At 42.2% G+C, this 53,958-nt stretch overlaps 1 protein-coding gene across 3 annotated transcripts; it reads left to right on the forward strand.

Annotated features, from left to right (window-relative positions):
- Positions 1 to 2,765: 2,765 nt before the first annotated feature.
- Positions 2,766 to 35,834, forward strand: HECA (hdc homolog, cell cycle regulator). 3 transcript variants are annotated; one of them, XM_037894896.2, is made up of 4 exons: positions 2,766 to 3,466; positions 25,670 to 26,710; positions 29,796 to 29,950; positions 30,508 to 30,687. In XM_037894896.2, exons 1-4 carry the CDS (start codon positions 3,235 to 3,237, stop codon positions 30,547 to 30,549), a joined length of 1,470 nt encoding a protein of 489 aa, XP_037750824.1. In that variant the 5' UTR covers positions 2,766 to 3,234; the 3' UTR covers positions 30,550 to 30,687. The 3 variants fall into 3 exon arrangements, with proteins under 3 accessions (XP_037750824.1, XP_043398988.1, XP_037750823.1); XM_043543053.1 differs by lacking the exon at positions 30,508 to 30,687 and adding an exon at positions 33,142 to 33,231 and having other exon boundaries at positions 2,767 to 3,466; XM_037894895.2 differs by lacking the exon at positions 30,508 to 30,687 and adding an exon at positions 34,370 to 35,834 and having other exon boundaries at positions 2,775 to 3,466.
- The last annotated feature ends 18,124 nt before the right edge of the window (positions 35,835 to 53,958 follow it).

Here is a 53,958-nt window from a genome sequence, read left to right on the forward strand (position 1 = left end):
TGTGCTGGTCATTTACCTATGGCATTTTTTTTCTTTTTGAATATTGAGACCTCTTCACTGAGTTGTCCACCACAATGCTTGGATCTTTTTCTGGTGATGTTACCACTAATTCAAAAATGCATCAGTTTAGAGAGATATTTTTAAGTGTTCCTGCCAGTGCATTCATCTATGTCAAATGTCATTATGCCAGTTACATTGCTCTGTTGAGTCCTTCTGGAGGTGCTCACAACCTCCTTGCTCTTCATTAATCTACATAATATTTATGTTCAGCAAATTTTTCTACTTAACTATTTATCCCTTCTTAGGTCATTAAATAACAACTAATCCTATCCCTTGGGTATCTACTCTTAATAATAGTGCTTTACATATATTTAGTACCTGTCTTTGTGAAGTGCTTCACAAACTACATCCTAGCAAACACCACCAAAATGCAGACACTTCTGGAGGGGTAGCCAGTTGGTACACAGCATACTAGTGGTGGGAGAGAAAATGTTGTCCAATATGACAGGGCAAATCTCTAAGGTTACAAAAAAATGCCATGGATTACTTAGTGTCCATACAGGGGAGTGAGGAACACATTTTCTATGATCTGATACAAAAAAGCCTTACCCTATAAACTGAAAGGCACTCCATTTTCTACCTCAGGAGGATGAAAGGCTTGCCAGGATTTGAGCCTGCAAAGCAGGGTGTTTGCAAAAGTGATATTTAAACCACTATATTGTTGCGTCCAGAGTGGCCCTTTACCATGTCACTCTTTCCTTAGTTCATCATTAAAGCAAGATGGGTAGCATGCTTCTGGGGACAGATTTCTGAGGTCAGAATGGCATCTTTAACTTGAAACTTCATCATTTCTGTGGGTTAAAACAAATCAGTCCCTTAACCTCTTATTAGGCAGCATTGGTTTGCTGATGTATTATAGTCTGTACCAGTGATTTTTTCCCAGCCCTTGCTCTTCTTTCAGACTAGATTCATTTCACTGTTCTGAGAAATCACTCAAAAGACATAGGGGCCAAATCCTGGTCTCATTAAATTAAGTGGAAGTTTGCTCTTGATATCAGTTGGATCATGATTTAGCTGTCCTGGTAGTCCCCTTATTCCCTCAAGTTGGCCACACTTTCTCTGCTCTGCTAGTGATTTCTTTGTGAAATTCTCAGAGGCAGGAAGGAGTGTAATTCAGACGTTTCAAAGCTCTGGACTAAGGTAGATAGTGCCAGATAGCAAATAACAGCACAAGTTATTGAAAAATAGGTACTGGTGGAAGAGTCCATCTGCCCTGAAAACTGCAGAACAGCTAAAACATCTAAAATGTGGATATCTATGGGCAAAGAAACTGACCTTGCCCTTTTAAACTTTTTGTAATCGGCCTTTGTAAGAGTGTAATATACTAAAGGTGGCAGCCAATTAACTGAAACATTTAGGGACAGGAAAAATGTACAGGATGATTTGGAATATGTTAAGGAACTGTAACAAGATGGGAAATATATGACCTCAAAAGTCTGGCTCAACTTCATAGTCTCCATATTGGTGGAGAGCACAAAAGGACCACGTGACAAAAACACCAAGCGAGAGATCCATCATCAACTACATAGGACCATGATCTCAATCCCTCCACAAGACCCCATTGCCATCAGTATAGATGAAGTGAAGGAAGGTTTAGCTGCAATGAATAAAGGGAAGGCGGACAGTGGAAATGGTAAACCTCCAGAATTTCTTCATCAACTAAGCCCCATGGAAGTCCAATGGCTGGCAAAACTGTACACCAAAATTATGGAATCCGGATGCACGGATGATGGGAGGCGATAGTTATTGCCATACTCAAACCAGGCAAGCTGACCGACAACCCAGGAAGCTATAGGCCAATATCACTCCTACAAACTCGTGGAACGTATCATCCTCCGGAGTCCAGCCTGAACGGGGACCTAAACACCATGGAGGAATATTTCCAGAAATGGAGGCTCAAGCCAAATCCTCACAAAAAAACAGTCACTGCATTCCATCTTGATAACAGGAATGCTAAGTGCACCCTGAAAGTGACCTTCTGCAGCAACACGCAGCCTACCCTTCTGCAACAGACCCTACTCCGACCTATCTCAGACTGAAGCTGGATCACATGCTAAACCTCCACGACCATATGAAGAAAGTAGCTGCCAAGAAGAAGACAAGGGTTAACCTGGTAAAGAAACTGGCAAGCACAACCAGGGGGACATCAGCAACAGTGTTCAGCTGGACATCAACAAGTTGAGTGGGGCTACTTTTGGTCCATATTACTGCACAATACTTGGCTACAGAGTACACAAGGGCCATTGCTGATGTCCATAACCAGGGTTGCCAACAGTCCCTTATTTTTTCATCTCTGTGCAACAAAATCGGGAGTTGCTGAGCGCTGCAAAAGGCAGCGAGAAATACTCTATGCAAATATAGGTGAGTACTTATTATTACTATAATTGTTATTATTAATAATAATAATAATATCAGGAAGGGTAGGGCAGGAGTGCTAAGAAAACAGTCCCTTATTTTTGAAATACGTTAGCAATCCTGCCAATAAAGCTCCAGCTATTTTCCAGGGAGAAGACCAGAGGCATTTCCAGCGAAGTACATTTAACACAAGCTTGCGCTGCCTCCCTCCTTGCATTTGTTGGGGTTGTTCCTTTAGGAAAAGAGGCAGATCTTCCAGGAAGCTGCTCCCCTCTGCTATGAGCACGTGAGGCTTCTCCTAGGCCAAAGGGAGGAGCCTTGTATGGCTCCGTCTACAGCATTAGCAGCCACCAGGCCCTGCTGTGGAAGGCGTGGGGCGGCTTTCCATTCCCACTCGAGCTCCTCCTGCTTTCTTTGCTGCCCTGGCGGAGCTCAGCCCCGTAGCTCCCCCGCCCTTTTAACTTGCGCGGCTTCCCTCTGTCACCAGCCAGCGCTGGTGCGAGTGAAAGGAGGAAGCCGAGAGGGGCGGGAGGAGAGCGATAGTAGGGGAAGCAGAATCAAAACAAGCGGGACACGCCTTTTCCCCTGGCGCTGCTTCCCCCGGGCCGGGCGGCTGCGTGTGTAAGTGTGTGCGCAGCTGGGCTGGCCTGGCGGCGGGTGCCCGCCCGGGAGGGCCGGGAGCACTCAGCCTGGGAGAGCCGCAGCCAGCTCCTCTCTCCTTCCTGGGCGCCCTGTTTGCAACGAAGCCGCAATGAGCCGGAGGTAGCAGCGGCCGCCTCCTCACCAGCCGCCGCCTCAGCCTCCTGCTCCAGCTCCGCGATGCCGAACCAGAAGAGCAGCAAGGGCAAGAAGAACAAGCGCGCTAACAGCAGCGGGGACGAGCAGGAAAATGGAGCCCTGGCCCTGGCGGCGGCGGCGGGCGCAGCGATGGGAGCGGCGGCCGGGGCGGCTGGAGGATCCGGGGGAGCGGCGGCTGTGGCGGCGGCGACGGCCGGAGGCGGCGGCGGAGCGGTGGCTGCAGCCGGTGCGGCTCCCAGCGACAGCAGGAGCGGTGAGAGGGGGGGCGGCGCTGGGGAGGGGGTTTGCCCTGGTTTCTGCTGCAGCGTGATGGGCAACTTAGGACTCGCCCCCGTCCCTGTGCTCAGCCCGGGGTCTGGCCGGCCGCTGCCGCCGCCCTGAGCCGCGGGAAAGCTGGGCAAAAAGCAAACGCCCGGTGCAACCTTACGGGCCACGCTGCCCGATAGGAAACAAAATGTCATCTGGGGAGCTCCATGTGCTCCCCCGCCGTGCAGCCGCTGGGGGGGGGGGGGGGGGGGGGCTGGCAAAGGCCACGGGAGGCTTTTACTTGCCCAGACTCATTGTCTTTTCCTGTCTCTTCTCCCCGCCCCATATTTTATTTTCCTTCCTGGTGCTGCTCTGGGCTGTGTTTGCTCCCAGCGCGTGTGATGCGCCACACCAGGCTGTGGGGAGGGGAGTAGGGAGGAAAAAGGGCCAAGAGGAAAAGTTACCTCGGAAAAAATTCTCCTCTTCTTTGTGTCGGGTGGTGTTGAAGGGCGAGGCGGTCATCTGCTCAGGCTGAGCGCTGTGATGGAGCCTGAGGTTAACCTGCAAGTGATCTCTCCCCCTTTGCGTGCAGGGTATGTGCATTAGTGTCAAACAGGTGGAGAGCACTTTGCCGACTGCCTAGGCATTGGGGCCTGACAGCTTACACACTTTGAAAGCAAACGCGGTAAAGGCACCATATTACTGGGGGGAAAATAGCAATCTAAGAGTTGGCTGGCACTAAGATTTGGTCATAGATGTATGTGCTCAGCACATTCTAATGAAGATGGCCATTCTTACCGCTGCATTTATAGAAATGTGTTACCATCGCAGCCCTTGGGGCGCACTTACAACTTAAACTCATAGGTAATTTATTTTTAATTTTTCAGATTTCTAAAAATGGAACTGTAGACATCCATCCAGTACTGTAACAAACTGTCAGTCTGCAACCCCTAGGTTACTCACCATCAGTGGCCATGATTCAAACGAAGTGAAACACCATCCCCTGCCACTAATCCAGACCCTTACTTTGGCAAAGGTTTTCAGGAAGGTCAGATTTGTGACAGTTTTGCTGTCCTTTGAAGTGAATATTGGAGGTATTACATGGTAGGATTATTGTATTGCACTGGTATAGAACTTTCAGGGCTTGTACCATCCATGTTTAAGCAGAAATTCTCTTTTAACATGAATGAGGGGTTTTGCATTATGCCAGCTCTTTTAAAGCAATGCTCTGGGTGGAAATTGTTCCTTCATTTAAAACACTTGTTAGAAGTGTTTTATTTTTTCTAATTGTGATTAAATAAATGGTCAAGTCCAAGTATTATAAAATGTCAAATAAAAATAAATTTAAAGTTAACATAAATGGGTGTAATGTAATCATATTTGCACACTGTGTCATCCTTTTGTAATTGAGTTCCCTTAAGCCATTTTTGAGCTCTATAGTTTTGGCTCAGAGCATTTTGCTAGGATGTTTTCTTGTGGAAACTTATTTTACCATTTGCAGTTCTTTTTCTTTTGTAGACTACCAAGCTTTAGTTACTTTAAAGGAGCATTCAGAATTGTACAAACCCAAGCGAAGTTAGGGGGTTCTGGGTTTTTTTGACAGGCAAATAAAGCAATAGGTCTGGGTCTTGCAATCAAATCTGTGAGGACCATGCGAAGAGCCCCATTCAAATCAGGATTCAGGACCAGTGCTTTAACTTTTTCCATTATCAGTAAGTTGGCAAGGCTAGGAGAGTAGATGCAACTGGATTTGTACTTTGGCATGACAATTTTGCACACTGCTATTAATCAGCAATGACAATTTTTCAAGAAGAACAGGAGTACTTGTGGCACCTTAGAGACTAACAAATATATTTGAGCATAAGCTTTCGTGGGCTACAGCCCACTTCATTGGATGCATAGAATGGAACATATAGTAAGAAGATATATATACACATACAGAGAACATGAAAAAGTGGAGTAAGAGGCTAATTAATTAAGATGAGCTATTATCAGCAGGAGAAAAAAAACTTTTGTAGTGATAATCAAGATGGCCCATTTAGCCAGTTGACAAGAAGGTGTGAGGATACTTAACATGGGGAAATAGATTCAATAATGACCCAGCCACTCCCAGTCTCAATTCAAACCCAAGTTAATGGTATCTAGTTTGCATATTAATTCAAGCTCAGTAGTTTCTCATTGGAGTTTATTTTTGAAGCTTTTCTGTTGCAAAATTGCCACCTTTAAATCTGTTACTGAGTGGCCAGAGAGGTTGAAGTGTTCTCCTACAGGTTTTTCGAATGTTATGATTCCTGATACCAGATTTGTGTCCATTTATTCTTTTGTGTAGAGACTGTCCGGTTTGGCCAATGTACACGGCAGAGGGGCATTGCTGGCACATGATGGCATATATCACATTGGTAGATGTGCAGGTGAATGAGCCCCTGATGGCGTGGCTAATGTGATTAGGTCCTATGATGGTGTCACTTGAATAAATATGTGGACAAAGTTGGCATCGGGCTTTGTTGGAAGGATAGGTTCCTGGGTTAGTGTTTTTGTTGTGTGGTTGCTTCAGGTTGGGGGGCTCTCTGTAAGCGAGGACTGGTCTGTCTCCCAAGATCTGTGAGAGTGAGGGATCATTTTTCAGGATAGGTTGTAGATCTTTGATGATGTGCTGGAGAGGTTTTAGTTGGGGGCTGTAGGTGATGGCTAGTGGCGTTCTGTTATTTTCTTTGTTGGACCTGTCCTGTAGTAGGTGACTTCTGGGTACTCTTCTGGCTCTGTCAATCTGTTTTTTCACTTCAGCAGGTGGGTATTGTAGTTTTAAGAATGCTTGATAGAGATCTTGTAGGTGTTTGTCTCTGCCTGAGGGATTGGAGCAAATGCGATTGTATCGTAGAGCTTGGCTGTAGACAATGGATCGTGTGGTGTGTCCTGGATGGAAGCTGGAGGCATGTAGGTAAGTATAGCGGTCAGTAGGTTTCTGGTATAGGGTGGTGTTTGAGACCATCGCTTATTAGCAGCACAGTAGTGTCCAGGAAATGGACCGCTTGTGTGGATTGGTCTAGGCTGAGGTTGATGGTGGGATAGAAATTGTTGAAATCATGGTGGAATTCCTCAAGGGCTTCTTTTCCATGGGTACAGATGATGAAGATGTCATCAATGTAGCGTAAGTAGAGTAGGGGCATTAGGGGACGAGAGCTGAGGAAGCATTGTTCTAAGTCAGCCATAAAAATGTTGGCATATTGTGGGACCATGCGGGTACCCATAGCACTGCCGCTGACTTGAAGGTATACATTGTCCCCAAATGTGAAATAGGTGTGGGTGAGGACAAAGTCACAAAGGTCAGCCACCAGAGTATCATTTCATTTTTGGGGGGGAAAAGAGCTCCTGTTGCATATATTTAATGGAATTAATATAGTTAATTACAAACCTTTTTATCTCACTAGGCCTCTGTCAGACTGTTTTTTATAAGAATATAATAATACTCTGTGTATAGTTCTGTAGAGTAAGTGATTAGGTCCTATTTTTTGGTGTAGATGCATGAATAGGAAAAATTGAAGTAAGAGAAGATTTGGAACCTTTTTACCTTGTTTGCCGTGTTACGTGACGAGAGCTTTTTACTTTTTTTTATTTAATCAGAGAATAAGTATTGGGTCTGCTAACACGATTTTCATTTAGATATTATCTGTATGAACTGCCCACTTCAAGGTGACAAAAGGAGGGGAAAAAACCCTCTGATTTTTTTTTTCTCCCTAACCCAAATGAAACCAGTGGCATACCAGAAGCATTGTGGGTAGGTGTGTTGTCATTTCTTATACAGGTGCCGTTTGAAGACAATGGGAGTTCTGAGTACCACACTGATAGCACTGTTAGTTCCCCTCCAGTTGGACAGTTTCCCCTTTTTAAAGAAGAATTCTGACTGTACCAAGTACTTTGCATACCTTAGCTCTATTCTGATCAGGTTCTCAAGAAGACTAGGCTACCTTTTGAAAAATCATACTGAAAAGTTCCTTTGAACTCAATTTTGTTTCCCTTAGGATTCATTGTCTTTTTGACAGGTTTCAGAGTCTTTTTGACAACCCTGGAGACTGGAGTCCACAGGTGCAGCACTGGGCAGTGCCAGTACGGTCAGACTGCTCTGCCAGCCAATGTGCCTCATCCCAAACCTGACGGGACTGCTGGTAGAAGTGAAAAGTTAATTCAGGCTCCTTTCAGGCTTTTTTCTTCCCCACTGAGACTACCAATAAAGGTGTTTATTATGTGGACACTAACCTCGTTTTACATTGGCCACCAAACAGCCATCAGATCGTAACTCCTGCTCACAATTGTCTTAGGTTGTACGTCCAAAGCTTTAGATCAGTTCAAACCATGGTTTTAGAAAAACCCAATACATGCTGTGGAGTATTGCCTACACTACAAAATATAGCAGTTGTGCGAGTGAGTCCCCCATCTGGGGGCTCATAATAAAGTCCCTGTTGTGTTTAAAGTCTGTGAATCTCCCTTGAGGTGTAATGTAGATAGGGCCTTTGAGACAACAGGCTTCATAAATCTGAGATATTTCACTTATTCTTAGCTGATTACAAAAGGATTTTTTTCAAACCCTGAGATGTGGTACTGCAGTGAGTTTTGGGAATGTTTTCAGATTCCCTAAGTTAGTATATTTCTACTATAGAGTACCATAACCTGATTTTCCTCCCTCCCTCTCAATTTTGGATAATATTATAACATACCTATCATTACACACAAATTATGTTAAAAGTACATTCGGGTTGTGGAGTTAAGCAGTCAAAAGGTAGGAAAAGCCAGAATTAAGGTTCCCTGTCCAAACTTAATTCGTCCCCCTTGTGCATATGCATTATGCTACAGTCTGTGATTCCATGATCAAGACTATTTTTTTTATACAATTTCATTTTCAAATGGATTTCTTAACAGTGCAGTTTCCTCTTCACCTGCTAAGGCATTGTTTCAGTGCTGTCTTTGTAGCTGGAACTATTTTCTCTAAATCACCACAACAACTTCTTGCAGCACCTATGTGTTCGTTAGGCCTTCCATATGGCTATTGACCTACTCTGACCCTGCTTAATTTGAGAGATCTGAGTTGGGTCATAGCTCAAGGTGGTATGGCTAGAAATATAATGCCGCATTATATGAAGTGACTGCGCAGCCTTCAGGTCTGTCTCATATGTAGTTAAACTGATAATTAAACCTGTGGTGTATTGTAATGCACAAGATGAGTGACGTGTGCAACTCCTTTTTTTTTTTTTTTTACTGGTGTCCTAAAATATGCCCACTCCAAGTTTATCATGATTACTCTATGGCTAATTTAAAATAAATAACCTGAAATGCAGGTAACATTTTTTAGTTTTTTCATAGAGGAAACAGTAATTTGAAATGTTCTGAAGGGTACCTCTATGTGCTGAATACTAATGTCAGTATTGTAAATTTTGGGGGGGAAATTGTCAAAGAAGGATGCTTCATAATTTATTAGACTATTCACATGTGAAATCTATCCATGCAGATTGAAAACTGACTCTTTAAAAAACAAAAAAAACCCCACAACTCCCTCCCCCCAGAAACTTAAGGTGTCCTGCTGTACCTTTCTGTAGTGTTTAACTGTGATTATATAAGTTCTTAAGAACTACTTTATTTACTTTCAGTTAGAAATGCCAGGCTGGAAAAAATATATAAAAATATCCTGATTTTAATATTTTAAAATAGAAAATGAAAAAGGTAGGCACAGCAGTAACTAAGATATGCTGAAACTGTGACTAGTCAACCATTACAATTTAAAAACCGATTACATTATGGGGCTGGGGTATTTAAAGAGGACCAGAGAATTCGTGTAAGAATATATCAGTGGTTCAGTTTTCAAAATGAAATATTCTAACATATATATTGTGACAGGGTCAGGCCAGATGGCTATAGGAGAGTAATAGAAGGCAGATATATTAGCCCCAGGCTAAGTAGGTCCCTTTTCCCTGGGTAAGGTAACAGGGAAGGTTCCAGAACAGTCAGGAACCTTCTGGAGATAAGACAGGCTGATTAGAACACCTGCAGCCAATCAAGAAGCGGCCCAGACCTAATCACCATCTGGGCCGAGTCTTTGCAGAGTGGGGTCCTCCCTCTTTCGTGCAGGCGAGCTGTGCTCGCCTTATTGCCAAAGAAGGGGGACCGCTGCGATTTACGAAATTGGCGTCCCGTCTCGCTCCTCAGCACGGACTACAAGGTTGTAGCGAAAGCCATCTCGCTGCGTCTAGGATCCGTGCTGGCAGACGTGATTCGACTAGACCAGACCTATGCTGTCCCGGGCCGCACCATCTTCGACAACCTGTATCTGGTCCGGGACCTCTTGGAACTTGGGTGAAGGGACAGTCTGTTGTTCACCGTCCTGTCCCTGGATCAGGAGAAGGCGTTCGACAGGGTGGATCACGGGTATCTCCTGAGCACTCTGCGAGCGTTTGGCTTTGGACCCCAGTTTGTGGGTTTTCTCCAGGTGCTGTACGCTTCCGCAGAGTGTCTGGTCAGGCTCAACTGGACCCTGACCGAACCGGTCAGCTTCAGGCAAGGCGTACGGCAGGGGTGCCCCCTCTCGGGCCAGCTGTACGCTCTGGCGATTGAGCCCTTCCTCTGTCTCCTCCGCAGGAGGTTGACAGGGTTGGCGCTGCGGGAGCCGGAACTGCGGCTGGTCCTGTCGGTGTACGCCAACGATGTGCTCCTCGTGGTCCAGGACTCGGGCGACTTGTCGCGGGTGGAGGCTTGCCAGGCCGTTTACTCGGCAGCCTCCTCCGCCCGGGTCAACTGGGTCAAGAGCTCTGGCTTGGTGGTAGGGGACTGGAGGCAGGCGAGCTCCCTCCCACCCGTGCTTCAGGCCATCCGGTGGAGTGCGGGTCCGCTGCTCTATCTCGGCGTTTACCTTTCTGCCACGCATCTGTCTCTGCCAGAGAACTGGCACGGTTTAGAGGGCAGGGTGGTAGAGTGGCTCCGGAGATGGACAGGACTACTCTGGTGTCTCTTCCTTCGAGGGCGGGCACTGGTGCTTAATCAGCTAGTCTTGTCCATGCTCTAGTACCGGCTCAACACCCTGGTCCCGGTCCCGGATTTCTTGGCCAACCTCCGGACGTTGATTCTGGAATTTTTCTGGTTGGGCTGCACTGGGTCTCTGCAGGGGTTCTCCATCTACCCCTGGAGGAGGGAGGGCAGGGCCTGAAGTATCTCCGCACTCAGGTCCATGTCTTCCGCCTCCAGGCCCTGCAGAGGCTCCTTTATGGTGCAGGTAGTCCGGCGTGGAAGCGTACTGGCGCACGCTTTCCTCCGCCACTTCCGAGGGCTCCGATATGACCGGCAGCTCCTTTATCTCCATCCGAGGGGTCTTCCGCGAGACCTCTCCAGGCTGCCGGTCTTCTACCAGGACCTCCCCTGGACCTGGAAACTATTCACAGCAACCAAGTCCGTAGCGGCCTCTGTGGGGGAAGATCTCCTCGCGGAGCCCCTGCTACACAACCCCCAGCTCCGTGTGCAGGTGGCGGAGTCCCCCTCGGCGCGCCAGAGGTTGGTCCTGGCAGAAATTACCAGAATCGGAGACCTCCTGGACTACGACCAGGAAGACTGGCTGGATCCCCTGATGCTCGCTCAGTGCATGGGGCTCTCCAGACCTCGTACTCCCCTGCGCGTACTTCAGGAGGCGAGGGCCGCTTTGCCTCCCGCTGCTTGGGTTTACCTCGACCGGGTCCTAAGAGAGGGCGCGACCCGCCCACCCTCCACCCCAGGCCCTCCGGACCTTTTCATCGGGCCCCCGCCCCTTCACTGTGAGCCGGCTACGCGAGCTGCAGCCGGTCCAGTTCCAGACCGCGCCAAGGAAACATCTATACACTGTCGTGCTCCACACCCTTCATGTCCTCACCCTCACGTCCCACCCTGACACAAAGTGGCAGGACCTCCTGCCACCTCTAGAGGGTGAGGAGCCCCGGTGGGCCAGCCTATATTCCACCTTAGTCCCGAGGCCCGCCGGGGATATCAGTTGGTGGCTCCTTCACGGGGCCGTGAGCACGGGCATGTACTTGGCGCGGTTCACCCCAATCCCGGACACCTGCCCCTTTTGCAGCGTGAGGGAAACCCTGGCGCACGTCTACCTGGAGCGCGCCAGGCTGCAGCCCCTATTCCGGCTCCTCACGAATATTCTGTTAAGATTTTGGTTGCACTTTTCCCCTCACCTCCTTATCTATGCACACCCTGTCCGTGGCCCCACTAAGTCGCGGGACCTCCTGGTCAGCCTCCTCCTGGCCCTGGCTAAAATGGCTATCTATAAAACCAGGGTGAGGAGGTTGGCCAATGGAGTCTCCTGCGACTGTGGGGCCTATTTCCGATCCTCTGTCCGTTCATGCCTCCGGGCAGAGTTCCTCTGGGCGGCGTCCACTGACTCCCTTGACGCCTTTGAGGAGCAGTGGGCGCTGTCCGGGGTCCTCTGCTGGGTGTCCCCGTCCGGTTCCCTTCGTCTGACCCTTTGACCGCACTCCTGTCCCTGTTGTTCATTAGTTGTCCCCTGTAATTATTTGGTTTTCCAGGACCTGTGGACCCCCCCTTAGGCTGGGGGGGATCCTTTAGCAGTGGGCGGGCTTCACCCAATCCCAATAAGGCCAATCAAGAAGCTGCTAGAATCAATTAAGGCAGGCTAATCGGGGCACCTGGGTTTTAAAAAGGAGCTCACTTCAGTTTGTGGTGTGCGTGTGAGGAGCTGGGAGCAAGAGGCACTAGGAGCAGAGAGTGAGAACGCGGACTGTTGGAGGACTGAGGTGTACAAGTATTATCAGACACCAGGAGGAAGGTCCTACGGTGGGGGTAAAGAAGGTGTTGGGAGGAGGCCATGGGGAAGTAGCCCAGGGAGTTGTAGCTGTCACACAGCTGTTCCAGGAGGCACTCTAGACAGCTGCATTCCACAGGGCCCTGGGCTGGAATCCGGAGTAGAGGGCGGGCCTGGGCTCCCCCCAAATCCTCCCAACTCCTGGTCGGACACAGGAGGAATCGACCTGGACTGTGAATTCAGAAAAACGGCCAAGCTGAGGGCTACCACGAAGCTCCAAGGCGAGCAAATCCGCCAATAACCACAAGACCCGCCAAGGTAGAGCAGGAACTTTGTCACAATATATATTTATGGAATACAAATCACTATGGCTAAGCATTGATAAATATTCTCTGTCAAATATTCTCTACTGGTTGAGTGATTTAAATGGGACCACTTGTGGAGTTAAAGTACTGCTAAGTGTAAGGACATAAAAATATGACCTATAATAGGATACTAAAGCATAACTTGCACTTCATAATTGTATTTGTCTCAAACTCAGTTGATCATAACTGTTTTATTGTCTACACCAGTGCACTTTATTTTTGAAAAGAGCCTTCATGCTGCATTTGTAGTACCTATTTGTAGGATTCTAGAATCTGCAAATACTTGCTTTTGTGGACAAAACAGTTCATAAAATTACAAATCTGTGCAGATAGAGGCAGTTGTGTAGTATTGATGAATACAATAAAGACTATTCCTGTATACGTGTGAGGTAAGCAAATATACATACAAATGTCAGGAAATTCAAAAAATTATATGCTCTCAAAATGGTTAACCATGGGCTGGATTCCATGCTTACGGACCTATATTTATTACTAGGCTTTGCTTTAGGAGGTATTTTAAAAACAGACTTCTTTGAAACTGGTGAGAGACTATTGAAAGAATTAAGAGGGGAGTTTTCTTTGCATCCACTCATTCCAGACCTCTCTCCCATTTGTATGTAAACAGCAGTGACAAAACAATTTCTGGGCATGGGAGAGATCTGTAAGCTCTTTCTCTACCCGCCCTTACATCATCATACAGACACACACTTTTGTCTGCTTGATAGTTGTGGTCCTGAACCCATCCTTGCTCCTCTACTTTTCCGCCTATAGAATGTTAGACAAAAGTTATTGTGTGTCCGCAGTTTAATAGGTTCAGCCTAAAGGTTAGATCAGTTGAGATGCCAAGTGTTTGAGCTCCCATTGCTCTTCAGGGTACAGACATTGGGAGTTGTGGGTGCTCAGCATGTTGCAAGATTGGGCCTAAATTATAGGAAATAAATCCATATGGTTTGGAACCTTGAAAAGGCACCTGAATTACAATAACACACAAAATAATGATTAAAAAAAAGTCTCACCCGTCTTCTAATTAGAGTCCTTTTCATAGAAATTAAGGATTACAGAAATGCAGAAGTTTTGAGGAAACAGCTTAGTTCACAGAAGTGAAAGTTCAGATGCAGAAGGCTAGCTCAACTTTGAGTAAGAAACCAGTGACTGCAGCACTGGAGTGTCATGGAAGAGTGCAAGGCTGTGAAGATGGGATACATCTAAACAGCAGTTGTAACATTAGGAAGGGAGGGAGAGAGAGAGAGGATGTGTTTCTACTATAAGTAGAGCTGTAGTGTAGCCATAACTTGTGTCGACTTAGGCTATGTCGCTCAGGGGTGTAAATTAGCTACCCATCCTGAGCTACATAACTTATGCTGACTTAAGTGCCAGTGTGGACAGCACTATGTTGGGGAGAGAGCTTCTCCAGCTGACATACCTACTGCTGCTCATGGGGGCTGCGATAATTAAGCCGAGAGAGCTCTCTCCCATCCACTTAAAGCGGCTACACTAAGATTCAGGGCAAGTCTACACTACAAAATTAAGTAGACCTAAGTTACATTGACGTATAGCTACCGCAGTAATTGAATTGGTTTATATGTCCACACTATGCTCCTTGGGTTGGCAGTGCACATCCTCACCAGGAGCGCTTGCACCGATTTAACTGCCAGTGTGGGGCATCGTGGGATGGTTTCTGAATGGCAGCAAGTCAACGTTAGCAACACAGTGTCTGCACTGACATTGTGTCAACCTAACTACATAGACTTAAGCACGACGCCTTTCGCGGAGGTGGAGTTATTAAGTATAATGGGCAAGCAACATCGGTGGGAGCTACATTTTAATGGAGACACTTACAGAGTTAGGTCAGTGTAAGACAGTTTACATCAGGGATTCTCACACTGGGGGTCGGGACCCCTCAGCAGGTCGTGAGGTTATTACATGGGGGGTCGCGAGCTGTCAACCTCCACTCCAAACTCCGCTTTGCCTCCAGCATTTATAATGGTGTTAAATATATAAAAAAGTGTCTTTAATTTATAAGGGGGCGTCGCACTCAAAGGCTTTCTTATGTGAAAGGGGTCACCAGTAAAAAAGTTTGAGAGCCACTGGTTTACATCAACCAACTTTGTAGTATAGACCAGGCCTCAGTTCCTTTCTTTAGGAATGGGTACTGTACTTAAGAGGGGAATTCACTCACTGCAGTGACCCCTTTATTCATATCATGAATTGGAATTTCACACTGCTAGTCTACTAGGGCGGAAGCACTGGAAATCTGCATTAATTATTAGGCTCTTCTTCCTGAGACATAGGGATTAGTTTTCTGAAGAGTTTCAAAGAATTAAAGGCCATGGGGAAGGCTTCAAAGAGTGAATTCAAATTGTCTTTACATCATCAAGTGTGTGTGTGGGGGGGGTGGGCGGAGTTCTTATGCATTTGTCATTCTGTTTTTCTCAGTCAGTAGAAACAGGTAAATGTGTCTTACAACTGGGAGGACTGATCTGTTTATTAGACGCTAAGCTATCTAAAAGTATTTGTTCAACTGTCACAAAACAATTACTGCACCAATACATGAAATCACTTGTGTGGAAACAAGGCTTGTTTAAACAATCATATATTTGGTGAATCAGAACTTGATATTCGTGTCTCTGAAATGCAGCCGTGTCTGCGCATAAACCTAGAAGCCATTCTGTTACAGCAATACTACATGTTCATTTCCCCTTCTTAAAAGAATTACAGAACAAGAGAATAGCAACTTCAGGTAAAACTATAGGAGGAATTATAGATAGGCAGAGCAGAACTACTTAAGTTGGCATTTGGCAAAGATGCCTAAATGTTGCAAAAAGCTCTACTAAATGGATACTTTTATGACATAGGCATCTGCTAATCATTCATTAGTCTTGCCAACCACTCAATATCAGAACTGGAAGGGACCTGTTCTGAAGTGCATGTTGGCTTCCAAAATTGGAAAGTTGAACCATTAAATGGATGCAAGTGGTTAGACAGCTACCTGGAAGCAGATTGAGTTTAAATGGTAAACAAGCCTCTGGCAAAAGGGACAATATTTTATTTTTGAGTACAGTATTCATATTTGCTAAACAGATTGGGAGAAAATAAACTATCATCGTGTTTAATGGGGAAAAAATGAGGATGCTTGTGTGATGAAGTGGGATTTGTCTGTAATATTTTTATGAATCCTGTGCATGCCTCAGTACTTTGCATTGCTACCCAATGGGTGCAAAAGGGTTAAAGCTGCTCTTGGAGCAGAGTAAGAGACATGGGGTGTTTGTGTCACATAGCTGTCTGGGGTAGAATGAATGGATCTTTTAAGGATGGGCTGAAACTGACCATATCAATAGAGAATCTGAAAAGACAAGAGGAACCCCAGTGGGCAGGATATTCATAGCAACAAACAACCCGGGGGAAGGAGATTTTCCCCCACCTCCATCAGGGAAGCAGAGTACAGCCCCCAGCCTGAGAACAAAGGAGAAAGGTGTCAGGTGGCTGGGTTAAGGGCTGCCCTTTGGTGAGACACAGAGTTAGAGCCAGGAAGGGATTCCATGGGAGCTTCACTGGGTGGAAGGCTGGCTTGGCCAGAATGCACTATGCTAACCTAACGACTTCCAGATGCTATGTTCTGGTTCACTAATAAATCCTAATGTTTTGAAAAAGCTGCATGGTGTCACTGCAAATACTTCCTGCAGTGCAAGGGTTCCTGTACAGCGTACACATCTCTGATCAAGAGTCTATCTCGGCTGAACTTGGTGAGCAGATCTCATGGTGTGATGCAGGAGCCCAGAGGTTCAGTCTCAGAGGCATTGAGGCCACATGACCTGCCATTAAGGTAGTGTGGAACCCCTTGAGGGTCTGCCACTCAGAAAGGGTTCCTCCAAGGGAATGTCAACAAGTTAAAGCTCTGCTCTGTTTTCCTATTCATTAAACTTAAAATATTGAGATTTTGAAAAAAGCTCAGTCACTGTTTTGTAGTACTGGCTATAGTATTCTTTAAAACAATTGCTTGGTGTTTAAGAAAACAAGCCATATTACCACATGCTAAACTAACTAGGTTTTACAGTTGGTTTAATTTCAATAGATTTTTAGTGATCTCAGTCCTTGAGATGGAGGATTGTAATTCAAAGGTAAATTTGAAACTTGTTTAAATGAAATTAAACCATCCACTGAAAACAACCATTGGGTTTTTTTAACCACCCTGATTTATGTAGACTCAATGGGTGGAAAGGGAACATCTCTCCCCTCCCCCGCAAAAAAAATAAATCTAATTTTTGAAGGGACTACTAATGTTTATAGTGGTAAAGTTCTCCTGACTCCAGGTTTTCTGTTTCAGCAAACTGTCTATTTAAAAATAGCTTGGAGCACTAAAAGCGAAACTTGAATTGTTTAAGTCAGGAAACACAAATATGTGGTTCCTGTATCAATAATTGATTAGCATCAGATGTGTATATATGAAATAATCATTACATGTACTTAAACATTAGTACATGTGCACATATTTTGTTGTACTATACATAGTAATGTTGACTTTACATATAAAATATAAATAATGTAGGATGAATCCCTGATGCTATTTGAATTGTATGTTTGATTTTTTCCTTATTTCTTTGCAGTTGCAATCTAAAACCGTTAGAATTTCACTCATGTAGTCTTTGTATTTAAAATTTTTTGTACCAACTACTCTTTTTGCAAAGAGACAGTATTATAGTGAATAGGCATTACAGTAAAGTAAGACTACAGCTTCATAAGGCTGCTTCCTACAAAAATAAAATAAGCACATGAGGGACAAGGAAGAAGTTATGGAAAAGTTTAATCTGTTCCTGGTTTATCGTAGACTGTTGGCTGAGGAGGCACAATATGTAGGAAAACAGTATATTCACAATCCTTCTGGCATACATTGGTTGCATACAGATCCATAGTATCCTCTATAAGCATTTCACTATTGATTCAAGAGGACTATTGATTCAACTGGACTATCCTGAAAATTTCACTTCAGATATACCTTTTCTTTTAACCAATTGCTTTTTGCCTTTTATATCTGAAAAGGTTGAGAGCCACTGGTTTAAAACTACTCTGTCCCCTTCAGAAGTCTTATTTGTCTTGCGTAACCCTAAATTTCGCCTCACTTAAAAATGACTTGCTTGCAAAATCAGATATAAAAATACAAAAGTGTCATAGCACACTATTACTTGAAAAATTGCTTGCTTTTTCATTTTTACCTTACAATATTTATATTCCAATTGTTTTATTTTATAATTGTATTTACATTTGTGTATAGTATGTAGACCAGTATAAAGTCATTGTTGGTACAAAATTTTAGTTTGTACTGACTTCACTAGTGCTTTTTATGTATCCTGTTGTAAAACTAGGCAAACATCTAGATGAGTTGATGTACCCTCTGGAAGACCCCTGGTTGAGAACCACCTGCTTAAACATTGTTTTACTTCTTGCAAGCCTGTATATGTAAGAGTAACAACACAGTACAAAAACCCACACCAAGAACATAATGTGTAATTTCTCAAAGCAGGAAATGGAAAAGAAATCGCATCAGTAAGCAAACCAAGGGAGTAGGAATATTTATGCATTCTAGTTTATAAGTATCTGTATGTACCCATCACATGCATATCATCATTCTTTGGGACCAAGTTTAAGTTACTTCCTCTGGTATTAAAATTCTAAGCTTAATCGTTAAGTTATAAGATTACCATGATTTAGGATGGTAAGGCCCTAGTTATGTGGTGATCAAGTTTTATTTGATCCTGTCTTAGATTTGGTTGAAATTGTAATCTAATTTGATTTTTGTGATAGAAGATCTTCGCTCAAATTGAAGATTGTCCCAGATAACTCAGTAATGAGATGATGATTTGTGTGTGTGTGGTGGTATTGCACTTCCTGGCAAGACATCCCTTCCATCTAAATCTTTCTGGACCTAGTCGGTCTGGTGACCATTCTCCCAAGCCACTTCACTCTGTAGTGGGTGTGGAGTACACGGAAGCACATACGGAGCCCAAACTTCAAAATTTACAGTGGCCTGTACCCATTAGGCATCCAGTCCAAGGGGTTCCTTTCAAATTGGTCATTAAATATTTTGAGTGATGTGAGGCAGTTGGGAGTAGAAGAAAGTGGACTTAATCTGTATTCTTAAAAATTTCTATAATGTATTCAAATGTGTTTTGATATTTACATACATTCAGCTGCTGTGGGCCTGAGTCAACACAGTACTTCAATTTTACACTGGTATAATTCCATTGAAATCAATGGAGTTACATTAGCGTAGAAGTGGACCAGATCCAATATCTGCACAGAACACAGTGAAGACATTTCTTAAAAGGAAAGCCCTACCCAATCCATTATAAGAGAGGCACAGCAACTAGAGGGATAAAGGGATGAGAGGTATTGTTTTGTCTTACAGTGCAGAACAGTTATTTTGGTATGTCCATCCAGATACGTACCCAGGTGTATGTTCATCTGGATAATACTCTTGTTGGATTCTTAGGTCCCATTCTGCAATTAGCTGAGTGTAGACAAGCCTTGTGGTCCATATGGAGCCCCACTGTTGTCTCTCACTACTACATGGTCAGTCTCCAGAGCCACCCATTCTGCAATTGTACCTTTGTGCAGGAGAGAGAGGAGCCTTGCCCTGCCCACTGTACAATGCTGAGACATCCAGTAGGTTCTTCAGAAAAACTAAGGAAGACCACATTTCACAGTTCTGATATTTCTAAGGCTGTGGGGAAAGGAACAAAACCAAACCCCTTTCAAAGCACTTTATCCATCATGAAACAGCGCAAAAGAAAAGAAAAAAAAGGGGGGGGGGAATCCCTCCCACACCTTTGCAATTGCCGTTAAAATATCCATTAGATGTAACAAAGAAGATTACAAACAACAACAAAAAATGATTATGGATGCCCTCAGTGCAAAGCATGGGCTATTTTTTTGTTTATTTCTAGCATTTATTTTATTAATCCCATTTTTTGTTTGCATGCTGCTGAGGCACGAGTATTGTCTAAATGGTTATGGATAGTTTATTTTTGTTTGGCATTTAGCAAACTGAACTGTAGTATGTGTTACGAGGGTGGGACAAAGGAAGTGTTTTATCAGCTTTACTTATGATAAGAGAAGAAGTACTTGTGGCACCGTAGAGACTAACAAATATATTTGAGCATAAGCTTTCATGAGCTACAGCTCACTTCATCGGATGCATGCAGTGGAAAATACAGTGCGGAGATTTTATATACACAGAGAACATGAAACAATGGGTGTTACCATACACACTGTAACGAGAGTGATCAGGTAAGGTGAGCTACTACCAGCAGGAGAGGGAAAGAAAACAAAACAAAACAAAACCTTTTGTAGTGATAATCAAGGTGGGCCATTTCCAGCAATTGACAAGAACGTGTGAGGAACGGTAGAGGGGGGGAAATAAACATGGGGAAATAGTTTTACTTTGTGTAATGACACATCCACTCCCAGTCTTTATTCAAGCCTAATGTAATGGTGTCCAGTTTGGAAATTAATTCCAATTCAGCAGTCTCTCGTTGGAGTCTGTTTTTGAAGGGTTTTTTTGTTGAAGAAATGCCACTTTTAGGTCTGTAATCGAGTGACCAGAGAGATTGAAGTGTTCTCCAACTGGTTATTGAATGTTCTAATTCCTGACGTCTGATTTGTGTCCATTTATTCTTTAACGTAGAGACTGTCCGGTTTGGCCAACGTACATGGCAGAGGGGCATTGCTCGCACATGATGGCATATATCACATTGGTAGATGTGCGGGTGAACGAGCCTCTAATAGTGTGGCTGATGTGATTAGGCCTATGATGGTGTCCCCTGAATAGATATGTGGACACAGTTGGCAATGGGCTTTGTTGCAAGGATAGGTTCCTGGGTTAGTGTTTTTGTTGTGTGGTTGCTGGAAAGTATTTGCTTCAGGTTGGGGGGCCGTCTGTAAGCAAGGACTGGCCCGTCTCCCAAGATCTGTGAGAGTGATGGGTCGTCCTTCAGGATAGGTTGTAGATCCTTAATGATGATAAGGACAGTTAAAATAGTTAATAACAAGAAACAGATTTAGTGCTTGTGCTCTGTTCCAAAGGGTGTTTTAATAAAACATAACATTGGAGAACTCTGGACATAAAATTAAAACAATAATTAAATTATAGGCCATCTCAGTTGTGTTTGTGCACGCAAATATTAGAGAATATTTAAACTTTTTAGGGGGGTATTGGACTTTTGGTTTCTTTCCCTCAAAACTGGTATGAAAGACTGCATTACAAAGTAGATGAATGCTGGAGGATGTGTAAATGAGAGATTTTCACAGTAGTACTTTTTTTTTAAAAAAACTTTTTCGGCATCGGGTTTATTATGATGTGCCTTTGATGGTTTAATTTTAATTAGCTCTTCTGGGATACATTGCATATTATTGCCTAATATGCTATAATCCAAAGATACACTTTTTCAAATCTTAAGTATCATAAAAGTATTACTACTTGCTAGAGCCAAAGGAAAAAAGCCTGCACAAGCATTACTTGATGTGGCATGATGTCTGTTGAATTGAAATGGGCAGTATCAGATGAGTAGCTGGGTTAGGAAACTCAGTTTTTTGTTATCTTAGCCAATGTTAGTATACCCAGTAATACACGTCAGCAGCTTGAAGAGAAGTTTTAATAGCCATAGTAACAACAAATAATAATAAATGAAGACTAGAAATATAAAACTCAACAAAACCCCACCATAGTTTCTGTGAGCTTAGATAACTAGTAGGAAAACAGGCCTGGTATTAGTTGGATGAGCTTCCTAAATGGTGCTAGAGGGATACCATAGCTGTCTCCTGACGCTCTCCATCCAGCTTGTTTACTTGTGGTGTTTTCCTCTCTGCATCTGATCTGTTTACAGAATATGTATTCTGAAATGGAATGCATACTCTTCACACTTTGAGAGAAAAGGTATCTACATCTCAGAAACTGCCACTATAGTGGACACCATTGTTAGCATTAGGAACAGAGAGGAGAATGATCGAATAAATAATTATGGAGACTTAATTGACCTCTTACACTAAGAGGTAGATCTCTTCAGAGGAGAGTTGAGGCACATTGGTGGAGCAGCACTGGTAGATTTTTTCCATGCTGTCTGTATGTATGTTTTGGATAAAAAGGTCTCCAGAGCTTTCAGTTCTTTACCTTTCATGAATTTGCTAAAGGTTCTGTGGCTTTATTATCCTTTTAACAGAACATTATAGGAAAGGGTAACAGTACTACTAGAATGTTGAAGATTTGATGGTCTTAAAATGAACTGCATATGTCTATGCATGGCCACTGTATAAGATTATGGAAAGTTTCTTAAATAAAAGTAACGTATTTTAAATTGAATTAGCATAATGTTTTTAGTGATGGCCAGAAGCAGCTGAAGCAGAGCTTTCTCCAAACTGTTTCTGAATATGCTGGACAGCACAGGTCCCAGTAGAGATCCTTAAGGAACCCTGCTATTTACTGCTGTCTATTGTGAAAACTGTCCATTTATTCTTACCCTTGTTTCCTATCTTTTAACCAGTTACTGATCCATGAGAGGACCTTCCCTGTTATCCCATGACTGCTTACTTTGCAAAAGAGCCTTTGGTGAGGGACCTTGTCAAAGGCTTTCTGAAAGTCTTGGTACACTATATCAACTGGATCACTCATGTCCACATGCTTGTTGATTCCCCTCAAAGAATTCTAATAAGTTGGGGAGGCATGATTTTCCTTTACGAAAGCCATGTTGATGCTCCCTGACATATTGTGTTCATCTGTGTGTCTGATCATTCTGTTCTTTACTCTGGTTTCAACCAGTTTGCTCAGTACTGAAGTTAGGCTCACCAGGCTGTAATTGCCAGGATTTGCCTCTGGAGCCTTTTTAAAAAAAAAAAATCAGCATTACATTCGCTACCCTCCAAATCGTCTGGTACAGAGGCTGATTTAAGCGATAGGTTACATACCACAGTTGTTAGTTCTGCAATTTCATATTAGAGTTCCTTCAGAACTCTTGGATGAATACCATCTGGTTCTGTTGACTTATTACTGTTCATTGTATCAATTTGTTCCAATACCTCCTCTATTGACACCTCAATTTGGGATGGTTACTCAGATTTGTCACCTAAGAAGAATGGCTCTCCTCCACAGCCTCTGCCATGAAGACTGATGCAGATAATTTATTTATCTTCTCTGTGATGGCCTCATGTTCCCAGATTGCTCCTTTAACACCTGGATCTGTCCAGTGACCCAACTAACTGTTCGGCAGCCTCCCTGTTTCTGATGGACTTAAACATGTTTTTGCTCTTCGTTTTTGTGTTTTTTCCCTAGTTGCTTTGAAATTCTTTCTTGGCCTGCCTGCCTTATGCTTTTGATTTGCCGGAGTTTATGCTCCTTTCTATACATCCCACACTAAGATTTCGCTTCTAGTTTTTAAAGGATGCCCTTTTCCCACTAGCCACCTCTTTTACTCTGCTGTTCAGTCACAGTGTCTTGTGTTTTTTTTGGTCCTCTTACGTTGTGTTTTTTTTTTTTTTTTTTTTAATTTGGGATATACATTTGGTTTGAACCTCTATTATGGTGTTTTAAATAGTTTCCATGCATCTTACAGGCATTTCACTCTTATGGCTAACCCTTTTAATTTTCATTTAACTAGCTTCCTCATTTTTGTAATGTTCCCGTTTTTGAAGGTAAATGCTGCTGTGGTGGGTTTCTTTGGCATTTCCCCCTCTACAATGATGTTAAAATTTCGTTATGTTATGATCAACTATTACCGAGTGGTTCAGCTATATTTTCTTCTTGGACCAGATCCTGTGCTCCACTTCGGACTAAATCAAGATTTGCCTCTCCCTGTGTGTGTGTTCAAGCTGTTCCACAAAGCAGCCATTTAAGGGTCTAATAATTTTATCTCTGCATCCCTTCCTGAAGTGACACATACCCAGTCAATATAAGGATAGTTGAAATCCCCCATCATTATTGGTTTTCTGCCTTTGTAGCCTCTCTAATTTCCCTGAGCATTTCATGCTCCGTCACCATCCTGGCCAGGTGGTCGGTAAAATATTCCTAGCGCTATACTTTTATTGTTCAAGCATGGAATTTCTGTCCATAGAGATACTGTGATAGTTTGATTCGGTTAAGATTTTTGTTTTATTTGACTCTATGCTTTCTTTCACATATAGTGCCACTCCTCCACTAGTGTGACCTTACTGTGTATTTCTGTATATTTGGTACCCTGGTATTATGGTGTCCCCTGGATGTTCCTTATCCCATCAAGTTTCCGCAAGGCCTATTATTTCAATATCCTCATTTAATGCCAGGCACTCTAGTTCACCCAGCTTAGTATTTAGACTCCTAGTATTTGTATGTAAGCATTTGGTCAAGATTCAGTGGCTTGACTTCATGTGTCATACCTAAATGGGACTCTTACTTTTGACTGTTCCTCATTAGCTCCTACTTCTACTTAACCAAGTTATTTTCTGTCCTCTGTAGTAGGATATTGAGTCTTCCTTTAATATATTCATCAGTTGGGGATTGGTTCTGCTTTGAGCAGGGGGTTGGACTAGATGACCTCCTGAGGTCTCTTCCAACCCTAATCTTCTGTGATTCTATGATCCCTGAGGGATGTCTCCGCCTGAAGTGTGGGCTCCTCTGTAGCTGTTGGCTGTCCCCCAGCTTGGGATGAAATTCCCTCCCCGCTAGGCTTACCTACTTCCCATATAATTCTTCTGCAGAGTCCAGAAGTTCTATCAGCTCTCCTGATGTGCCTTCTGCTCCCTGACTTGTGCACTCTTTTGCACATTGGGCTCCGGGCTGCCTTTGACCACAGAAGCCCTGAAGAAGGGTGGTATTATCTGAATGCCATAGTACCTGCCTGATCTGCTAAAATTCTGAATGATTTCTGGGAAGTGAGGTGGAGGGAGGAAGTGCAGGGTAAGAAAAGTTGTGGGAGGTGAAAGAATATCCTCAATATTGGGTTCAGTGCCTGAAAATGTTGATGCTTATCAGAGTCAAATCTACTAAGGTTTGACCAAGGTTAACTATACTGCAAAAATCCTTTGTGTATTAGAAGTTGCCCCCCCCAAAAAACAAAACAAAAAAAAACGTTTTCGTATTCAGCAATCCAGAAAGCAGCAGCGGTACCACTTCTAGCCCTTCTCATCTTCAGTTACAAGTCCAAAAGCCAGCCAAATGGTTTCTCCATATATTACAACAGACATTTAGATTAGGGAAAAAATAGATAAACCATAATAATGAAAAACACAGGTACAGAAGCAGATAGTTTCATATGACAGGGAAATTCAAATGGACTGTTCTTGCTCCAGAACATAGCAAAGGCTGCTAGTTAAGCTGGTTTGGGATTCACACAAGTGTAAATCATACCTTGACTCAGTGGTTTCCAAAAGCCTTCAGTGTGGCTGAACTGATTTAGTGGGGGCATGAGGGGAAGGGGAAGGAAGCAGGCTGCCTGCTGGAAGCTCATGCAGGAGTGGTGGCTCTTCCAGAGCTCCCTGCATTCTAGCATGGCCGAAGAGGGGTAAGGTGAATATGCAGCCCTGGCAGACAAACCCTGTCAAGGAGGCAGCTGCATCGGCCACAGAGACTACTCTAGGCTTGAGGGTGTAGTCGTGGCCATGGACAGACTCCTAGAGAAGGACTTTTTTCTCCCAGTGAGCACGCTGCATGGACCCCGCATATACTTGCTGTGTATAGGCTTTAGGGCTTGACCCACAGTGCGACACTAGAAACAACAAAAGAAAAACTATTAATACACTAAGGCCCCAGTCTTGTGAAGGCTTAACGTGTCATTTTACATGCCTGAATAGTGCCATTGAGTGGGACCATTCATGAACCTGAAGTGACACAGGTGTTTAAGTCTCTGTCGGATGAGAGCCTAATGTGGCAGTTTTTTCTAATCTTGTTTATGTTGCAGAAGTCTCTCAGTTTGTAAAACCGTGACAGTAAATAAATCAGTAATTGTGGTGGATACCTTATACACCTGATCAGGCAAACCTAAAATAAACATTGCAAATAAATTGCATTCAGCATAAGGTACTAATATCTCTGTTTTATGTCCCACAGAAGCACCTTGTGCTACTCCACTGATCTGTAGCTTTGGAAGGCCTGTTGATCTAGAAAAAGATGACTACCAGAAGGTTGTATGCAACAATGAACATTGTCCCTACAGCACCTGGATGCACCTTCAGTGTTTTTATGAGTGGGAAAGCAGCATTCTTGTTCAGTTTAACTGCATTGGCAGAGCAAGGAGTTGGAACGAAAAGCAGTGTCGTCAAAACATGTGGACAAAAAAGGGATATGATCTTGCTTTTCGCTTTTGCTCCTGCCGATGTGGGCAGGGTCACTTAAAGAAAGACACGGACTGGTACCAAGTGAAGCGAATGCAGGATGAGAAGAAGAAAAAGTCTGTGTCAGAGAAGAGTACAGGCAGGTCCATGGCAGAATCTGTGGAAGATGCTAAAAAGTGCAGGCCTGTCAACAAGCCACAAAAAGGTTTCAATCATGATATCCAGCGAAGGCATTCGATGGACAGGCAGAACTCTCAAGAGAAAGGCATAATTAGTGGGAGCTATGCAGTTCGTTCTCCCTGTGGCTCTCCTGGCCAGTCCCCTCCTACAGGCTACTCTATTCTTGCCCCCGCACATTTTAGCGGCCCTCGTTCTTCACGATACTTAGGAGAATTTTTAAAGAATGCCATTCACTTAGAACCTCATAAAAAGAACATGACTGGTGGTGGCATGTTCAGGCATGCCCATTTTGATTACGGGGCATCTGGATTGCAAGTGCATAGATCAGGACATTTTGATGCCCCTGTGCAATTTTTGAGAAGGCTTGACCTATCTGAGCTACTTACTCATATACCGAGGCATAAATTGAATACTTTCCATGTACGGATGGAAGACGATGCCCAAGTGGGTCAAGGGGAGGACCTACGGAAATTTATTCTTGCAGCACTTAGTGCCAGCCATAGGAATGTTGTAAACTGTGCGCTGTGCCACAGGGCACTGCCCGTATTTGAACAGTTTCCACTAGTGGATGGAACCCTGTTTCTTAGTCCATCGAGACACGATGAAATTGAATATGATGTTCCCTGTCACCTTCAAGGTACAGGTTGTCTTGTCAGTTGTGTTGGGTCTCTTTAAAATGATTGAACTGCTTTTTGTGCATTTCATTTTAGATTTTCATCCCCATGCAGCAAGTGCTTTTGTAAAGCCTAAATTCATTTCCAGTTTATCGTTGGGTCAAATCGAAGTAATAAAGTTTGGTATAAGTATGCTCATTAAACAGGGATATGTAGTATAGGCTGGGAGGTGTAAACATTGACATACCTTGCTATTAGTTCTACAACAAAGGGACTTTCCTTCAGGGTTCCAGGTACAGCAAGTAATGGTTTTCCAGCCACTCTGTGTTGCACTGCACGTGCACTGCCTTATTTCCTGAGAGTTTTACAGTAAGTCATGCATTGTCTCAAAATTAAATTTCCTGTTGCAGCCTAGATTAGGGGTTGAAATTAGACATCTACCAGAGGAACCGGTCATGCCACTTTGTGGCTGGATAGCTTGCTGGGGGCCAGTTTGGTTTAAATTAAAAAAAAAAAAAAAAAAAAAAAAAAAGCCCAACAACCAGTAAGTTATTTTGTGGTGAGAAAGAGGGGGATGGGCTAGCATAATATGGAGGACTAAGAAGGCTATGTTTTGCTACCTCTAACTGCGCACACGCACGCGCGCGATCTTGGGAATTGACCAAAGAAGGGGGGGCAACAATCTGTGCAAGACAAGTGTCAACAGAATTATTACTACTTTGGTCGACACAGCAGGGATTACTTTGAGAATTTAATGGAAAAAGCAAGAAAGTGGGAGTAAGACAACCCCATAAAGCAGGTATTTTTAAGATGTATTTTTTTTCCTGTTCGTGAAGTTTGTTATATCCCATACATGGTCATAGTACCCATGAAATAAGCTTACTTGATGTAACAAACAATGGTATAAATACTACATTGCACTAAGTCACTAAGCTCTGTCCATGCTAACAGTATTGTTTCCGTAATACCTAATGTACTGCAAAAGGAAAAAAAGTGACAAAGAGCAAATGATCTAAGATAAATATGTAGTGATATGGGGCAAGAGTGTTTGTTCCTTTTTTGGAGGAGATGTGCATAATGTACTCATGGTTTTTGCCAAATTTAATCAATACTTTCGCAACAATTAAAATGTCACATGTCAATTTAACACTTGTCAAAAATAATCAGAAACTCTTCTTAACATGACTTATTACTTACATGTATTTCATTTACTTCCTAACTTTTAGTAGATTTATGTAAACCTGTGAAATACTAGATCCAAGGAGATTGTCTAAATTGTTGAAGTTTACTTTCCTTTGTCTTAAATAGAATGATTTGTTACAAGAAGATTACATTTAATCTTCTTAGTGCACATTTTAACATACAAAGTTAAACTGTGAATCTCTGTTCTAGGACACTGTTTCCCTCCTGAGTTAAACAAATTATTTCTTTATTTCAGTGAGCGATTTAGCCATCAAGCCATTTAACTAGGAATCTCAAAATTAATGGTGGTGAAGATGAAATATTTCTGTGTGTGCAGAAGCTATGAATACTGTAAAGTACATTTAAAGCTGTCTTCTATAAAAAAAGTTATTAATTTTGGTACACAGTAAAAGATTTCTAATGCATGGAATTATGTCGAAGATTACATTTCCAGATATTCACCTGAGCAACAGATCTTGATGTATTTGTACTCTAGGAGTATTGTAAGGCAGGGTCTGAGTAATAAAACTCCCATAATAAACTACTTTTTGAAGATTGTAAAATTTTGCTTAAAAACTCATAAATTTTTCTCAGATTGGGAACACTTTTTTACCGGTTTAAAGTTACAGGAGTGCAAAAATAATTGGAAGCTTTATTGGAAGGCTTTATTCTCCACTCAATTTCTCTAAAAGGTTTGCTTAAAAAAAAAAAAAAACTTGTTTAAAATCTCTGATATAGACTAACTGTACTTGTTGGCTTCCAGACATTTTCTGTATTTTGAGATTTTTCCAAAGCAGCTGCTAGATTCATGAATTCATTACTTTGATTAAGAAATTGTACATTCAACACTTTAATTCATAAGTGCCTGTTTCCTGAAAATCACAACACACCTCTTTTGTAGATGGTATTTGTAGTTGAATATTAGATCATAACTTTCTTGCATACCAGTAATGCAAAATATCAGGAGGTGATTTTTGTATTACAGTATGATGTACATAGTCAAATAGCCAGTGCTCAGTTCAATAACACGGGGATGAGCCCAGATCAAAATACTGGATCCCAAAACTTGTGTAAAGCTTTTTGTATTATCATCTGAATTTTGTATCTTGGGGTAAGTCTCCACTGATAAGTCTGTTCATGGTTTTTATAAAGTAAATATTCAATCTTGAAGTCTGAACTGTCTGACAGCTATGGAAGTCAGTGTAATTTACCCAACTCTTGACAATTCACCCCTGCGTAGGAAGTCTCTGATTAAATATGATGGAGAGAGAGAGTTATTTTAACACTTCACACTGGAATTGAAAGTGTCTAATATACTATATGGTATTTTGAAGTATGTATAGAGATCTGAAAAAGTAATATGCATTAAAGCATCATTTGCTCATGTCTTCAATACACATGCCTTAAAGTGTACTGCCAAGCAAAACCAAGAGTTGCAGTTTTGCTCTTTTCTGCTTTTTTATGGTTTCTCACATTAGGAATGACACGTCATTATTTCCTTCTCTTTGCTGGAAAATCTTGGCAAGACATTTGGCAGACTTGAATATAATTGTCAAACCAGACTAGCAAGTGAGCTGCAACTCTTCCTCCTTGAGGTGGGAATTGAGAGTGGATGAATTATTGGAGTTGGAGGGTCAGTTTGGTGTGACATCACTTTCCAGGTCCTCAAAGTATTTTGCCAAAGTCCTCCAGCAAAGAGAAAATTGAGGATCTGATATCCCACTTTTTTTTTAAACAAAGTGGGACCTTTTGCCCCTTTAGAAAACATTTTGGGCATGTCTATAAAGTAGCATTCTGTACTTTGTCATTCTCTTTCTTAAAAAAATATTATTTGTATAATGACAAAATGGCACATTACAGGAAATGTCTGCTTAAAACTTTTGGATAATGTCTCCTTTCCTTAAGAAATGTGTTTCCTGTCCACAGGAAGGCTTATGCACCTCTATGCTGTTTGTGTCGACTGCTTAGAAGGGGTTCACAAAATTATCTGCATTAAGTGCAAGTCCCGATGGGATGGAAGCTGGCATCAACTGGGAACCATGTATACCTATGATATTCTGGCAGCCTCTCCCTGTTGTCAGGTTAGTATTATGCATAATAAGGTGAAGCTCCAACTGAGGGTAAACAAAGCAAAAGTTTTTGTGTCTATTTTCCCTCCTTCCTCCTGAAATCCCCTAGTTTAAGAGCACAAACCAGCATCACATACCGGAGGCCAGACTAGATGATCTAATGGTCCCCTTCTTGTCTTAAAATCTATGAAATTTTCATGCGCAGGGGTCTGCAGGAACAGGAGGTTTAAAAAAAAATTAGACACAAACTAATGTAAACCATTGGTGCAGGGGCTAGAATGAAGATGCATTTAAGAATAATTTAAAATGCATTAAACCTTGATGCTTAGATTGGATAATCACAACAAAATATCTCATGCAAATCAAGCTTTTGCATCACAATTCATTCTGGGATTATAGCAATGTAGTAGCAAAACTGCAATTACTGTTAAAATAGCACTTTTATTCAAGGTCAGTTGTTTTGAACTATGGCTGTTTTATCAAGGGGTAGTCCTGGTGAAAAGGCAAAAGTAATGGAAACGCTTAGATTTTCTGTGCTCAAAGAATTCCCCTTTCTCTTTTATCTTCAGAATGAGTATAGTGAAGTTATCCTGCAAATCTTCAAATTTTGAAGAAACTTGGTTTTGACTTGACTGTAGTCCAGTTTATACCTTAGATGGAGAAAATCTCATGGAGAGGACAGAATGCTCAGAATCTTGCTGTGTGGAGGTGCAGTTGCTGCAGATTAACGTGTGGTTAAGTGATTTGATGGACTGGAGATGCTCAACACCTTGCAGCAGTGGACAATAGTTCATAAAATGTTAATTTCTGGTGTAACGCTCAAATGATGATCCAGTAGAGGTATAAGAGTATGTCTACGCTGGAAACTTCAAAGCGCTGCTGCGAGAACGCTCCCACAGCAGCGCTGTGAAGTGCGAGTGTGGTCACACGCTGGCAGAGCCCTCTCAGCACTCCTGGTAATCCACCTCCACGAGGGGATTAGCTCTCAGCGCTTGGAGCCTGTCTACACTAGCGCTTTAAAGCGTTCAGACTTGCTGCGCTCAGATTTTTCACACCCCATGAGCCAGCAAGTTAGAGCGCTGTAAAATATAAGTGTAGCCAAGCCCAAAGTGATACTCCATTGATTAATTATAGGAGTCCCACTAAGCAAGTGCTAGGGGAGTGATTGGATTAGTCTGTTCAGCAAATGGCCCGGGGGGGAGGGGAGAAACAGGTTGAGTCAGTTCAATAAGTAGCTCTGTTGTATTCAGATGAATTCCTCACAAATGGGGATAAACCTTCATGCATTGTTTACCCAGTTACCTTTCTTTCCTGGGCAGTGTCTTTGTATTATTACTACTAAGGGCTTGTCTACACTGGCAATTAACAGTGCTGCAACTTTCTTGCTCAGGGCTGTGAAAAAACACCTCCCCCCGAGCGCAACAAGTTGCAGTGCTGTAAAGCACTGGGAGCCGCGTCCCTTGTTGAGGTGGTTTTTTTTGAGCCTCCCAGCGCTGCGACCACACATGTTAAAGTGCTGCCAGTGTAGACTAGCCCTAAGTACCAACAAGTTGCTTCTCTGTAGAAGACACCAGGGAAAGACTGTCCCTGCCCTGGAGACCTTGCAATCAAAGAAACCTTGTCAGAGCGCAAATGTTCATTAGCTCTCATTACTAATGTGTATGTTTAAAATTTAAAAATAAACAATGGTAGGTAATAAGAAGAAGAGAGTTGTTGCTGCTGCTGGAGAAGATGAGTAAACATCAAGCTCTGTAGTTAATTGGCTCCCATAGTAGCAGCTACAATAAAGAGCGCTACCTCACAGTTTTGTGCACTTCTTAAATTGTGAGCCTCTCTTTAAATAGGAAGGTTTTTTTAAACGCAGTATTAAGGCTGACATTTTGATCTTGCAAAAATCAGGCAATTTAGATTGTTTCACACTTTCATCTTAATTCTTGTTCCTTATGTGTGCATATTACAAGAGTCTTAGTTATATGATCAGTGGGCAGTGTGAAAGTACTTGGTAAGCAATTCAATGTAATAGAATACAAAATCATTAGTTTTCATTCACCTAAATTATTAGATATGTTCATCTTTGCTACTGCACCTACAGGTGTGTTGCATGACCGTGTAACAGAAGACCCTATTGTAAAGCATGTGTGCAAAGGGGCAGAGTTAAGATATATTGTGTAAACTAAATCTGAATTGCCTTAAATTGTTTTAACTGAAAAGTAGTATCTGGTACCTTATTCCAAAAAATCTCAGAGCACAACAGTGATGGACAAAGTGAAACTTTGGCCAAGGAGATTATTGCAAATGCATGTTCCATCAAAGAATGCTTTCGAATCTTTAGCTTCTAAGCAGATCAGACACTGGCTTTTAATGTCCTCTCAACCTGAGTTGTACATAAGTGAATTAAGATCTCTTATTGAAGATCATTACTGTTCTTTTGAGATGTGGTTTATGTTCAGAAGCACCCATTAGGCTGTCATGTTAAGGCTCTTGCAGCTCAGACCCTGCCTCCATACCTATCAGCCCCTGTTTCCTCCTACACTCCATCATGGACTCTATTCTCTGCTTATCTTCTCTCCTCCCACTCTTGAGTCTGTTTTTGCACATTCCCTGCTGTGCTTGCAACAGCCTGCTGTTCTGTTTTTGTCAAGTGGCCTGCATTTTTGCACGCCCAAATCTCTCCTTAAGAGTCACATATTTTACCCAGCCGTCTGTTGCTGATGGCTCTGTCTATTCTCACCCTTGCATTTACAGTTTGGTTCTCATCTGTCCAAATAATGTTGACTCCTCAAGGCAAGGTCCTGTCTAATAGGAATTTGTAAAATACTTTGTATACTATATTGCTGTACTGTAGTAATATCTAATTCTTACATAGACTGTTGATGTTTAAATATATTCCATCATGCACAATACTTTAAAAATACCATATCATGATGCTGAAATACCGTAACCTGTAAATCTGTTAATTCATAAAGATTAAAATGCTGATACGCAGGATAGTCAGATTATGTTTAAATATAGGAAGTCTAAACAGCATCACAATAATAGATTTTAACTGTGTAGATTAAGAATTGTATGGCACAGACTTAAAAATTCCTTTTCTTTTTTACTTCAGCATTTAACAACAGCACATAACAGCGATAATGGTGTGAAGGGTTTGAGTTTTATTTTAGGGATTAATAAACACAAAACCAACATATGTATTTACACAGTTGGAAATTCTGCTTGATTGACCAGTCAGAACTGAATTCCTCTCAGTATTAGGAGTCAAAGGTAGCACTATATTTCATTTTCACATAGGATAAATTGTGAGGTTTTTTCCCAATGTCTCAAGTATGAATTCAGAAGTTCATTAATAACATCCATACAGGTAAATATGTACAAAAATATAATGTACTTTTTTGTAGATTTTCTAGAATGTTAATTTACAAAAACTCAGCAGAACTTGCTTATTCCCATACTTTAGCTCATATATCCTAACTATAGCTACTGTATGAAGTGGGAAATCCACCACCATCTATAGAACTTACTAGCATGGACTGTGCTCAGTTGGGATGCCCTGCTTAGATGGTCTCTGACCAAATTAATCATACTATGTTATCTGAACTTTTTCTTGCTTCGGTCATTGCTGTGCTGTACTTAGTCTAAAGATGCTGGCTCACTAAAGAGTTAAGGTAAACACATCATGCCTCAGCAGTTCTCCCCAGCACCCTCCACCCCCAACTGAAATGCAGGGTAAACACAGGGTAAAATTTTCAGAAGTGCCTAAATGATTTAGACACCTCAGTCACTTTTGAAAATAGAATTTAGGCATTCTTGTTAATTTTACCCTTAAATTAGTCCACCAAAAATCTGGAAAGTCATGTGATAATGCAAGCCTGATGAAAAAAATGTACTTGGAAGGAGGAATTGAAGCAACATTTGAAGCCTTATCTAAGGAGCCAGGTTACCATCAGCATGCAGATGGGTTACCTATTTGATTATCACTTTGGGTTCAATATTGCAAGGGGTTTCATTGGGAATTGAAAAGGAGGACTTGTGGCACCTTAGAGACTAACCAATTTATTTGAGCATGAGCTTTCGTGAGCTACAGCTCACTTCATCGGATGCATACTGTGGAAATCGCAGAAGACATTATATACACAGACACCATGAAACAATACCTCCTCCCACCCCACTCTCCTGCTGGTAATAGCTTATCTATTGGGAATTGAGGTGTTCAGTACTTTTGCCAAATCACCTGAAGGCATTCCAGTGAAGGAAGTTGCCATTCCAGTTAAGTAGTGGCCCTTGCCATCAAATCTCATAAGCTATTCTTTCCTAATCAAGCCTGTCCTTAGGAAAGAGAAATGGATTGTGTGAGGTGTATTCTCTTTGTCTGTGGCAAGGGTGGAAGCAAATTGGAGTGTTTCACAGTGTTTTCTGTCTACTTTTTGACAGGCTCGACTGAACTGTAAGCACTGTGGAAAGCCAGTAATAGATGTACGGATTGGGATGCAGTATTTCTCTGAATACAGCAACGTCCAGCAGTGCCCGCACTGTGGAAATCTAGACTACCACTTCGTGAAGCCATTCTCTTCATTTAAAGTTCTGGAGGCTTATTGACGAAAGCTTTGCTTTAGTAATAGCTATTTTATGGGTATTACTACTTTATTAGACACCTTTTTATAGGATCCATTCTGTGACAAAATTAATTTCTTTTCTAACTGAAAGAGCAGCTTCTTTGTGTGTCTATGTACATATAATATTAATATGTATATGCGTGTTACTAAGACCTGGTCCTCCTGAAAAGATTTCAGCAAAGGGTGGAGGCAAGGCAACTAATGCCAAGAATGGGGGAAATTTCAGCTTAAATGGTTTGGTTTTAATTTTTGTATCATCACAGAAGAGCTTAAAGGGGTGGAAAGGTTTTAGAAAACAGGATGAGACCCATTTGGAAATAGAAGATTTTGTGGGCCCACCACCTTTAGGGCTTGGTGAGAGGGGAAATCTTCATGAAGGACCCAATCTTGTTACCACTGAATTCTTTAGGATCTTTACCATTGACTTCAATGGGGGCAGGATTAGACCTAAAAAAAACCTTAAATTATACTAGCTGGTCTGCTTTCAGATTCCCAGAATTGGGTAAACTAAAATATTGTGACGAGTGAATGTAAATCTGTGCCAGAAAATGTAACCTTAAAAACCTTTTTTGGCATGGTGTCTTCCTGCAGCATATATCTGATATGAGTTACCCTCACTGACAGATTGTATGGAGATAGTACTGTTTCCACCAGTGTTGTAGTTTTAGCAGTCAGGTCAATTGTTTATACAAAAACAAGCTTGAGATTTTAATACACTTTATTTAAAGTTATTTGCTTTGCAAATATTTTTAGAACTTTGTTGTGATGCACAGAAGGAACATATAGGAAGATGTGGTGCATTGCAAACCAGTTACGAAGGGGGGTGTGTGTGCACATGTGTGGTGGAGGTTGGAACTTTAGACAGCATGCCTGAGGCTGGTATGACTGACTTGTAAAGAGGATCTTGAAAAATATGATCTGGGCTGAGTCAGATCTGTGAGCACTGTGAGGTATTTGTGCCATATTAGTATGAGAATGCGTCATGACTTTATTTCAAACGAAGTTTAGTACATTTGCTGAAATAGCTATTGCACCTTAGTCTTTCAAAAATATGTAAATCCAGATATTGTCCAATTGATTCTGAGGACTTGGAAACGATGTGTATTTTAAAAAAGTTGAGTGTAATTCCTCTTTACATTCCCACATGTAATAGACTATACCAGATAATGAATTGGTATCAGAGGGGTCGTCGCCATAGAGTTTGCCAATGTTCTCTTTCTTTGTTTCCCTATTTTTCTTCTGTGCAAGAATTTAAAAATAAAAAGTCTATTACTTAACTTAGATTGATCTTGAGGAGTCTTCTTCATAGCACATTCATCACTATGGTGTCTGTTATCACATTAAAAAAAACTAACAGTGTTTAAGTGGTAAGGCACTGTTTATACAACAAAATATGGGTTCCCCCAATTATAATGTTTATTGCAAGTATGAATTTAAAATGGCTTTGATATTCTGCATGTCCTATAAAAGAATGCAAAAAACATACAACCAAAGTGGGCGAGAAACAAAAGAAAACTGGTGACCTACTGTATTGACTGTTTTTTCTACCTGTTTACAAAACAAAACATACACCTGGTACTTAACCTGGGCACAGAGTTCATTTAGTGACTGATTTTGTATTCACAAAGAAAGTCAGTGCATATTTTTCCTTTCTTGAGGCTATGGCTTGGACAACAACACTATAAAGTTTTGTTGGCATAGCTATGTTGGCTCGGAAAATGCTGGAGGGGGAGAATCACACAGACACACAGCTAGCCGACATAGCTATGCTGGCAAAACAACCAGTGTAGACGCTATACCAACAGAAGCGGCCTTCAGGGAGGTGGAATAGCTGCGCTGGCAGGATGTCTTCTTTTGTCCTCGTGCTGCATCTCCAGTAGCGTTCTTTGCTAGCATGACTATGGCTGATGAAGGCTCTGTAGTGTAGACAAGACCACTGTCTTCACTGCAGAGTTTTCTCCTTTCAAGTTAGCCTCACTCGAGTGAGAGAGCCCTCTCTGCAAAATATAACTTGCAGAAAGGTTGTGTTAGCAGCTGATGTGTTATGCTATCTTAAGCTGTAGCCTGAATCCCCTGACAGGCCAGCCAACTTGAGTTAAAAGCATTTGAGTTAAGGGTTTGTGGGTGGATGAGACTAGAGTTATAATTTAAGTTAACTCCTCAGTGAAGACAAGCCCTCAAGACATGTAGACCATATTTTAATACACAGGCGTCACCTGTGCACTCAATGACTAAATATTTAGTTATTTCAAATGATCTAGCATGTGTACCTGAAAGCATTATTAAAATCTCCTTAACTGATTTGATTGTAGATATAGTCTACTGCACCCATCTTTGCATTTTGGTGATCTAAAATCATGTTGCAATGAGAAACTGCTTTAAACATAAGGAGAGGAACAGAGGGCACTTAGATTGCTGTATCATTCAATATTTGGGCCAGATTCTTCTCTGCCTTGAGTCTCGTGTGGTCATTTATACCAGTGCAAAGTTGGTATCAAAGAAAATGAGAATGGTAGCATGCTATACCTGCTTTTCACTCACTTTGCAAAGTGACTATGCAAAGGAGTGGAGAATCAGAGTCTTGGTTTCTTTGGGGCTTTCCTAAATATTCCAGTTAATATGTCTGTCTTTCAATGGCTTAATTTATGTATGACAATCTGTAGCATGAGTACAGGCAAAATATGACTTTGGCCATTTTTAAAAAAGGATAAAGGTATGACACAGACTGTACAAGAAAAGGAGGACTTGTGGCACCTTAGAGACTAACAAATTTATTTGAGCATAAGCTTTCGTGAGCTACAGCTCACTTCATCGGATGCATACAGACTAACACAGCTGCTACTCTGAAAGACTGTACAGTATCTGCAAAGCAGTGCCAAGAACTCAACAAACAGTGTGATGGGATAAAGCATGTTTAAGGTCATCTTGAAAGAAAGCATTCAGAGGACTGTAGGTGCAACTGTGTCCAAGAAAATAAAACAATTTAAGTCTTGAGAAACTTTTTATTTTGCTATTGAATGCATCGATGCTACTGCTTGAAACAATGCCTATTTTCTTATAAAAATACAGCTTTCAGGTGGATGTTAGCATCACATGGGTAAAAAGTATCCTTACTGAAAGCCAACTGAACTATGAAAATATTTCTCTTACCCTCCCCTGCAAAGTAAATTGTCCCTAATTTGTAGAAAATGCTTTTTGTGCTTCTTGATGATAGTGAGAACTGGATCTCAAGTTACGTTACCTAAAGTTGTATTTTGCTTAACATGCCAACTCAGACCTCAGTCTTGCAATCTAATCTGTACAGGCAGACCTTTTTGCCCATGCAGACTTCAGATGGGCTCTGCACATGTGCAAGGATCCAATTACAGGGTTGGGATCCAATGGTGGCTTTTAAAATATACATTAAGAGTTAAACTGGAGACTTAAATTGATTTGCTTTGCATCTTGGTGAAGGGTGGAAAATGTCTTGAGCTCTTAAATGTTTCAACTAGGAAACAATTTGTCTAGTTTAAAAAGCTGGTTGCTTGGAGTGTCTGGCTCAAGTCTTCCTCTCTGTCCCCCTTTTCCTCCACTGTGGTCTGCTTAAAGTGGTGCATGTGAAACTTGCATTCGTAAGCCATAATACAGTCCATTGAATTTTGGAGGCTCATTCTGCTCACTCTATAGGTATGTCACTCATATGCATAGTGAGGACATGTACTCTTTATATCTACAATCTCCAAATGAGCTTTCCAAAGGAGATGTTTGCATTCAGATAGATTTTACATTGCATATATGCAAATTAATTTTTCCATCAATAGGACTTCTAAAACCAGATTTTGGTACATGTAATTAACAAAACAGATAATGTTACATACTAAAATGTATGATATCTTCCAACATGAACTGGGTGAAATTCTTGTTCTATCTGCTGCTACAAAGCCATTTTAAAAAATGCAGTACTTTGTACCCTATTGAGCTAAAAATACAGAATTTGCGTTTGTCTAGTAGTACTTAGCCTATAAAAATTAATTTCTAAGGTGGTTTAATTGGAGGAATAAGTCAATTTCAGTAAATGTATTCCAATGAGAGGGAGACATTTAACCCAGTTTCTTTAGTTATATACTGCTCACTTTACTGTATCAGGTAACCATGGAGAAATACATTGTGATGTCACCATTAAAACCATTTAAAAAACAACAACTTGTCAGTAAAGGTTTCTTTTAGAGACATTTTTAGAATGCACTTTTGCAGAGGGAAGAATATGTATATAGCAAATTAATGTTGATATTAAAATAATTGGTTATGATATTGTTTGTGTGTGGTGTTACAGGATTTTTTTGTTGCAATTTCTCTGTATTAAAAAAAGAAATAAATTCCAAAAAGCTAACTGTGTGAGGTTTTTTTAATGGTTTAAATCATTGTGGTGTGCATTTTGGTCCATTTAGGGAATAATTTAAACTAGCTTTCTCAAAATGTATTAATACTGGACAAAAAGAAAAGGAGGACTTGTGGCACCTTAGAGACTAACAAATTATTTGAGCATAAGCTTTCATGAGCTACAGCTCACTTCATCGGATGCATTCAGTGGGGGGGGGAAAAAAGTCAGTCACTTTTCAGAAATGAGTAGTGGTGGGGAAGCCCTGGAGTATTCAAGGACGTAGTGACATTAATTTTTTGTGACAATATCAATCACTGCATAGTGACTAGAAAGGTAGGTCTACTAAGTGGGAAAGGAGGACATGGAGAAAAGGGGATACATCTCATTGGAAAAGTGGGAGTCCTATTCCTAGGTCAGCTCTCTGGAGCCTAATGCTACAGTATAGCAAAGCCCCTATGTGCTGTATAAACTATTCCATTTACAAGTGAGAATAAATAGCATGCAGCCTTCTAAAGCCTTATTTGTTCCTCCATCTGTTGATGGAACTGCCCCTCTGGTGCATGTCAGGGAAATAGGAAAATCCTGCCCTGCATTGCCAGCCAGAAAGGGTTCTCTGCACTGGGACTGAACACTTTTATCTCTGAAATCATGTTGGGAGGAAGCCCAGGTACCTTCTTGGTCCCCACATCAGGTTGGTTGCCTCCTGGCCTAAAATGCAGGCAAGTTATACATGCGCATTTTAGCAGAGGTTTCTGTACTGAGAATTTTCCACCATTGTATGCAACAAATAGGAATTTCAGAATGGAGAGATGCCTAAAAAACTCCAAGACCTGAGTGGGGTACTTGAATGAGTCAGGTTGCTACAAGAGAGAACAAGACCCTGGGGGCTTACAGCAGATAGGATCACGAAGGTCAGAAGGGAAGATAGGCACATGACCCCTATGGGGCAAGCATAACCTATTGGCTCAGATGGATGTGATGAGAATCTGAAACGAGAGATTGGGTAGTGAGCCAGCAGAAAAATTGTCCAGTCTTAAATTTGGAGGCAGATGTTGCACTGAGGTGATGGATACAGAGGTGGCACAATGATAAGAACCCTGTACATCATCTACCTCCTGAGTAAGGAAAGATGTACCCATACAGTGGACTAATGTATGGAGTATTTGAAAAGAAGAAAAGAAAAAGGAATACAACAATAATGAATCTGGAATTATAATTTAAAATTTTAGAGAGGATATTAAACCTCATGCTCAGGGCTTAAACCAATCTCTTATCTGGTAGAGACAGATTATTCCACATCTTCCTACTGCAGGGTTCTTACCCCTTCCTCTAAGTCACCTGGTGCTGGCCACTCTCAAAGACAAGATGGTAACTAGATGGACCTCCGGTTTAATCCAGTAGAACAATTCCTATGTTCCTAAAGAGTAATTATTATGAGACTACAGAGGAAGGCTAGAGTCACAGGGGAAAAAAATCCTACTGTTGCATGATACAGTAGGTAGTTAAGTGGGGGTGGTGTAGGTAAATTGGGTTAGAAATGTGCTTGGCCTCATGTTCCTGCTGGAGGCATCCCTGATTGTATTAGAGGAGAGGAATAAGCTATTGAGGCTGCATATGCGTGTGGGGGTGTGTACCTAAAAATACAGATCCAAATTTCACACAGCTATATTGGTATTTGATTACTGTTCTGACAGCGTTCTATGAAACCTCTTCTGTTCATTCCAGTGCTTGTACAGCCTAGCTATATACATCAAAAACTGGTTTCTTTTTAAGATGCAGCCAATATACTTCATCATATTGACTTACTGCATTTAATTTAGAATACTTTTGGCCTTAAGTATGTATTACTCATAGATTTTTGCAGCATATTCTTTCAGTCAGCAATGTCCCAGTTTAATAGGACATGCAGTGCAAACTACATTTGCTGTTTTAGTGTATTATTCGCTAAACACAGCCTGATGCTTTAGCTGTTACCCATCTGAGTAATCCTTCAATGGGACTGATCATGTGAGTAAGGCTTGCAGGATTGGGCCAACCATAATAACATTAGAAGCTTCTCCCTGTCTAAGGTAGGTTTTCAAGAAGGAAGTCATCCTCCTTATCCTCACTGGAGTTCTGATTTTCTATGGTCCGGCCTGGAGTGCATGTATTCAAGGGTTTCTGTCTGGGTCCACTTGCATAATTTAACCTGAAGCTGCAGCCTTTTGTCACACCTACAATGCATTGGTTTTGTTTTGAAAAAGACACAAGTGTAAGATCCATCCGACTGCTTCTGCATCACATTTTGCCTGCTACGTACCAACGTAGCAACCATTTTTTAAAAAATAAAAAGCTCCAATATGACATTTTCAAAATAAAAAAACACCATCTCACTGGTTATCCTGATAGAATTACTGAATAATAAGACACTGTTGCTCTATATAACTGCACTAACACAAGAATCAGAGCTGTGGAACAGAGTCCTGGGAGATACAGGTTAATCCAACCATAAAATCAAGGAGACTTAAAAAGTAATAGTGAATTGCCAAATAACTCAGTCCTGCTTGCTTTCTCTGTCTGAGCTTTTCATGTTGGGCTGAAGGTGCTTAGAGACTAACCTATCCACCTTGTTTGGAATTTGATTAAACATAGGCTAAAGTTAATTGCTTAAGACTGGCTCCAGGAAATATCACTCAGCTATCAAAAGCAAGATAAAGTATATACTGTTCACAAACAGCAGAATCCTCACACTGTGGTCCGTCCTTTTCCACATGTTTTGAAAGCAGAACTATATTAGTCACATATTTCTTAAAACACACAGGATAATTGAGGGCACTCAGCAAGTCTCTGCACGGGACCCTAGCCTCTAGATATCTCCCATAGGAACTGTAAGTTTCTGGACCACCCAGAATTCTGACTGTAGAAAGATATGGGCCAGATCTATTCTAAAGTTTTGTCAATATAGCTATGTCAGTCAGGGATGTGAACCCCACCTCGGAGCTGACAGAGCTATGCCTGCAAAACCCCCAGTGTAATGACAGCTATACTGAGAGAAGAATTCTTCTGCCAGTATCATTTGAGGAGATGGTGTTACTATGCGGACAGAAAAACTCCTCCTGTTGTATATGCTGTATCTATGCTTGGGGGCTCTGCCAGTATAGGTACAAAGCAGTTGTAGTGTAGATGAGGCCTAAGACGTTGAAGAAAGTAACAAAATTCAAATACCTTTTATGACAATGAAAAAAAAATGTTCCTTCAAAGATTACAAGCTCTGTAACCAGGACTTTTTCTTTATACAAGCTGTCAAGGCTGATTCCCCACTCTGGCACTTCGAGTGCAGAAGAGGACGGAGGGTGGGGTAGGGCACAAAGATTCTGAAAATTAATATTGACTACTCTGTACTTGTATTAAACTCCCAAGGTTACAGTTTTTTTCTGACCTTGGATGCGTAGATGCTGCTACCACTCAAGTGCAAAAACCCCTTTGAAAACCCAGGAAGGTGCACTTCGGAATTCCTTCCCGGGGGGAGGGGGGGGTTATCCTCAAGCCCTTTCATCCCCACTCCGGGGAAGAGCTGAGAAAGAAAACAAAGGAAATCAGCTGTTGCCACCAGCTAATTAAACATGTGCACAAACCTCTTAGGATACAAAATTCCAATCCTGTTCTTAAAAAAGGTAAATTTTATTTAAAACAGAAAGAAAAATATATTTGAAAACTTAGGCTATTGCTAGATTTAAAAAGAGCAAATACAATAATTAAGCATTAAGAATGGTTTTCTTGAGGTCCAATTTAAAGGTTACAAGCAAAACAAAAGCATTTAGGGTGAGCGCAGAGGAGTCCACAAGCCATAAAGAAATAAAACAGATAAACTTAATCATGTCTTCCTAGACATTTCCTTATCTACTTACATATCTGGGGTTTCAAATGAGTAGTTTCTAGGTATGATCTGATGATTTTTCATACCTGGCCCAAAGCTTTTTACAGCATAGTTCCAGCCCTATCCCTGCTCTCCAGGAGAACAACACAGACAGACAAAGGGGAAGTTTTTTCCCAATTTTAAAAAGTTCTAGCCTTCCCATTGGCTCTTTTGGTCAGGTGCCCACTCCCTTTCCTTTACCTATGGACTTTTTAACCCTTTACAGGTAAACCAAGTAGAGAACAGCTACTAACAGGGGTTTTATAGCTAACTGGCTGGCTGGATGTCCATAAAAGGGAGCTACTCCTTCCCCCTTCATTTATCACACAAGCACTAATTAAACGGCTAAATTCCACTTCAGTTTTAGGCCAAAGATTTTTCTGAGCAGCACAGAAGTCCTCCCTACCATTGGTTAATGTTTCCACTATGGATATTTGACGCTATACAGACTGTGATGGACAGACAGCAGAAGGGGAACAACAGAAGATATCAACACCCATCAGTTATGAGTCTAGTATTGTCGCTAGAAAGGTGCAGGCCAAACAGTACATTTTGCTGAGTACATAGTAGGGCCAATTCCTGTTCTATGTTGCATGGGTTCACTGACTCTAAAGAGGAATTACCCACATAAATCCCCTCCACAGCAAGAAAAGAGTCAAATCGGATTTGTAAAGTACAGGAAGGAAATTTGGATGAAGGCACACAGCAGAACAAAACAGAGGACATTACAATTAAGATCTCAATTCCCTCGGTGGACTAATCCACAATGGAAAGTTAATTAAGGGAGGGGCATTGATTTTCATTTGGCAGAGTGAGGAAGAGCAGAGATTAGAATTTCAGAAAAGGCAGGGAAGGGATTTATACCAGGATATTTTATCAGCTACTTTAGTATTCCAACAAAATAAAATTAATCTTGGGAGAAACTACTGGCAAGTGACAATGTGCCAAATTCAACCCTGGATCTTTCCTGGAATTATTGGCCTTGGACCAGGGATGAGTTTGTCTTGATAGCATTAGGCACAACCTGATAAAAGTATGTCTCAGGATCTTGAAGGGGTTGTGGAATCCTTGTGCTTAACTCAGTTCATGCCAAGGAACATGACTGCATTCTATTTAGTTTCCACATCCTGCATGGTGGTATTGCCACAGTATTACTTGAAATGTGCTAATTGCATGGATTTTGGCACACTCAGTCTGAACTTCTCCACTGAAAATGCACTGGGATCACCAGCTTTGGCAGGAGAGGTGAGTGTTGGGTAGCCCAGCTCCTACTCCTTCTGGGACATTGCCACCAACGGATCCATTGATTTCAGTTCACTTGTCTCTAGTGCCAAGTCTGCCTAACTGTAATACCATGGAAGACTTTACAAACCAAAGTACTTTTTTATGGTATCCTTTTCTCCCCCTACCTTACCCCTTTTTTGTCTGTTATGTCTAAACTTAGTTTTGTAAACTAGGGCAGAGGCCGTAGGCCAAATTCAGAGGGGATTCAAAGCAAGCCTAAAGAAGGTACGGATATATATTGAGTGAGTTACACTTTCTTATTAATAAATTGTAAGCCTGGTCCACATGAGAAAATTTGTACTAGTTTAAATAAACCAATTTTAAAATGGATTGATTTCAGCAAGGGTTAAACTGGTTTTATTGTATCTATATCAGGAGGTTGCAGCGCTTAACTAGACCAATTTAAATCTGATTTAATTAAACCACTGCAACTCTTCTCATAAAGACACGGTCTAGAGTTACTCATGGAGAGTCACAGAGCTAAATTGTGAGCGAATGTAGATAAATTAGAGTACATTATACTAGCTTTGGCTCCTGTAGAGCTGTCTACAAGTGCCACCATCTCTAAAGGATTCTTAACTGGTCTCCTTTACACAGCAAGGAGGCAGAAAATTGTGCAGCTCCCACCCTGGCTTACCTTGCAACTTCCAGCTCCTCAGATCATGAGTGTCCTTTAGAAATTTGTCAAATAGCTGCAAGTAGCCCCCCAGGGGGCCTAAATCCCTTCTACACTAGTGTAATCCCATTCACGTCATTGGAATTACACAAGAGTAGGAGATCACAATCAGGCTAATGAAGTCTGAGTGTAAAGGTGGACAAACCTGTATGAGTTATTAACTTACACATGACCTCAGTTAACCCCCCCCCTTTTGTGTATGCTACAAGGCACCTCACACCCTTTAGGTACTTGCTAAATAAAATTAATTAATATTAATAATGAATAGTGATTTTTGGCTAAATAATTTGTTTCTTTAAAAAATGTAACACTTCAAAATGGAATAAAAATGCTTTATTTTTACATAATTTCAGTAGATTTTTTGCCGATTTAAGTTATAACAAAAAGGCCATTCTTAATAAAAGTGTCACACAGAGATTTGCACCAAAATAACTGGGACTCAAGCCCAACACTCCATTTTCCACATGGGGAAATTGAGCAGAAAAATCAGTTTGTTTGTTCAAGGCACCCAGGGTTGCAAGAGCTGGGAGCTCCTGATACCCAGTCCAGTGCTCATGCCATACTTCTCTTCCTAATTTACACATGGCTTCACAGTGCACTAGTGATAATGTCAGACCTATATTAACATTCCCAAACTAGGCTTGAAGGGGGCAGGAGACAAAAGCCCACTGATAAGTCAAAACATGGAGACCTGGAAGAAGGGTTGGAATCTGGGGGGAACATGGGCCATTATAATGGGGATAAGAGAGAGACAAGAGCAAACGTGGGGGAAAATCAAATCAGTATCTTAGCTGTCTGTATACTAATGTGAGAAGTGTGGGGAATAAACAAGAAGAACTAGAAATGCTAGTGAATAAACACAACGATGACATAGCTGGCATCATAGAGACTTGGTGGGATAATACACAAGTGGAATATTGGTATGGAAGGGTGCAGCTTGTTCAGGAAGGACAGGCAGGGAAAAAAGGGAGGAGGTATTGCCTTGTATATCAAAGATCTATATACTTGGACTGAGGTTGGGATGGAAATAGGAGACAGACTTGTTGAAAGTCTGTGGGTAAGGATAAAAGGGGTAAAAAACAAGGGTGATGGCATGGTAGGGGTCTACTACAGGCCACCTAACCAGGAAGAAGAGGTGGATGAGGCTTTTTTAAATAACTAACAAAGTCATCCAAAGCACAGAATTTGGTGGTGATGGGGGACTTTAACTACCCAGGTATCTGTTGGGAAAATAACACAGCAGGGCACAGGTTATCCAACAAGTTCTTGGCATGTATTGGAGACATTTTTTATTTCAGAAGGTGGAGAAAACTACTAGAGTGGAGGCTGTTCTAGATTTGATTTTGATAATAGGGAGGAACTGGTTGAGAATTTGAAAGTGGAAGGCAGCTTGGGTGAAAGTGATCATAAAATGATAGAGTTCGTGATTCTAAGGAATGGTAGGAGGGAGAACAGCAGAATAAAGATAATGGCTTTCAAGAAGGTAGACTTTAGCAAACTCAGGGAGTTGGTAAGTAAGATCCCATGGGAAGCAAGTATAAAGGGCAAAACACTCGGAAAGAATTGGCGGTTTTTCAAAGAGACATTATTAAGGGCACAGGAGCAAACTATCCCACTGCGTAGGAAAGATAGGAAGTATGGCAAGAAATCATCCTGGCTTAACCAGGAGATCTTCAATGATCTGAAACTGAAAGAAGAGTCCTACAAAAAATGCAAACTAGGTCAAATTACAAAGGATGAATATAAACTGGGGGGAGGGGGCGGGCAAACTTTTTGGCCCGAGGGCCACATCGGGGAACAGAAATTGTATGGCGGGCCATGAATGCTCACAAAATTGGGGCTTGGGGTGGGGTGGGGCTGGGGATGAGGAGTTTGGGGTGTAGGAGGGTGCTCTGGGTTGGGACCGAGGGGTTTGGAGAGCAGGAGGGGGATCAGGGCTGGGGCAGGGGTGCGAGAAGGGGTGCAGGTTCCAGCTGGGAGTGCAGACTCTGGGGTGGGGCTGGGGATGAGAGGTTTGGCGTTCAGGAGGGTGTTCCGGGCTGGGATCGAGGGGTTTGGAGAGCAGGAGGGGGATCAGGGCTGGGGCAGGGGATTGGGACGTGGGGAGAGGCTCAGGGGGGTGCAAGGTCTGAGTGGCGCTTACCTCAAGCAGCGCCCAGAAGCAGTGGCATGTCCCTTCTCCAGCTCCTATGTGGACGTGTGGCCAGGCGGCTCTGCACACTGCCCCATCCACAGGCACCGCCTCTGCAGCTCCCATTGGAGCGTGTAGGAGCTGGAGTGGGGCCATGCTGTGGCTTCCAGGAGCCACGTGGTCTGGCCCCAACCCAGTGCCCCGGCCAGAGCACCAGAGCGGGGCTGAGCCACATGGTGCAGCCCCAGCCCAGTGCCCCAGCCAGAGCAATGGAGTGGGGCAGATTCGCGTGGTGCGGCTCTGACTCAGGGCCCTGGCCATAGCGCCAGAGCGGGGCTGAGTCCATGGTGTGGCTTGCAGACTGGCTTAAAATGGCTCGCAGGCCGCGGGCCGTAGTTTGCCCACCCCGATATAAACAAACAACAAAAGCATGTAGGGACAAAATTAAAGGCCATGGTACAAAATGAGATTAAACTATTTAGGGACATAAAGGGTAACAAGAAAACATTCTACAAATTCATTAGAATCAAGAGGAAGACCAAGGATAGGGTAGGTCTGTTACTCAATGTGGGGAGAAAGACAACAGAAAATGTGGAAATGACCGAAGTGCTAAATTACTTTTTGTTTCAATTTTCAACAAAAAGGTTAGTAATGATTGGATGTCTAACATAGTGAATGCCAGTGAAAATGAGGTAGGATTGAAGGCTAAAATAGGGAAAGAATAAGTTAAAAATTACTTAGACAAGTTAGATGTCTTCAAGTTGGCAGGGCCTGATGGAATACATCCTAGAATACTCAAGGAGCTGACCAAGGAGATTTCTGAGCCACTAGTTATTATCTTTGAAAACTCATGGAAGACAGGAGAGATTCCAGAGAACCAGAAAAGGGCAAATATAATACCAATCTATAAAAAAGGGAAATAAGGACAATCTGGGGAATTATAACCATTCAGGTTAGCCTCAGTACCCAGAAAGATAATGGAGCAAATAATCAAGCAATCAATTTTCAAACGCCTAGAAAATAATAAGGTGATAAGTAACAGTCAACATGGATTTATCAAGAACAAATCATATCAAAACAACCTAATAGCTTTCTTTGACAGGTAACAAGCCTCGTGGATAGGGGGAAACCGTAGATGTGGTATATCTTGACTTTAGTAAGGCTTTGATAGTCTCTCATGGCTTTCTCATAAACAAATTAGGGAAATACAGCTTAGATGGAGCTACTATAAAGTGGGTGCATAACTGGTTGGAAAACTGTTCCCAGAGAGTAGTTATTAGTAGTTCCCAGGCAAGCTGGAAGGGCATATTGAGTGTGGTCCCATGGGATCATTTCTGGGTCTGGTTCTGTTCAATGTCTTCATCACTGATTTAGATAATGGTATAGAGAGTACACTTATAAAGTTTGCGGACGATACCAAGCTGGGAGGGGTTGCAAGTGCTTTGGAGGACAGGATTAAAATTCCAAATGATCTGGAGAAACTGGAGAAGTGGTCTGAAGTAAATAGGATGAAATTCAATAAGGACAAATGCAAAGTACTCCACTTAGGAAGGAACAATCAATTGCACACATACTAAATGGGAAATGACTGCCTAGGAAGTAGTACTGCAGAAAGGGATCTGGGCGTCACAGTGGATCACCAGCTAAGTATGAATCAACAGTGTAATGTTGTTGCAAAAAAGGCAAACATCATTCTTAGGCTGTGTCTACACTGCCACTTTCAGCGCTAAAATTTTAGTTGTTCAGGCGTGTGAAAAAAACACTACCTGAGCGACAAAAGTTTTAGCATTGAAAAGCACCAGTATAGACAGCGCTTTATCACTGGGAGCCGGTCTCCAGGCAATAAAGCTACCACCGCTCGTTCAGGGTGGGGTTTTTTAATTGCCGGGAGAGCCCTCCCTTGGAGATAAAGTGTGTCTACACTGCCCACGCCTACACGGTGTGGCCACAGCCGCCCTGTAATGTGGGCAGTAGACATATCCTGAGATGTATTAGCAGAAGTGTTGTAAGCATGACAGGAGAAGTAAGGCCTCATCTGGAGTATTGTGTCCAGCTCTGGGCACCGCATTAGAGAAAAGAATTGGAGAAAGTCCAGAGAAGAGCAAAAAAATGATTAAAGGTCTAGAAAACATGAGCTATTAGGGAAGATTGAAAAAATTGGGTTTGGTTAGTCTTGGGAAAGAAGGCTGGGAGGGGACATGATAACAATTTTCAAGTACATAAAAGGTTGTTACAAGAGGAGGGCGAAAAATTGTTCTCCTTAACCTCTGAGGATAGGACAAAGAAGCAATGGGTTTAAATTGCAGCAAGGGAGGTTTAGGCTGGACATTAGGAAAAACTTCCTGTCAGGGTGGTTAAGCACTGGAACAAATTGTCTCGGGAGGTTGTGGAATCCCCATCCTTAGAGGTTTTTAAGAACAGGTTAGACAAACACCTGTCAGGAATGACAGGTTTCAGAGTAACAGCCGTGTTAGTCTGTATTCGCAAAAAGAAAAGGAGTACTTGTGGCACCTTAGAGACTAACCAATTTATTTGAGCATAAGCTTTCGTGAGCTACAGCTCACTTAATCGGATGTCAGGAATGGTTAGTTACTGAGCACAGGGGGCTGGACTAGATGATCTCTCAAGGTCCCTGCTAGTCCTACACTGCTATGATTAAGCTGTTATGCTATGTTATATCAAGTGATTTAGAAACACTTCTGTGGCAGAGACTGATTAATGAACTGGACACTTAGAAGCCTTGCATAAATTCATGGCAGTCATTACTTTGCACACACACAGTGCAAACTATGTAGATGTGATTTTTTTTTAACACAATGGAGATGATCAAGCTGCTTCGAGATCAGTGTTTGTGTGGAGCCACCTTACCATGTTTCCAACCCTGTTGATGAATAAGCAGGTTTGTTTTAAATATCAATTGTGTTTAATTTGTAAATTGGTTTTTTAGTCTAGTTTTTTAACATTATGGATGAATTTAATGACCCTGAAAATGAAAGACAAATAGCATGGGTAGACTCATGCATAGTACAGGAAGTTTCAGAGCAAGCTGTTTCTCACATCTGCAGGTACATTTCTTTCCTGACCTGCACCAACCTCACTATTCAAGTCCTTAGCCTTTTTTGAGCAGACATTTCCAGTTGCACTGAATAATGCAAGGCTGGAGGGTGGTTTTGTGATGTGTTCAAAATGTCTAGGACAGAGACCAAAGTTGTCTTCTCTTTTGATCTAATCCAGGTGTGACCCTGAATCTCCAGATGTGAAAATGCATTACCTCCCCCCAGAAATGCTGCTTTCAGTACAACTGACCATTGACGACACCGTTTATTTTTTAAAAAAGGTTTTCTAATTTCTGCATCATCTGGCTTTAGCCTGAAATGGGGGGGAAATTGTTCTTGCTGAATCTTTTTTGTGCTGGAAAGCTATGGACTGCCGATATTTTTGCCTTCGACATTTAGCAATACAAGAAACAAACAATCCAAAATAATTGAATTGGAGATTTTGCTATAGAACAAACACAAATTCAAGCATTCATCTCACTGAAGAAGTTCACCCTTTAACAATCAATGGAATTGCTGGAGCTACAAAGATAAGCTATAATGATCCACTGACCACCTTGCCACAGACACTTGATATAGCCCATCAGTTCTCTGGCTAGTGTGAGAACCACTACACCTCTCTTTCTAAGCGTGAGTTTTGTGTTTACTAGTACAAGCTGTAATGTAACATCCCCCTAACCTTGTGGAATTTGTGATTGTGGCATTACTTTCTTGTTTTGCATCTTTAAGAATACGTCTACACTTGGAGCTAGGGGTGTGATTCCCAGCTCATGAAGACCTATTCCCGTTAGCTCTTATCTGAACTAGCACGCCAAAAATAGCAGCGTAGCTGGTGTAACACGCAATGGCAGCAGCAGCGCAGGCTAGCTGCCCCGGGTACCAACCAGCCTGCACCCCATTGGTATGCACTTGGGGTGGCGAGCTGTCCAGTAATGCTACTGCCACGGCTACACTACTGCTTTGAGCTTGCTGGCTCAGATCGGAGCTAGCATGAGTAGGTCTATGGCAAGCTGGGGTCACATCCCAAGTTTATAGTGTAGATGTAGCTGTAGGATTGATGCACTGAGCGATACCTTTTGGGTCGAGGGTCAGATTGGGATTTAAAAAATGACCTTCTTTACTCAGATTCTGCTGTCAGTCCATGGATAGTGGCTATTTCTGCTAAAACAATAAATGAAAGTGCTACCGTTGACATGTAATCGTATAATTAAGCTCCAGAGTTAACAAAATTACAGTGAAACAGGGTCACTTCACATGTGCTGTCTCTCTGCAGACTCATTAAGAAAGCAATCTTTTGTTCTGTGTTTGTACAGCACCGAGCACAATGGGGGTGCAGGTCCATAACTAGGATTTCTAAGTGCTACTGTAATATTATTATGAATATTATTATTATTATTACTATTTATTCATTTGTATGGGCTTCACATTTGGAAGGTTTGATTCAGATCTATCATGGCCAGAAACTTATTTTTAATTCCATGTTAACTGTTGGGAGCACCAGAGAAGTGCTAGGACTGTGTAGCTCTGAGTTCTAGCTCACTCTGAACTCACTTCTAGGGATTTGTTTGGGTTCTTTTCTATATAACATTGCTGTGACATCTGAGATGTTCAGCTTGTGATCCCATACTTCAAAAAGCAGAGCCATGCAGAACTTGGGTGAATCTTTCTGTTGTTTCCTTTGGGTCATGTGGGACTGCCTGAAGTTTGGCGTTAATATGACCCAAAAAATCTCAAAGATAAATTTACCTAAAACTGACACGTTGATTAGCTTCTGGTTGAAATAAATCTATTTATCTTCGCTTTTTCTCTAGCACCCATTGCCATGGTATATAAGTGCTTGACCAAGAAAAACTGCCGAGTATCTCCATAAGTCCCTATTTGATACTTGAAGCTTAGCTCAGGTCTACTGAACAACCTTTCTATGAGCCTGGCCCAAGCCTTGTGTTTGAAAAGAAACCTGGAACTGGGTGAGTTTTGCTCTGTTTTTGCATTTTGTTATGAAGGTTTTTGCCCAACGAGCTGCAGTAAGCAGAACAGGGCTAGTAACTGGAAGGGACACCTACAGGAAAAACTTAGCTGCAGCAGCAAGTGTGGTCAGCGGTTCATGAACGGATACTTTGCTCTCTGCGCTATTCCTGGAGCAGGGGTTAAGAGGGATTGTGCTGCTGGAGGAACTGTCTTTTGGTAAGATGTAAAAGTCATGACCACTTGCAGTCATTAAAGATCCCCTTTTGGCACTGTTCCCCAAACAGGGATGTTTAACAGAGTGTCCTGCCCAAATTTTCCTTTGAGTAACTGTGCATCTAAATGTCCCCTGCCATTTCAACTGGGTAAAATATTCACTTCCTCGGAACAAAGGAATTGCCTATGGTTTATGCAGTTCCGGATGTTGGGCCAGACTCTTAGATGATGTAAATCAGTGTATCTCTATTAACTTCAAGGAAGTTATGTAGATTTACACCAGCTGAGAATTTGACTCTTTTTCTCAGGCTGTGGTCATACCTACGTGTTTCAGTGGAAGCTGCAAAAGAGCCCCATAATGAGCAATTAGGGAATAATCTGATCATTGGGAAAGCTTCTTCCTAACCCCAGGCAATTAATTAGTAGCTGGACTATACTCTGAAGCATGAGGAATTTATATTCCTTATCTATCTAATGAAGCCAACTGTCCTAAATTCATTTTTACTATGAACTGTGAAAAAATGGTTGCAGTCCACCACAGAGCTGGTTGTTTTTCAGCAGTGGGTGAAGTGATTTCAGAATGTCCATTGCTTGTAAAACATTTTGGGATCCTATGAGATTAAAGATGCTATATGTGATATATTATTTATAAGGCTGTGATTTAATCATGGGTATTTTTAGTAAAAGTCATGGATAGGCTATAAACAAAAATTCATGGCCCGTGACCTGCCCATGACTTATACTATAAATACCCCTGACTAAATCTGGGGGGGGGCATTGCTGGGGGGGCACCCTGGGGAGGGGGGCGCTGCAGAGCGGGGGGCTGCCAACAGCTGCTGCTCCGGCCCGGGGACCACTGCCATGGGCCACCAACAGCGGCTGCTCTGGCCCCTGGGACTGCTGCTGGGGGGTGTTCTTGGGGGGGGGGGGTCCACTGCTGGGGGCGGATGTGCCACTGCTCGGGGGGCGCCCGGGGCCAGTAGCACCAGCTGATGGGGGCTGCCAACAGTGGCTGCTCCGGCCACCCCCAGGACCACTGCTCAGGCGGTCCTCGGGGCCAGCTGCCTGGGACCACCCAAGCACCAGCTGGTGTGGCTGTCCCCAGGGCCACCTGAGCAGCTGCTTGGGCGGCCCTGGGGTCGGCCACACTGGCCGCTGCAGAAGTCACGGAGGTCATGGAAAGTCCTGCAATCCATGACTTCCGCGACCTCCGTGACAGACATGGAGCTCTTATTATTTATGGAAAGCACTGTGTAAAACAAATGCAAATAGGAGGGCATCAGAAACATCCGTGATAAAAAATAAGGAATATGTTACAAATTCTTAAATTATATACTTGGCTCCAGAGTTCTGACATTTTAACAAATTCAGTAAGAATGAGATGATTTTCTCCCCTTATTTGTCACATGCCTGCAGCTATCTGGTGGGAAGCCTTTGCCCAGATTTCAAAATATTTTTAGCTGAGTGTGGTGTGTTTGCTAATGCTGCTTTTCATTCCCTTTGCATTATCATAGGTGTGGCAGATGAATCACAGAGAAATAATTACTTATTCAGGTGTAGACTTGTATTCTACCTTTTTTAGTAGACAGACTATTGCATGGAGATAATATTTCCAATGGGATATTAAGAGAGACTAGCCTCAAAGCACATGTGCAGGGGGGAAAGCTCAGCTGCCCTGTGCAAATGCAGGAAGTCCTCATCCTATACAGGCCTCCAAAACTGGCCACATAACCTCCGTCACTATGTAAGGCATGACTGCACCCTGTGACCACTCTGAATAGCGGTGAAGAGTATCAAAGGAACATTACTGCTGTTTCAAGAAGC

The sequence above is a fragment of the Chelonia mydas genome, chromosome 3 (genome assembly GCF_015237465.2).
Source record: "Chelonia mydas isolate rCheMyd1 chromosome 3, rCheMyd1.pri.v2, whole genome shotgun sequence".
In the NCBI taxonomy this organism is placed as follows: Eukaryota; Metazoa; Chordata; order Testudines; family Cheloniidae; genus Chelonia; species Chelonia mydas.

Excerpts from the sequence above, each read along its gene's own strand:
- HECA (XM_037894895.2), top strand. The coding sequence starts at position 3,235 with ATGCCGAACCAGAAGAGCAGCAAGGGCAAGAAGAACAAGCGCGCTAAC. Across the intron at positions 26,711-29,795 it reads TGTTCCCTGTCACCTTCAAG|GAAGGCTTATGCACCTCTAT; the intron begins GTACAGGTTGTC and ends TCCTGTCCACAG. Across the intron at positions 29,951-34,369 it reads CAGCCTCTCCCTGTTGTCAG|GCTCGACTGAACTGTAAGCA; the intron begins GTTAGTATTATG and ends ACTTTTTGACAG.